Raw genomic sequence first — 57766 nt, forward strand, 5'->3', positions numbered from 1 at the left:
AGAGAATGACTTAACGGATACAAACATGCAGCAAGCGGGGTGCTGCAAAACAAAAACGTGTGTTGCTTTCACAGTTTCATTCGTGTGTCCCTTGTTTCAAGAAAAACTATATAAATGGTGATGAATTTGAATGATGTAGGGTTTTGTAGATGTTTCAGAACATCTATTATGTTAACCCTACATCATTTATTGTTCCAGAACATTGGTGAAGCTTTTTGGAGCTTCCAGTTGAGCAATTTTCTCTAAGAACATACTTGATTCAGAGGAGAACTACCATACGAACCATTTTAAAAAGCGAAGCAGTTCGGAAGTTTTATCCACCACCTTCGAGGGCAATCAAATATAAACGAGCCTTTTTTTAAAGAAAATTTATTCTATATAAAAGAAGGCACCTGCATATCTACAAATTATTTTTCTTAATAATCTCCTCCTTTTTATAATACATTTTTCCCAACGTTTTGGTAGTTTCTTCAATCCGTTCACGAAGAACGAAGCTGGAGGTTGGGCTGCGAGATGGATGCTCAAGCGCTTTCCTGTGCATTTCTACTAGTTTCTTCTGCATTACTCCTGCTGTATGGGTTTTATGGAATTTCCTTCGCTTTTTCTCTTATTTTTCCTAATAATCTCATGCACTCCATGCCTGCAAGCTCTGACTCCAGATTTATCACCATGGGATTTTCACATGTTTAGATCCTTCAAAGAAACACACGATCACACAATGAAGAAATCGCCGAAATATTGGAAAAAATGTATCATAAAAGGTGTTTTCTTCTAAAAATAATTTGTAGAAATGCAGATGTTTACTATTAGATAAGGGCGGGTGTGGTGTAGCGGTTAGAGGTTCCGCTTCCTGCACGATCGATCGGAGGTTCGAATCCGCCCTAGTGCTCACCAAGCCTTTCATCCTCCGGGGTCGATAAATTGGTACCAGACTTGTCTGGGAGGATAAAAGCACTGACTTGACACATCGGCTAGCCACCGCAAGTCATTGTATAGGCCAGATACACGTTCGTAAACCTCAAACGATTCTGAATTGAAGTGAACGTGGGGGCGCATCCCAAGCGGATTGATTAACGCCAGAAACTTTATCCTAACTTTAACTTTATACTATTAGATATTTGTTTGAACCAAAGGACTGTTTACATTGTCCTTCGTATTAAAAGTTAACAGCAAAAATCACTTTTCCTAGGATTCACACCACCTAAACAGTAGAACACAGTCGGCGCACAGTGCATCTGCACCTCCGCTTTGGTAGTGCCTATTCGAGAACCAAAAAACTTTTCAATCGAAAGCTGTCATGAAGATATTCGGCGAAAAGGGGCAGGAACGTTTGCAGACCTTCAAAACATTCACATCTCAGTTGAAATTCAGCAGCACATGCATTTTGGAGACAAAAACGCATTTTTGAGAAAGATTAACGCATCCATGACAACCTTAAATGGACGAGCCTGTTGTGACCATGTGTCATTCCCTTGTGGATACTATGAGCGCTCCGCCTCGCAGGTGGGTTCGCCTTGTTGGTGCGGTCCACAGACTTTTTCTCTCCCGCGAGAGAATTATTGAATTCCCTCAAATAGCACTTACTGATAAATAATTGCTGCGATTGATAGCAGTCACAATTAATATCTGTTGAGAGAATAATTATTCTTGTAAGCAGTTCATGACCTGTTAGAAACAACAAAGGAATTTCCTTCTGATCCTTTTAGAAACTCGCAGAGCATGGGTGTGTGGGAAAATGCGCATGGCGTGGAGTAGCATTTGTGAGCATCTCTGAAAATGTATGGTAGTGTCTCTCGTTCTACGTATGACACTTTCTTCTGTTACCAAATAGGAATGGAGGAAAATGTTGGAATCGCAGAAAACAAGTAGACGGGGAATGTAACTGTGCCTAAACTGTTCCAAGAAGTTTGCTCAGTTTTGAATCGTCTAGTTGAGATGCAACTGTTTAGTGTTCATTCTGCAGTATTTCCTCGTCACAAAACGAAAAAAGCGGATATTCGCTCCTGTGTTCTGGAGAAGAATTGTTGTCGTTGTTGCACGTTCTTAAAATTTTTTAAAGATTATATTGGCAGCAATTGAGCAGTGTTTTAACTGTATTCCAATGCTTCCGGAATACATCATATTCAAACATCAGACTACATCTCAGGAGGTCCAAGCTCTTTTATTTTCCATTCACTTTTCTTATGCTCTCTTGGAGAGAATTTAAGTCTTGAGATCATGTCCACAACTGCCAAATTCCGTAAACACCTCCTTCGTCTACTTCCACAGATGCTGTCTCACCTCCGAGTAACTCATCGTTGAAATTTATTTCTACCTAATTCAATTAATTAGTAAATTTTAGTTTAATTTTTATTTTTAAGATAAATTTTGTTCTAAAATGCATGTGTCAGCACAAGCGAAAAGGGTTTAAAAAGGCAGAGCAACTCAGCTCATTATCGTTTCCCATTGTTTTTAATGAGTGAAGAGCTTGTTTTCCGCTTAGTTGGTCTTCAGCAAGATCAAAGCTTTTAGAAAACGTTTGCTTCCTAAAATAGAAAACAAAAATAATTGCCAGATGCATGGAAATGCAAAGTGCAGCAGCCTCAGCAGGAAGAGATAACTGCAAAGAAAGAGAACGTTAGGAAACACCCTGGAAACTAGTAGCGCTGTAATTATATGACAAATTAGTAGCCCTAGTGACAATAGGAGATTTTAAATTGAATTCCTCTTGTGCTAGGCAACTTTTGAAAAAGAAATCTTGCGAAATCCATAGAAAAACTACGGTGATCTTGTGTTTACCTTTCACATTCAAAAAATTGTAGCTTGAAAACTTACTAGAACAACTAGTATCAGCAAGCACAAGCTTTTATGTTGCCGCAAAACATGAAGAAATGGGATCAGCTGCAATTGGGAAATGGTGATCCGGAGATTGAGGTAACTGTAACTAACTGTAACTTCGAGACTTGTTGTCGTTGTTGGTCACTTCGCGAGTTGTTTCATTTATACCTTCATTGTTAAGTCTTGTTTTTAAGATTAGGATTGTGGAAGGCACCACAACCGGAGTTATGGGCATTGCGGCACATGATGCATTCCTATTCCCCTCTCGTATTATTCAAAATGTCTTGTTTCTGCCCTGTTTACCAGAAGGGGTTTTAGTGACTCGTTATGTCCGCATTCGTATCTCTCTCGTAAAATGAAGGTTGCTGCTTTTCCGTCTCGCACTCATGTGTTTGCGAAGAATGAGAGCACTTTCAGACCTTTCTGATCTAACACTTTTCAGAATCACATATTGAAGTTTAAAAAAGTACCCGGAGTTAATAAATCCGCTTGGGATGCGCCACCGCATTCACTTCAATTCAGAATCGTTTGAGGTTTGCGAACGCACAACTGGCCTAAACAATGACTTCCGAGGACTAGCCAATGTATTAATTCAGTGCTTTGGACTCCAAGAGAAGTCTGCTATCAACTTATCGACTTCGGGAATATAAAAGTCTTGGGTGCTAGTAGGGGCGGAATCGAACCTCCCGTCGATTATGCTGCAGCCACAGCGGAACCTCTCACCGCCTGCACAACACCGCCGGGACAACACACTACGCTATTGTAATTGTGCGTAATGTTGTGACAAACTTATCTACTGTGATTCTTCTATGCTGCTCTAAAAATTCAGAGAATTCAAATCCAAAATATGAATATCTAGAGAATAAATGATCGTTTTCTTCTCTTCAGAACAATTAACTGAAAATTGATGACAACCTCAAATCAACCCTACTGCTGATGCCGATACATTCGACAATTCTACACGTTCAAACTTCTATTTTTTGTAACATCCTTGATTCTTCTGCTACTTGTCAGATCTGCGGGTCTGAGTTCGCCTTCGGGGGTGAACGCTTTGATCTGCGTGATTGCGTCATAATAGTTCGGTAACTTTAACTCTTTTGAAAGCTTTTCCTGCGCTTACAATGTCCAAAACGACATTTGATTGAATTTTTTTTTTTGAGAGGGGTTGTAATTCTAATGTAGACGCAATCATTCACTTTTAGGAAGCTTTAGTATTATCCTGTGCACCGATTTTTACACTGTCTCCATCCCGGCTGAAGTATTAGGACTTACACGGAAATGATTCAGATGAGGATGCCGATGTCATTTTTAGTTACTCCTTCTCTCCTAAAAAGGAAACACCGTGACCACAGTTTTCCTACTCCTTTGTGTTATTCTCTTCGTCATCCTCTCATTTCCATTTCAATAAAGAGAAATTTGAGAGAAAGGAAATTGAAGGAAAGTGTATTTTGCCATAATAAATCGCTGAAACATGATACTGGACCCTCGTAGATTACATTCTAGTTTTGCTTGCTTCAATATTTAGTTGAAGTTTTACTCCTTGCTGGGCTTATTCAGACTCAGGAGTGCTACTCCGAATCCAATGACCCTTTTTTCTTTTCTACTACCTAGAGGTATATCAAACGTTACGATTCGAACCATCGGCTGGTAGTTCGGATCGTAAATCTTCGACTTTTTCGTGAATGCGAAAAAACACATAATGGACACATTTAGATAGTCTTATTGTGCCCAACGATGTTACACGAAGAGAGTGTTTGATCTGATAGGCAGACAAAGGAAGCTTCACGTTCGGCTGTAATCATAATGTAATGTAAATTCACCTGATAAGTTGTAGAATTCTTCAAGTCAGGAAAGCGCTACCTGGATCATCAATTAGCTTCCACGTTATACTATTCCTTCGTTTGAAGACTATCCAAGAAAACGTTCAAAGGTTCTTTTACTAATCGTCAGCGAGGGAAGGAAATCACAATCCCTACTACCGTATTTCTCTCGACTGGCCGTTACTATCTAAAATCAACTATAGTATACAAACGCATTTTTAGCAGAGTTCATGCACTGCTATTGGGAACATGTCTTCTAGGTGTTGCAGCTATCACTGAACCGTTAAAAGTTTCAGTCTCACCTTCAAAAGTAGCTATTAACACTGCGAGTTTTGCTTTTCAGGAGATAATATTAAAGACGAAAATCATTTACAAAAATAAAAATATGAGAAGAAATTAAGCTAGAGCGGTGGGGTTCTCAAATCTCTCCAATAGCCAACAGATTGGAGTGAGGTGAGTTCAGCCGTAGTGCAATGATATCGTTAAGCGAGTAGAATACTGGTCAGAAACTTAGCACAATGGCTTCCGGCCAACTCTGTACTGGTAACATATAGTTAAAGATGTGTGCACAGGTACTAAGTCCCTAAGCAAAGATCACTGAACGAGTTTAATTCTGAAAACAATGAGACGCGAATGAGAGATTTAGGCGTGATCTATTTATCTTTGCCGAGTAAAATTACAGAGTCTTCGTTTACTTTTCAAACCAACAATTATACTATTATATTATTGTATTATATTACTTTTTATTATGTTATTATATTAACGTTTTACATCAGAAAAGTACTATTCTATCGCATTATGTAAAATAGTACTCCCCTTACCCCCAACCTGCAATAATTTATCAACCTAGTTTTGCTTTATGAGACGTGAATCTTATCACCTTTTGAAGAACAACGATCTTTTTTATGTTATTGCTTTCAAAATCTTCTAAAAGTGGAAATTAGTTTATATTTACTTCAGTTTTTCAATTTCCAATTTTGCATATTTTATGCATATAATTATGCATATTTTTCATTTTCCTTTCATTCTGCTACTGATAGAGAGAAAACACGATAAAATTTTGATGAATGGCCTGCTGAAAGGGCAAGTTAACAGCTGATCCTTTTGAGGACATACATAGATTTGCTGCTACAAGAATCTTTAAGAGATTTTCCATCTTTTTTCTTATCTGTGGATCTTCGAAAGATTCAATATCCCGAGCTTTTTTCTAACTTACATTTTTGAATAAGGCACTTGAAGTTGCTTTTAGGAGTGTGCAATTCTCACAAATTTGCTGTTATTTTTGCTTTATATTGAGGAATTCGCATCCAAAAGATTCTAGCTTCTCCTCCTTTCATGGCTACGTAGCGAGCGTCAGATCTTGTTAGCTTCAGCCACTCAGTTCTTCAGCTTCCAATCCCCATCCTGATCCCATTAAACCAATCCTCAGTCATTATTCTGTTTTCCTTCGGAGTAATCCACAGTTGCTCGCTCATGTTTCACCACCGTAGCTCCAATGAGCGTTTCATGGAGAGGCTGGAAGTTGAGTGCGAAAACAGAAAAGCAACGCTGCCGTTACTTGTTGAAGATCCCTCGGCTCCAATTCTTCACTTTTTCGGGTGACATCCAGAGCTTCGACTTTTTCAGGGGCGTTGTATGATATGGATTTGCAAGCCTCTGGCTCAGCTTTTTCCCCGAATTCCATAAAAGAGCACATTTGTGTGGATAACGAGCAAAGCCTCTTTGCTATACCTGTCTCCATGAAAATGAAGGCCAGAAATGCGCCAATGCTTACTATGGTTCGAAAAAAGAAGAAAATGCTTGCAGAGCAACAAAAAGACTTCGTGCACTTTGTTAGTAACGAAATGTAAGCCTCAGTGCCGATTTCCAAGCGATGCGTTTCACTCCATTGAAATATTTGGGAATTTATCATAGAGATAACAGCTCAATGCTCATTGATGGAGGGCGTATGCAGATGACAGCCGCGGAGGAAAAACCAACGGTGTCCGCGACATCCCATCCACATATAGAAAACCGAGAAATTTTTTGATGTTAGTTTTTTTTTCCAAAATTTCTTTGCCGAAAAAAATCGCAAAGCTCCGTTTTTCCTCTAAGTTAGTGTATTTGAAGCCGGTCCAACTACTCTTTCGTTCCGCTCAATTTCTACCAATTTATTTGCTCGTATTTTTTCTTTGATGATTGTGAGGACATTTGCTTGCAATGGGCGGCATTTGGTGTCTCGTAGTGGCCCCCATCTAAAGAAGGCGGATGTGGTCCGTGTAACTGCGATCTAGCAACATTCGCCGAACCATTTTTTCCACAAAGCTTGCTTCTAGCAGGGAATCACGCCTTCTTGCGGTAGGAATTCTCTACTCAATAAAAAACAGACCTCATTGAAATGTTATTGGTCGTCCTGCTTCTTCGCCAAGCTGCCATTAGCTGCATTCCGCATTTCTCGTCTCGAGGAAATGTAGCTGATGTCCTAGTGGCTCTTCATTCTCATCTCTCATGTTGTTCATCAATCTCTGATGTTGCTTTCCAGAAACTTATTCTTATGATAGAAAGAAAAGAGTTCAAACGGAAACTGAACGACTTTGCAATCAATAAAGTCGCAGCCTTTTTCTTACAATGTCGCTTGAGTCCTTTAACACAAACCTAATTCCCCAGTGAATCCTGTAATCTTACTATTCTTTAAAAGAAAAAAGTACTGTAAGTTATGTAAATTTTCATGGCTACCAAAGACCACAGAAACACGGAATAAAAAGAAAAAGAAAGAAAAGTCGACTGGAGGATCCAACCAAGTTTCTCGCGATTTTTTCTACCAGAAATCATTTTAACTAGGTTCTGCTGTGTGAGGACAGATCAGTCTTCAAAAATAAGATAAAATAAAATAAAAATATGACTTTGTTACATATAGTAATACATAGATATACTTATTCTTTATTTCTTTTAACACTTCAGTATGATTTTCATATATAATTATATTTATTCTCTATTTCTTCCAACACTTTAATCAGACTTTTATATGTAAATATTATATAAATATATAGTATAATATAATAAAATGATAATAAAGATTCTTTTATACGTAAGGAAACAAGGTGTTTTGTGAACACGAATAGCTGAATAAGCACTTTTGCAAGAGTGGTAGGCTCACAGTTCATGTCAAGTTTATTCTTCTTACTCAACTCTTCACCAATTTACCAGAAATTAGAGATCTAGCAAGCAATCACGTGCTTATTATTCCTGGAAGATTTTCAAAAAGAAGTCATGGTGGGCTTGGAAATGTTCTGACCACAAACCACAAGCACTGTTTTAATATGAGAAAATCAAATCCAATGTTTTCTTCACGTTACACCTTCAACGTTCGACTATAGACGTCTTCTTCTCTCTTTCCAGAAGTCGTGGACCTCACTCCTACATTTGTTCAATCTGTTTGGTCTGCTCCTCACTAGGATGGAGACGAATAAATTGGGATTGCGTTCCTGATTACCTAGCTGCTGGAAACACCTTTAACGCCTTTTCCGTTGCTTCCGTGCAAATCTCCATACACGGAATCGCCTTTTTAATGTGACTAATTTGAATTTTTTTTCAAGATAGAAACCTTCAGTTGTATCTTAAAGCTATGTACCACGGAGTTGACGTTTACGGACCCTACGATGTCTTGCTCTGACAGCATATGAGGTAACAAAATCATTCAAAATCAACATGTTTGCCTCGAAAAGGTTTTCGAAATTCCCATTTAGCACAAAAATTGAGGTTTCGGTTGATGGCATTTATTTTTCAGTTTGTCTAACCTCAAGAAAAGTTAAATTACAAAACATCATACCGCTCATCTTGATAGTGCGAGGATTCCGCAGTTGAGTCCGTCGGACGGGTGGAGTCTTTCTCCTGCTCGGTTCGATATGGTCTAACCTCAATAAGGAGGATTTATTTTTTTTTTCTGCGGATTTGGTCGTCTCCCGTCTCCCGACCTTTCAACACATAGTTGACACCATGAATAAAGAGCAAAAGTGAAACATTTGAAGAGATTTTCAATTTTCCAATGAGACAATGACTCTAACACGAGAACAAAACAGCAGTGCAGTTCAGAGAATCAGAATCAGCTTCTCTTCAGCGACATGACGAAAGTTCATTATATATTTATTAAGAACCTTCAGTAGTGCTCCTTCAAGTTTACTTCAAAGGTATAAGGGTTTAATCGGTAGATTACGTAGGGAATGAAACGTCATATGAAACCTCTATGTAACAAGTGAAATGCGACAATGGTTTAATCTGGTAGACAAGCTCATCGGAATCAGCAGACATGAGTTCCATACCGGTAGTGTGCTCGCGATTCCGTAATTAATCAATTTCTCTTCTTTTCTCTCCTCGAATTCGAAATTCTTCCTCTGAAACATCAAGAATGTTGAAGAACATGTCGAAGTAGGCTATTCGCCGTCAACTTGAATTATTTGCTAAATGTCAGTCAAAGGCAGCGTATCACGAAATTGGAAAATAATTCCCACACGCTTCCCAACGACGTTTCCCAATGATAAGAGAATTCTGGATGTGGATATCGTCCTGAAAACCGGTGTTTGTTCGCATGAGCTACGCTCCTGTGCACGCGCTGCCTCAACCAGCGCACGGTCAAAAATCAATGAGTTCTGCTCAGCAGCCTATTGAAGCAAAACCAATAAATAAGCTGCTGAGGAACTCGGAGCTACTACGAGGAGGTGCGTTCTAACGCATCTCGCGGGGATAAACACCGCTTCCACGCCATATTTCAGGACACGGGGAATTGAGTTGAATCACCCTCATACTTGTAATCACAAGCCCGACTGTGTGATTTCTCACGAGCTTCGCAAGAAAGTTAGTGTCGTTATATGCACCCTTCAGCTACTCAATCAGGGATGTTAGGAACACATTGTTAGGAGTAACTAGTATGAAACAACTAGGTTAGACGTAGTCGAGGCCTCGGGTCTCGGAGCAGCTAATCATGCCTCGCGGCAAACCCTCCAGGAGTGGAATGATAGCAAAACACGCGTTTAAGAAAATAACACTGCAAAACTGAGTGGTGTGTACAAGGCATGTTGCGACAACGGCCCCTGGACTCTGGCTTTTGCCCTTGTCGAGTGCACACAACCATAAATAGTGTAATCATTTTCACTAGTAGTATAAGATTCGAGAACAGTCCGAGCCTTCTCCTTATTGAATATTTTCAAACTAAGCACACATTAGACCAAGATGTTAATGTTTTCTTGATCTTTCATCACCTTTCTGAAATATCGTCATATTAAATATTGTTTTTAAATTGAAATGTTGTTTTTATTGCTTTCCCTGCTTTACGAGCCAGTCCTCTTTCGGATTATGAATTCATATGAAGTGCATGTGTTAGGAGATCTTAGAAAATGTTATTTGTTGAGCTGTGTGGGTGTAAGTCAATGCCTGTAACGACGAATTTGGTGGGGTTTCAAACTACGGCAAAGTATTTTGAATTAAAGAGTAATTCATAGAGTAACGATCGAGGAGTAAAAGTAGACCCATCCTACTATAGGTGTTTTGGCTTTCCATTTTACTTACTTGGATCACTTTCCATTCAAAAACTTTGTCAACAACGTGACATTAAGCTTTTTATAATTAAATTTTAATTATGTGTAGGAATTCTCGGGCAGATATTGGCAGGTACAGGAAATGCTGCAGTAATGGCACAGACGTTATGCTCAGCATTGTTGATTAATTGGTCGACGGTTCCCTCTCTTGACGCTCATAATTTTCGTTTCATCGTATTCGAGATTCGTATCGTATTGATCTACCTTGAAAAGACAAACGATTTAAGGCAGCATACCTCGAATCTGGAGTGGCACGGATTGCAGGTGGAGAGTTCCTATACGGGGCGAAAGATTGTGGAGGAGAGAGTGATTCCGTTTATTTCTTTCTAATCGCCTTAAAAAAAAGGGCTGAAGATGCGGCGCGTGCACGAAGATGGCGCGCTTCAGTACAACTCTTCGTGGACAACAGCAATCTACGGTCCCGTATAAGAAATACGTACCTGAAAAAATGAAATACCACACCAAATTTGTGGTATGCTGCCTTTAGGGCCCTTCGCAGCAATCATGAGTGATGGTTGGGAGCAATCAGCACTGTGAAATTATTTTGCCACAGTATTTTACGGCTAGTACAATGAGAGTCTCGTGAATTAGTAGACTGGACTTTTCCACTCCTTGATATCATTTTCCCAAAAAAAAGTCTCGGGAGAACCGCGTTGTCAGCAACTCAACACTTTGTCTTCACTTACAGAATGAGATTTAAGCCACTTCATTTTGGACTACTTTTTGTGTTAGATGCTCTTGATGATGGCGAAAGGACATGTTTGCAGTGTTTTTTTCCATATAAAATGTGCTCATAATGACAATGAAGATCTTTGACCTTGTAAAGATACAATAGTATCGCTTTTTTAAAAACGACTTGAAGAAGTAGGCAAATAAATGCAGAACGTCATTATTTTGAAGAGCGTTGCAATATGATCTTCTACTTATTGAGTCACTATTAGAAAATTAAGATAGATAACTTGCTGGAAGTATAAAAACACTGACCTGGTACATCGGCTAGCCCCCACAAATCATTGTACATGCCACTAAGTTGTCAAGATATAAAGTGACCCATTCTTATACAAATCACTATTCAGGAATGAAATAACTTTATTTCATTATGTATTCCTTACAAAAAAAATTATCAGTGACAATTCTCCACCGACTGCACAAGGATAACCACATAGTAGAAATAGGATAGTTTGGAGTTGAAAAGATCGGACAGCCACATTCGAACCACTTCGACGTTTTCGCTTTCATCTCCGTCACGAAAGCGCTTTGACCACTTGAAACATTGACTTCTCGGAATACAGTCCTATCCAAATTTCGAGTACAGAAAGCAGAGTTTGAAGGGATTCGGCTGCACTCTTGCCTTGTTTGAAATCATAGAGCATGCTCGGACGAACCATGAATTCCAGGTCTAATATTTTCTAAAACAACCAGAGAGTGTTAAATGCAAGCAATCGAAATTTGAAACACGGGAAAATATCGCCTTATGTTTCGCGATACTTTCGAAAATAGGGTTGCCACGAAAGTCTCATTTATCTCTTGACAAACTAATACTTAAGCGTTTGCAAACCTCAAGCGCTTCTGAATTAAAGGGAACGCGGTGGAGCATGCCAGGGGATTGGTCAACGCCTGTCACTTCATCCAGTTTTATCCTCTTCATCCACTTATCTATTACAGCAGTTTATCTGCGGCTACGAGTAAGCAATGAGTAGACAGGATTAGACAGTATAGAGATCCACGCGTGGATAGCTCTGCGCGTCATGCAGAATTCTTCCACACAATTCTTTTGTCACTTTACAGATTCATTCGTGGCGAAATTTCGTTTCCTCTTCGTTATGCTCATTTCTCCGATGGGACTACTCATAAACGTGTGACCGTTCCAAATTTGGAGGATCAAAGTATGCTTTTTCCTTTATTATTAGAAATCGCAGGATGAGTTGCACAAGTTTTATTTTTGTGCAAATTTATGTAGTAGCAACTCCAACATAAGCCTCCCAATACCTGCATCTTCTGCAGGAAAAGCACGAAATACTTTACCAAAACGACAACGGATTATCCTACATGTACCTAGTACACGTATGTGTTCGTATAAGTATTGTACGTGTGTAGGTCTTCCATAGCTTGCGTGGTTGCGGCAATCGCATGCGTTGATTTATACCTTCGTACGTCTGTTCTCTTCTACCCTGCTTTAATTCTGTTTGCCATTACGTGTTTTCTCAAAGCGTACACTTTACTCTGCAGCTTAAGCAGAGCCAACTAACCAGGCTGATGTACGACCCTCATTCTTATCAGTACGAAGATGATATCCACATTATGATAGCACATTTGGAAGAAGAAGAAAACTGGTAATGGCATCAAAGCGATTATGAGGGGCTTAGGATGTGGAGGTTTAGGATTTTGACAAACTTCGTTTTCTCTAACACTGACATTTTAACTGGACTGCAAAACCCTTCAAAAGACAAGAACTTAGCGTGAGCACTTCCAGAAAGGAAGGTGATGCGCTTTCTATGAGAATGACAGTGTTAATTTTGTAGCAGAATCTTTGAAAGGTGCTCCACAATCAGATTTTCGCTCACTGCCTACCGCAAGAGAAGCTAGCACCACAAAAATTTTCACGCTCCTGCGCTTGCAGAAGATTTAGACTGGTGCACATATACACATATTAAGTTTGCTCTTATTGGAAGTATTCATTGTACTTCAGTACCAAGAGTATATTATAACTGATTGATTCTACAGCGGCATGGTATACTTATTTCTACATATTTTTAAAATACGTTGACGAGCCCTGGCAACATTCTATAAAATTTTGAGAAGCTTTACTGACAAGTGGATGTTATTCGTTGCTTGTCTGAAGATATTAGTTTACTAAGGTAATTGAAAGATACTTGATCCACAATTTTTATTCCTAGTAGTTCAGCAGAGGTCGTTTGTTTTGCTCTGTTCAAATCAGATGGGCTCGCTTCCAACTAGCATTTCAGCCTTTCCTTAATAGAAAACAAAGAATTCAATCCCATCTCGTTAGAGTATCTTCCTCTCCTTTTTCCTTGTTGCACAGCAATCTTTCCTAATGCACTGCTTTTATTTCTAGAAGAACAAAGACCACCGATGCGAGAAGGTTTCACTGAATATTACTTGTCCTGTTGTATTTTTATGGGCCTCAAGATTTATTGGCGGTCTATCGGACTTTTGATAGTTTTTCCCGTCTTCTTTTCTTTTATTCAACGTTCTTCCTTTTCTAGCGGTTACATACATACGAGATCAGATGGAAGAATATTGTTCCACTGATTTTCTTTTCAATCATGATTCTTACTCAGATATCCAATTCTATAGGTTCAAAAGGTCAATGAACTACCGGAACACTGTTCAGATGAGAAGAGGATAAAAATTGCTCGGAAGTGTTAAGCACCCACGCGGTACTCAGTCCCCATAGATCAGTCAACGATTGCTGGACAAACTCTATATATGTCACGGTTCCATGGTAACGCTGAATTTTCGATGTATTATATTATATAGACAGATTTTCAGATGTTTTAAATTACATGAATAGATTTTGAAAGAAGCCTACCTTCTTCTCCTCCTCCGTGAACCTTGGTCATTAGGGCAGTGCTGTTGGGCTCTTCAGAAGATTTTGCTAAGCGCGTACAGGTCGAGACTGGTCCATATGGAAAACACTCTGGTGAAGAGAAGACCATACCTTCAGGATTTTCTTGCGGTGGACGTCGTTATGGAGTTCCTCCTGAAAGAAGAATCTTCGAGACTTAATCATTCTGCGTTGTCGGAGCATTTCGTGTTCAAGCTGGAAAAGGCCACGTAGCCGAAACGAAGGTCGTGCACTGAGGTGGTAAAGGAGCACCTGACTCGGCACACTCGGGATCGATAGGCAGTTCAAAAAAGAGGTCAGGTTTCCCAGAACATGGATTAGCAACGAATGGATCGATTCTAAAAATTCGCTTCGAGAAGGTTTGGCAGAGCTATGCTCAAGAACGACACAGGGAGATATCGGCGAAGATGCGAGCAATTGCGTCAGAAGATAATATCAGCCGGCCGATGAAGTCAAGTAAACCTTCGCTGTGTTACGTTGAAAAATGGAATTTAAAATGAACAAATGGAAGATTAGCACGGGTAGTAAGTGAAATAAACGTCTCCTATTTTGAATTCTATGTAGTGCAGTTAGTAGATGTGATCCATATTGTATATGGATAATATGTCTGTTCCATTTTGTATTCGATCGCTACTCTTTGAATTCAGCAGTGCCCACCGACCACACTATATGGGTGATTGCATTGTTACGTTTCTTACTTCTAAGCTCCACGTAGATGAATTTGTTTTACAGTGGTCCTAAGACCTCACTGCAACCCGATTAGGGCGCTCGAGTAGCGTCATTATGAATCGCCTCAGGCCACTGGGCGACTCATCAGACGAAACCAGATTGAATCGGAGGATAGAGACTCCCACGTTCCATTGATATCACTGGACCACCGCTCTGCCATTCCACTGCTGTTACTAAATTCAACCCTACTCGTTTTCACCTATTCAGGCGCAATTATTTATGTATTTCGACTCAAGGAACCTCCTCCCCTTGAACTGCTAGGCCAAATTACATCCATTCCATTCCAACCTATTGTTTCACATCCAGAAGTTCTTCTATTAGTTCTTAGTATGCTAAGGGACGATCTTTAGTTTCTCTATTTATCACTTATTGAAAGGCTGCTGTTTGTAGCAAACTAGTTTATGAAAGCTTTTTTGCTTCTGAAAATGCTCATTTCAACTCACATGTTCCTATGGGATGATGAGATTTCCCACCATAACCGCTACCCTGCTTATCTATAGCATAATATGCAATAGTACTATACTTATGGTAGCACTATACTTATGGTATAATCTACTTATAATACTCATCCATTTTCATCAAAGTAACTCTTGCAGCTTCATCATGCTCGATCAAGTGTGTCAGTAACAATCATCGAAGCCGTGAACTTAAATATTTACTCGCTTTCTTGTCAATGTCTTCCCACTTTACGGGTAAAATATGAGTTTGGAAAAATTCCAATCACGTTTGTTGTTGTTCGCACGCAGAGAGACGGACTCCCGCCAACTTTTTGTCCTAAAGCTAATCTGTGAGAAAGGCTGACAATATGTGAGGATGTTCGAAACTCAATTTTCAAGTCTGCAAGTGATTATTCTTAGATAGACAAGAGAGCAGGAATGAACCTGTGTATATCTATGTTTAACGTCACATTCGCTTTATGCAGCGAATCTGGGTCGAAAACATCGGATTCATTTGCCTCTATCTAATAAAGTATCAGGACGAGAGCCTGAAAATTGATGCATCGTTGAACAATTAGCAGCATGTTAGACGGACTGAGATACAGCTTTGAAGAACGAGCTCGCTGCCTGCTTTCCTTTATTCTTTCATAGAATTTGTTCAACACTTTGCATTTCCTGCCTTTCTAACCATTGCTATCACGAAGTGGACATCTCCTCTTCGTGATAGCAGTAGTAAGAAAGGCAGTCCTGTCCTTACCATCGACCTTGACCGTTCCATCGAACCACACATCAAGGTTGTGCTCGCAGCGCAAGAGGAACCACCCTTTCAGTGAAACATTTTTTTTACCAAGGAAACAAGGAAAATGTTAGTTATGATTCAGATATTCTGGAAAGGTCACATTACCTCTATTCATTACTTATTCATTACATTGATGTGGCAGTGAAAGGACTGCAGATTCACCTAGAAGTATTATTTTTGTTTATTTTTTTACTTTTATTTGTTTCCCAGTACAAAACTTGTGCTAAGGTTCAATTCAAGGATGAAGGCCTTAATTCACCACACACGTTTGACTCACCGTCCATTGTCTTTGTTGTTTAAAGCAACGTGTGTTGTTGAATTGAGAACCAACAAAAAAGATCAGCAGAACTTTCCCTCTCGCGCACAGCCCTGATTGATCGCTCTGCTCGTCTGCAGAGAAAACGCAATCGCCGTTTGCAATGCTACCGAAGTTTCCAAATAACTGTTTGCTGTATTCACGGTGATTTCTTCGCATCGTTCCTGTAGTGCTGAGGAGTCGTTAAGGCAATACCGCAGACAAAATAGAGAATGAACGAACTTCGCAGTTTCAGCATGGTTGAAGGCTCACAAAGCAATGCTTAAGCTCACTCTGACCGATTACTTTACGCTAAAATACTTCTCGATCACAAGCACATGCTTCATCTGGATCGTTGTACAGTCGTTTGACTTCACCTCCCTACAGAACTCTCCAAAGAACGAACATTCTACCCGGTCTGGGTGCGATTTAGATATATCCTCATGACAGCAGAGATACTTACTTCAGTGTTACAGCGTACTAATTAGTCTGTGCAAGGACTGTTTGATTGCATAGCTGTTATATGTTCTGGGAGCAAAAACAATAAATAAATTCTGTGAGCCACTTACTGGACATGTATGTATAATTATCGCTCTCTAAAACAAAAAAAAACTTGTTCTGGAATTTTGTCTCTTACATTACTAGAGGCACTTTGACAAATTTCCCTGTTCCACTCAGAAAAAGGCGAATAAGTGTTTCCAGCTTCAATGGGCATACAGGATTTACAAGGCTCGAGAGCCTAAAGTACGGACAGAGCGAGCAAGTTGCTATGGCGAGTGGATACGGCCACAAGGGACTAGCTCTGATAGTTTGAAGCCAATGAAATGCTGGCCACAAGTCTGTGATGGCTTGTGCAACTTTGGACCTAAGAAGCAGGTCTTCCAAATCTATTTTGCCAACATCGGTAACTAAGCCAGAATGCACAATTGAATCTTCTTAGAGGCTTTCTTCCGCAAAAATAATCCGCAAGTAATAGAAGCGGCTGTGCGAGAGAAAATCTTCTATCAGCTGTTAATCGGTTCCTGAAATATTCTGTTGTTGTCAACACTAAACATATAACACTACATTTTTGAAAGTAGGGGGTACCACCCGCAACTTATGGTTTCTTTGAAATCTGCTAGAATACTCTCGTTCTACTACATATGTTCTTGAAATTGTTAACTAATTCCTACTCCGTCACCTGAATCACACCCTAGATCTCAGGCTCAGGAAATAAAATCTGTCCTATTAGATAATGCTTACAATAGTAGATAGGAATAATGCTGGGCCGAAAAGTGAGCAGTGAGCATTTTTTTCAAACCTAAAGAAAGTTCGTTGAAGCGTAGAGTCGGCGAAACGACATAATGCATCATATTGAACTGCAAGTGCTGAACTCTGTTGGTCTTTGAGCTTCAAAAGGGAAAATTGTGACCTCAAGGACGGATCACTCGAGGGTGGACTAACTATCGTAGGTCAGAAAAGTTGGCCTTTTCCTATTTTCACAACAAAAAAGCTACAACAGAAATAATAATTAGCGTAATTTATATGGTTGTTCCTTCCATTTTCGGTATGTTTTTCGATGCTTCGTCGTTTTTTTTTCTTTGTCAGACTTTTGTCTTTTTATTTTTATTCTCATGCTCTTCCAGTACTTTTTTGTGTTTGATGCCTCAGTTGGTGACCTCTGCAAACAGCACACACCTCACGAGCTACTTTAGCGTCGTTAGTGGCTGCAAAAGTGGGCTCTTACAAAAAAACATGCGAGAAAAGTTCTTTTGTGATAAGGATTTCATATCAGATTAAAGGCATCACTCCACGAATCTGAGGTGGTACGGATTTCAGGTGGATTATTCGTATATGGGATCGTAGATTAAGAAGAGGGGAGGGGGGCGGTGATTAAAAAACGCCCCGGAAGATACGGCTTCAGGGGTTCTGGCGCACCATTTTGTACAAGAGGTTCGATTGGAGCGCGCCAGCCTTGTGCGGCGCTGCATCTTCTAGGTCGCTTTTTACGGCAATTAGGAGGAAATGGACGGAATCACCCTCCTCTCCATAGTTTCCCAACCCGTATACGAATACTCCACCTGAAATCTGCACCACCTCAGATTCGTGGGTTGATGCCTTAAAAGGTGGTGTAATATTTAGCAAATGTCGTTACTAAAAATCCACTGGCGAAACCTAAACAGCCCTATTTGCATACTTTCTTATTGTTCCATGTATGATTACTGTCCTGCAGTATTCTGAAACGTCCGGAAATTTGTTTTCGTCCGCAACTCCTCTGGTTTTGATTGCGCCACATTTTATCTTATAAAGAAAAGGAAAGAAAAGTTTGATTTACTTTGCAAAGAATTATCTCGCCTGATTTGTGCATGCATTTTCCATTCATCACGACATGATCCACTACCATTCAAGATGCAGAACTAGCATTCTACGAAAGCCTCATCTTTCCAGAGATTAAGGTGATCAAGTGTGATCACTCGAGGGAAGAGCTGTAACTACAGTTATTAATTTTAGTTTTTAGTTTTGACCTCAGGTCAAAACTTTTAATCTCAAAGTTTAAGATTCCAGGGTAGGCAGATGCTCGTGATTGAAACCGTACCTGCCAGATTTCCGCGTAAGTTGCATCATTATTCATGGATTATTCAAGAACTACAAGGAACTAGCCAGCTCTAATGGAATATCTGAGGGAAGAATTTGTTGATCATCCGGCATTTCCTTCAAGGTGTCAAGATATGAAAATTTTCATTTTTCCAACGGAATGTTCACGTTTAAAAAACATATTAGTCTGAACTTTCCACCTTGAAGCATTTGAAAATGACCCATTGCAGGCTACGAGCGATGTAGGAGCTGATTCTACCATGAATAGTCGCGTAGAGTACCTTGAGTGCAGTGCAATGTTGTTCCAATGTTGGAACTATCTCTATTAGTGCGAATAGAACTCATTCGAGCATATGGTTTTCCATGATGTAACGTTTCGTTTCCACGAATTTCCCAACTAGAGGGAACAGTCGAATAGTCGAGAGGGTACGCGGTACATTTCTAGCCTGAGATACCGCGAAACGAAATGGTCCTCTTGTATGCTCTAACACGCAGATGGATTCAAGGAATGGATTCCCTTCTTCACTACCGAAATAAATTATTGCCTACAAAGGGATGCGGTTTGGAATCATCTCCAATAAATGAGCTTGTGAATAAGAGGTGATCAGATTGACCGATACAATACGGTGCTACTCACTGAGCATCGTATGGTGAAACTAGAGAGCTGTTCTTGGAAAAATGCGACTCAGAGAAGTTGGTAGAAGCTGGTATTCTCCTCAACCCGCGTATGGAAGAGAAAACCGACTCCTTCGAACAACCCAACATCAATCAACCGTTTACAGATGAGAAAATGTGGATCAGAACCAGTTTTGAATATCTTCGCCGCTTATGCTCCAACATCAGGCTAAGAAGAGGGAATGAAATGGACATAGAAAAGCTCTACACAGAGGGTCGCACCTTTTAAAAGGTAATTGTTGGCGATTTGGACTCCAAGATCGGTTCCAGACAAACACCTGAGGAACTTTACATCGAAAACCCAAGGCCTACCTACTCGTTGGGGAGATGCTTTCCAAGTTTATCATGGTGTAAAAGCTTTCTGTGAAAACTCGCGATTTCAAAAACCCTTTTTTCTACGCTGGACGTGTGAATTCCCGCTGGAGGGCACTAGAACGGCCATATTATCGTCAATAGAAGGTTCTGCCTGCACCAAGATTCCTCATGGAATCGGATCACCATCTCCTCTCCTTTTTTCTTCACACGGAAAACAGAAAAGACTGCATTCATAGAGCGAAGTCCCAGAACTATCATCACCCCAAAACCGGCGCTAGCCTGTTTTTGGAAGATGCCATAATAGAAAACATCGACGAAAATGTGATCGACTTATGGACACCTTTTTGACGGCGGGATAAAAGCAGATAGTACCAAAGCTGCCAAGAGAACCCTTGATTCGAAAGCTCTTCAAGGCCAACATGGAGCTGTACGAGCCGCAAGCAACCGCGAACTCACGCCCGAGTTTGCATTGTTTTACAGAGAGGCGATAAATGAAGAACTTGAAGAGAGAAGAACAGCCAATCGAGATGTCGATGATCGGAAGTAGTGACATTTGTGGGCGGTAATTCCTTTCGATAATGAGTGGTGGTAATACGCAGTCACTTTTTCATTGAGTTGCTACCAGATGTAAATACTTTTCAGGAAACAAACGAACTACAACCTGAATTGGTTTTATTTCTCTTTTTTGCTATTTTATTTTCTCTTTTCGTGTTAGCACATAGTAGCGACCAATCTGAGGATTTAAAACTGCTCTGATGAATAAAATTTTTATGAAACTCCATGATCAAATGCTCGTGGAAAAGTGCGTCTTGGAATTGAAGGACTAAAAAAGAAATGAAGCAAATGATCTTTTTTCGAAGAAAAAGTACCTCATATTAAATGAGCCGCGCTGACTGGAATTTCATACGTAACGAAGCGTAAAGTCTTGTTTTATACAAGTCTAAGGATAATTTCGGTGGATATGTGAAATGTTGACTACCGCATATTTATGTTCTTCTTCGTAGACTTTCCTTAGGTCGGGTAGCACTTTAAGTGACATCGTTTTCACAAACCTGAGGACATGCAAAGAGCTATCACCTAAATGCTTCATCACCTCATCCATGAGGAACGTAATGGTTACCAAAAGTGCTGTGCAATAAAACTGCTGCGTAGCGGTCATTTTGACGTGAAGTGAACGTTTGCGGCAGGAATTTGTTTCTGCAATATCCGTAATTTATTCTGTTTCGCTCCAGCATTCCGTTCTCAGTGATTTGTGAGCTGAAGCGTAAGATACGGTACACTAATAATGAATTCTCGCAACGCATTATCAACACATGAAAAACTACACGTTTTTCTTCTTGCCAAACTGATCACGACATTTCTAATATTATTTTGTTATTTTAACGGCATTTTTCATTCAGATCTCATTTTGCTAGAAGATCATCAAAATATCGGTTCATTACCACCTCATGCACATTTCGGCATCTCTCGTAATATGCAAAAATTTGCAAATTTTCGCGCTCTCGGCATGTGTTGTGAGAGTTAGCACTACACCCGCGTCGGTGGACCATTTACTTGTACAGCGGCAATAAGCTAGTTTCGAGAATTCTGTATTGGTTCCTGTCTTCCGCTTCGCCAGATCTCCGGATCCGATAGCTCTTTTTCAATCTTATTTCGTTTGCCCATTTTCAGTCGCCAGCTCTTAAAGTAAAAGCCTCTCACATTACATTTGCCCTTCCGACGATTCAACACCAGGCTTTTTGTTCCTCTGTTGTTGACTAGTACTGGACGTGTCTGGAAGGATAAGGGCACTTTTTCACTGCGATCGATCGTGGGAGCATCCAAAAGGGGTTGGTCAACGAGGAGGAACTTTCTTCTTGTTCATAGGCCTTCACAAATTGCGACGTTGTCCCTGCAAATCAGATCCACTCAGACTGCCTTTTTCGCATTCACTTTCGCCATCTCCCTAGCAGTAAGGTAACAATCTAATGGCCGTTACGGATGGTCAGAAGAAGAGCAGCCCTTACATGAGTCTGCACGACATCTCACCCATGCACGTGAAGCGCTACCCGCTCATTTCAAGCCTTTCATTTTCATCATCGAGAACTACTAACTACGACGGAATTCAGATCCTTCACAAGCACTTACAATAAAACTCGGTGCCTTCGTCTTTAGCTTTCCACAGGAAAAACGACGGATCTCTAAGTTCGTAACTTTTTATCAAAGTGAGACATCCATTCAAGTTTTCTGGATGTCCCATTAAATTAGAATGGAACGAGTGAGTTTATTGAGAATAGCGTCACTTAACTTTCTATAAAACACAGTTCTCACGTAGCCTATTTCTTAGAGCACCATTACGACGTTTTATTGCCATCGCAGCTACGCTATTTGACTTCCTCTGGCTGATTTCCAGATGAATGCGCGTGAATTTTTGTTTCTCTCGCAAAAATTGTTCAGTATGATGGCATATAATATAGGAAGTTAAGGAATAACGTTAATGGTTCTCATGACTATAACGATCCTCTTTTAGACATTTTCTGTAGGGAAAATAGGCTGGCGAGCCTCCTCTATCAACTACGAAATTGTAATCTGTCAATGTCAATAAATGCAAAACAACGCCACGTTCATCGTATGAGTATGTTGACCGACTGTGGTAAAAGTCTGTGCTGAGGTCAACTCTTAGCGTTTTTTCATGCAGGAAAGATCTACCTAAACTTTCTGTTCAAGCTATTTTTGAAATTTGAACACATAAGTAAGACAGTAAAAGTACACGGCATCATTCTTCCTGAACAGATAATTGAAGTCGCATCGAACGCTGAGCGCTCATCAAGGCTTCAGCTGAGCGAAGGTGAAGTGTTTCACAAAGTTTTTCCGCTTGTCACCTGTTACCAGATCAAATAATTCGCAAACCTCAAGATACCCAGAAGAAGATTTGTTTTCCTATCAAAAACAAAACTATGCCTGTTCTGAAAATACAAATTGCTTGGATACAAATGAGACGTTAGTAATGAGGAATGGAATATGTAATGGGTGAGCGGAAATTAGAGTGAACTCACACCTTCACGAAAATCTACCCCATATTGAAAGTGTGAGCAAAATAAATTATTTTCCTTCTTATAAACGTTATATCCGAGAGTTGTAACCCAAGTTATAACATAAGTGTAATCACTGCTGTCCTTCCAAGGATTTAGAATACAACGGTTTTTTTTTATTGAGTTTTTTAGCAGAAGGTTAGCACATTTAACTATTCCCAAGAACTTCCCCCCAATTACACTGCTTCTTTCGTTGCTCATGTATGAAGTGTGAATGAATTAGATTTTCTACAGTGCAGCCTTGACAACTACTTTGCCAAAATTCGCAACTTCGGGCCCCTCCAAAGAGATTACAGCATTTTGTAGAACAAAAGTTCGTTAAGGTTGATGTTCTACCAATGATTTAATTGAATTCACAACAGTAATACTATGTATTTCCGGTGAATTTGTCCTCCTTGTTAAAACTATGTAAAACAACACGTTTATGTTCAAACAATGCAATGGGACCTTCATTCATTGATTTATGTCAAGAAATCAAAAAAAAACGTACTCATTGGGTAAGAAAACGGTAGACATATTTTCACGTGACCCTTTTTTTGGTTTTCTTCGGCTGTTGTTTCCATTCGATCGTTTTCCACCGTTGAGCGACTGACAAAACATATCGCATTGCCTTATCACAAATAACCAATTTCGATATCGTTGGATATTCTTCTCTACGATATAGGCGAACTGTTTGACGAGCTTGATGTCAAAAATTTGTTGTAATCATTATCCATGCGGTATCGTCAATGTGGCATGGATATCTACATTTAATTTTTTATTTCTATTTGATAGGTTCATGTCACAGTGTGTAGATTAAACACGTCCAAGACCTTCCCTGTCGATGAATCCAGGGTTTCAAAGTTGAAAATCAAGAGATGAATTCTCTATCGGTGAGAATCCGATGGATGACAAAGTGAGAAACTTGCAGTTCAAAATTTGTGGATCTTAATTAACGTCAACCTTGATGATTCTGCCTTTTACTCCTAAAATACAAATATTTGACAAAATAGTTACATCGCTTTGAATGCAGATTCTTTTTTTTGAAAATAACACTTTAAAACCACTTGATATATAAATAAATGAAGGAAAAAAGGATAAAGTGGACAGCGTTGATCGACCCCTATGGGGATGCGTTTTTTCAGTGTTTTTGTCCTCCCAAACAACTTTGGTACCAATTTATCGAACCTGCGGGGATGAAATGCTTGGTGAGCACTACGGCTGATTCGAACCTTCGATCGATCGTGCAGAAAACGGAACCTCTTCCCGGCTGCGCTACACCGCCTCACATACGCGTATATAAATAAAACCGTGATCATACTTTTCTTCATATCATGCTGTAAGCAAAAATTTCGGTACTTTTATACCATAGTCAAATGGTTGAGAGGCTTCGTAGAATAGTGTATTTCTAGCGACTATCACTTCCGAACTTGAGAAATCTTCATTTCTTACTTACTTAGATACTTCGATGGCCCGTCTTCGCTAGACATGCGGGTCCCACCATCTCTTCCACCCGTTTCGTTCCCTTGCCATTGTGTAGAAGATGTCCTCAAATTTCGTGAGCGACCTTTACGAGTTTTTTCAGCTGTATCCAGCTGGGCTCTCAGCTGATCTATTCGTGCAGCGAAGACATCCCATCTCGTATGCTGCCTCAAAGACCGGCTAGGTGTTCTGTGCGCCACCTAAACTTCAGAAGACATCTCTCAAGGGTTCTGTGGGTAGTGAGTAGCTTCCCAGACGTGGCAGTGGTGTCTGTCCACGTCCTAGCTGTGTAACAGAGCGCTGGAAGAACTGTGGAGTGGAACAGATCACGGAGATCTTGGTCGGTTGGTCGGTAGCTTCTCTGACTGGTGTGAAGGCTATCAGCACTGCTCTCATCCTTCTATTCAGTTCTTCCTCCAATTCGTTTTCCATATTCATAGAACGTTCACCGTAGACGTATGACGAAGTTTCCACCATTTGGAAGCCTTCAATTTGTGTTCCACGAAAGCGACTTTTTTCATGAACTGTGTATTTTTTCGGTTAATTCGCAATCCTATTCTCCTCCCTGCTTCTTTCAATTCCTTAATTCTTTCAATTCTTTACTGCTTCATTGGTACTTCCTGAAAAAAACGATATTGTCCGCAAAGCGGAAATTGAAGAAGAATCTTCAATCGACATGTATGTCTCTTTCTTCTCAAGCAAATAATTTCGTTATCCATTGTAATACAGCCGTGAACAGCTTCGGCGATATATTATCGCCTTGTCGTACCCTCTTTCCAATGGGTATGGTAAGGGAGCGGTGGAAAAGCTATATCGTAGTGATGCATCGGTCTTAGCAATTCGCTAATGTCCTCATATACGACACATCCACACACTGATCGACCAAGGCTGACAGTATTATATTCATTTCTACGCTGCCGAAGGTTTTCTCACGGTCGACGAAGGTTAGAGCAAGGAGCAGACGGTATTTTGCAAACCTATGATCCTCGGCACGGTCTGGATGTGATCCATGCAGATGATCCTCTGACAGAATCCAGCTTGTTCCTAAGCGTCCTAGATATGCACGTGAGAATGATCTTGGTGAGTATTTAGCCCGAGACGGTCAGCAAGCACGTCGGAAGGTAGTTCCGGATGTCTTCTCGGTCGTCTTTCTTAATAATAAGAACGCTTCGCGAGGTTTTCCACTGGTCTAGAATTTTTTCCTTCTAGAGCTAGGACACTAGAATTACATGAAGCGGATGGGCTCCAGTACGAAGAAGGTCTGCTAATATAAAATCACGTCCGAGGGCTGTGCCAGCTTTCATGCTCTCTATAGCGACTCGTGCTTCCGAAGAAAGAATCCATAGTGGAACTTCACCAGTGGATATGATCGGGCTCGCAGTCCCCTAAGAAGCAGCTCGTAGTCCACGTTTGGGTCCTCCTCGATGTGCCAGTCACCTTGGGACAAGAAGTTCTCGAGTTTACAATCGTCGAATACCACTTCGTCCCTCCTTCGTTGTCGACAGCAGATGTCCTTTTGAATCGTGTGACTCAGTCGTGTTTTGTGACTTCACGAAGAAGACTGTGAAGAGAACCACTAGAAAAAGATGGTACTTCCTAGACGTCAAGCAGACATCACCTCCGGTTGGTGAGTATCTGGTATCTCCGCACGGGTCGCGTCATTGCGCGATTCTCATGTCCACCGACGACGATTTTTTTTCATGAAAAGAGAATTTCCATAGAAAGGGCGAGCGGCAGAAAACAACCCAGCAAGACGATTGCCGCTTTCATTCTGGTCACCTAGTCTAAATCTTCCAATCTTGCATTCCTCTTCTCTTGCATTTCTTAGTCCTGCATTTCTGTTCTGCGTCGTCTCGGACAACGAATTTGTAGAAGGACTTCTTTGCGGATCACTTTCTTCTGCTCATAAAATGCGTCCAATGCAGATTCATCAGCTACTGATGCTGATGGGTACCAGTTGATGATGCTGATTTGGTGCAGAGGGCGCAGGCGGAGAGTGACCAGAGGAGGTGAAAGGATCTCGTGAGAATCAAAAAGATGGACGAAAGGTGGGTGCAAAATGAATATCGCCTACATTTGCAAAGAAACTCTCTCCGCGAATGACGAGCGTCTGTCATTCATCTGTCATGCGTCGCTCATTCTGCGAATGGTCTCTTGCAGAACAGTCGCGTGGACACTGTTGTCGCGCTGTAAGTACAGAGTCTGAGACACTCTTTACAGCTCCATAGCGTACAAGTGTCGCCTTCGTCCAAAGTCACAGACATTCTGACCAATCTGATATTTGAGAGAGACCTTGGAAAACCCTGTCAGAGGACGTACGTCGAACTGCGATGCAGAGACTGTCAGAGGACCTCTGCATCGCAGTTCGACACCCAGAGTCACCTCCACGCCTCTATGAGGCAGTAAACCCGTTGTGGAGAATATCCATTTCTACCACCTCCAAACCCGGGTGTGCCGCATTCCGTATGTTCTGGTGTGTGCACGACCGATTGGAGGTTTGAATCCGCCCTATTCCAAACTAAGCTTTTCTTCCCTCCGGGGACGATGAATTGGTACCGGACTTCTCTGAGAGGATTGAAACAGTAACGTGACACAGCAGTTAGCCCCTGTGAGTCACCGCATAAGCCAGTTACATGTTCGTAAACTTCGAACAATTCTGAATTGAAGTGAACGCGATGGCGCATCTGAAGCGGATTGATCAACGCCAGACACTTTATCATTTATCGTTCAGCTAGGATTTTCCGCTACTTGTTGTCTTCCGTCGCCTATGATTCTCACAAAAACAAGAAGAACTTCCGTTTGGTCATTTCTCAAGTACAACATAATAAGCAGGAGATTATTAGCAACTACAGCTTGAGATAAATGAAGGGTTATCTTTGAAAATGAGTAGTCAGCAGATAAAACATATCCAGCCCTCAAAAGAGCTAAACAGCTACAAAGATCGCAGTGATTAAAACCAACGAGACAATTCGTCATCCGAGTGAGGTAAGGTACAATTTTTCGATGCTCTAAGAAGGAGGTCGGAAAAATGGGAATTGTCAGATATTCTCACTCATCTGCGAAGCGCATAGCAGTACGCCACTGTGTAGAAGGGTGCTTCCAAACTGGCGACTAATACGGTGGTTGACACGTTTCCCTGATTCACCAATTAATTTACATTATTATTCACTAATAAAATTATAGGGCGGGTGTAGCGCAGTCAGTTAGATGTTTCGCTACCCGCATGATTGTTTGAAGGTTCGAATCAGCTGTAGTGCTCACTAAGCCTTTCATCCCCCCGGAGTCGATAAATTGGTACCAGACTTGTCTGGGAGGATAAAAACACAGACTTGACGCATCGGCTAGCCACCGCAAGTCATTGCATAGGCCAGTTACACGTTCATAAACTTCAGACGATTCTGAATTGAAGTGAACGTATGTAATGGCGCGTCCCAAGCGGTTACATTGATGCCAGACCCTAACCTTTATCCTTAGTCAAATTATAACATTATTCAAATGCAGTATCTGCTCGTTCTTGTTGTCCTGCTCGTTAGTTTTGCCCTGGATAAAAGCTACACTCTACCTCATAACCGTATCTAAGATATAACTTGGATGAGCGCATGCTCTTGCCTTATTTCAAATAAGCGAAGATTGGTGCCTTGATCAAATATTCAGCTGTTATAATCCTAAAGTCGATATTTGCGTCTGTGGATAAGCTTCTTTCATCCCGATCTCTCCATCAGTTCCGCAAAAATAGTCTATGGTTTTTTGAACATGTGGAGATCTTTGATGACTTAGATACTGTTACTGTTTTAAACAACAAGGAGGGGAATGGATGGATCTAGATAACTTAAAGTATAAACATGCTGAAATCCATGATTTTCCGTCACCCAAGTGTTCTATTTTTTTACTATAAATAAAAAGATTTATCTCACTCGTGATGAAGAACGACGAGAACAATGTGAAAATTAGTATTTTATGATTGCTCTATCGGTGCACAGAAAAATAGTGCACTGCAGTTTTTCAGGACCCAGCTGCATCTTTGACCTATCTTTTATTGAAGTGTTCCGCATCCGTTCCTTCCTTTACGTCTAATTGGTTCCACACAGGTGGCCATCAGTGCTCGCATCAGTCTTTTTTTGAAGGCTAGATTTGCAAGTGCAGTATCTTTGAAGACGACCATTTCTTGGTATTTTTATCCTCTTGCTTATATCGGAGACTGAGATTACAAGAGGAATGATGATAATGTTGTTCTGGTGAGCTCACTCTCTGATACATTTTTCACTATCAGAAAAAAAAACTTAGAAACGCTACTCAAATCACTTCTGGGGGATGAGGGTAATGAGAATCATTCAGATTCCCTAGATTGTCTTCGTTCCTCGACAACTCGCTGTTTTACATGGTAATCATCTTTTACATTAACTAGGTTGTTGCCTTTGAGCGAAAGCATTTTGCGTTTTCAAGAAAGATATATATGAGGCTCGTTTATCTGTTGAGTAGTAACTCAATGGATGTCGCATGGCTTCGCGAGCCACTCCGCGCTTTCATCCGGAAAGAGCAAAACTTTGAAAAGGGCTTTTATCAGAAAATTTTTGCCTTACAACAGGGACATGTAGGATAGTGTCCACATCAGATGACTACCTATAGTTTTGTTAATTTTTGAGAGTTTTAGTGATGTATTTCATGGAAAACAGAATTAAAATGCATTAAAGGAGATGAGGATATTACAGGATATTACGATTTCTCGCAGTGAAACAAAATTTTGCTTTTTCCTAACAACAGCAATGCCTGAAATTTCCAAACTAAAAATTTGAAAACTAATGGAAGCTTCTTGTAAGAACAGAAGTACAGAACATTCTTCGTTCCTCAAACGTTTCAGAATTGCTGTAAATCCATCTAATAATATAATATAAAATAAAAAGGAACATTCCAGAGTTTTTTTTTTTCAAAATTCCTGCTTGAACTCTTGAGGATCCAAACTAAGCTCAAACTTGTACTAAGAACGGTAAAACAAAGTAATTATTCAGAGGAACGGGAGAGAAACAGCGTTTCCTGATGTGCCAACTTTAGCACTACTACAACATAACTATTACAACATTTACGTGCATGTTTCGCGCATACGGCACAAATACATAAATGTTTCCTGCAAAGTAAATAAAGTTACTTAACTTTTTTCATCGCGCAAAAATGGTTCTCACCGAACGACAGCTTTAGATTATGGCTCCTGATCAAGAAATCATGCTCATATGTCAATAGTTTTCCCTTGTGGGAGCTTTTCACCGACTGAGCTTTCCTGAATAAATGTTTAGATTTGTGGAGCAGAAAGAGCAGTGGGAATCGTAATAAACCAGTGGTGCGAATGCAATGTAGCAATAAGAATTTACCAGTACGCCTGCGGTGTGGTGCTTCAAAACCGTCGCAGACAAACCAAGCTTTTCTTTCTGAAGACAGTGAATTAGTAACGAATTCTCTGCAAGGATAAGGAGGTTGGTACACATCGGTTCTCCCCTTTAGAAAGAAATGTTTCTCCTGAAAAGATCAACGGCACTTACTTTTAATGCCAACCGCTAGTTCAACTCTCCTCGGATCTGATTCCGGTCGATATAGGCTCTTGTCGATATCTTATACTTCGACAGGATGACATTAACCTGACCGAATTTTTATACTTGATATTGATGTTGGTCAATTTGAACATATACACTTTTTCTTACCCATCCTTTTCCTTATGTTTTTATATCCCGGATATCACTGCACCACGAGGAATGCTTATAATTGACTCATTTGAAATATTGTAGCACTACTCGACCCAATGAATTTTCTAGCAAATGATTTCTGGGGGATCGTTGAAGCGGAAGATTCAACCAAAAAATGGTGCTACCTGAACTGCAGCACCCTCATGAAGTTACTGGCCTATTAGTTATCTACTTGGCTATCTATATGTCAATTCGTTACAATCGAGTCTAAAAGTTACACATCGTTTACTTGAACAATGTGCATAGCGCTTTTCTTACAGTTCCGCTCGTTTTTAGTTCCGGAAGCAAATAGCAATACTAACGTAACAGATTGAGTTTTCATTGTTGGCTGATAATGCAATGATGAATGTCGTTCAATAATAAACATGCGGCAACGACATGATTAGTATGCCGATGTTTTCTTATCAGAGCAACTTCTACGACTTCGGACGTGGGCAGTGACAGGAGCTCCTGAGTTTATACTCGGGAGCTTGCACGTCTGACTCTCAGTAAGGCATTTTAAAGACTACGTGCAGATCACTTCTAATTCCGTGATCCATGCGCAAAAGGTATCCGCACATGTACGCTTGACGTACAAGAATGATGCCTGAGATGAATTCTCAGCGTATCTTCGTCTTCTATCACTTTTCTTTCATTATGTGTAGATCTTCATTACTGATATCAAAACGAACTTGTATTTCCATTTATATTATTGTGTTGTAATAATAACAGTGACAATAATTAGACTAACACATCTGTAACCCAAAAAGTACCATTTAAGCTTATTTTTTCATTCATCTTCTCTCAAATCCAGTTTACGTAAAATTCTGCAGAAAAATGGCTTCAGGATCTCTCAGTCTATGTTGCTTCCTCGCCATGGTTTCTTCCGCGTTAGCGAGCTATGAATTTACCAGCACGATTAAATGCCTGCCGCCCCTAGCACTAAGCCCCACCTACTGCCGGGCCTGACGCAGCGTCATTCTGTTCGACTGCGAAGCTCTGGGATTCGAGAGCTTTTGCGTACCGTCCTGAGTATTTGCTCTACCGGAGAGTTCTGTCTGCTTCTGTTACAACACGTTTCGACACGTAAGCGCATGTTTATTAGGCGCATGTTCGGCCAGCGCTTAATGTGTCTGACGTGGCAAATTAAAAGCATCACCCCGCGACTTCACCTCCCCCTGTATCAGTGTAAACGGAACGCTGTTTCTTACGACGTCTTCTGTTGCAGCGCGCCACCCTTCGCGCCTGCGATTTGTCGAAAACCCATTCGGACGAATCGTAAGGGGCGCATCGCAACAGAAGCAGTCGTAAGAAAAATTTCTGGGGTCGCCCGTTTACAGTGATACAGAGAGAGGCGAACGGAATCACCCTCATCCCCACAATCTACGACCCCGCATGGGCATTACAGGCCTGGAACCCCTACCACCCGAGATTCGTTGGGGTGATGCCGTTAAACAAAACACAGTTGATTTACGTTAGCTTTTAGTGTAAAGCGATAATGTACTCATGGCTAATGATAAAGTTCATTTACGCCACTGTATTCTATACGAATTTCAGCAAGGAAGAAACGCCACGGAAGCATTTCGAATTTCATTGAAAAGTTTGGTGAAGGTAAAGTTTCTGATAGTATAGCTTTCTTCCACCTCATCCACCTTAGACCAAATTTGACTCTGAATAAGACAATGTTATGTACATGGTAGACATTTGAGGACCAATACATTATGAGCCTTTAAAACCGAACGGAAAGCTCAATTCGGAGGAATATTGTCAACAACTGGATAATTTAAAAACAGCAGTCCAAGAAAAGAGGCCAGCGATACTCAATAGAAAGGACTTCATTCTGCATCATGATAATGCCAGGCCACATGCTGCTTTGGGGACTCGTAAAAAAAATTGTAGAACTAGGCTGGAAAATTCTGTCGCATCTACTGTATTCGCCGGATTTAGCACCCTCCGATTATCAATTGTTTTTGTTCTTAGAAAATTTTTTGAATGGCAAAAAATTTTTAATGTTAAAAGAAGATGTCAAACAGGCACTGGTTCAATTTTTCGCATCAAAAAATGAAACATTTTTCAAAAATGGCACATGCAAGCATACCCGTTGTTATTTCATGACTTCATTTCTTCTCCGTCGGTGTTTTTATTATTCATAAACTTTCTTAATTCTAATACGTTTGAACGTTCCCCCTAGTGCAGAGGACGTTCATTTCCAACACTTCTCACCCGTCCAACTTCTTCGTTGTCACTTTTAGTCTTCGCCACGCCTTTCGATTACCTATTCCAATTACTTTTTCAAGTTCCTGTAAACAAGTGACTACAACGGAAGGCGTTGTGATTGGGATATTGTTGGTCATGGCAGTGGAGGACGCTGAGAGCACTCAGGCAGGAAATCCGCACGTGTCCAAGCCTGGTTCTTCACTTTTTCGCATATGTCTTAGTTTTCTATATGAAAAATCGTATTCCAAATATTCCTTGGAGCAATTCCCGAATATTTTTTAAAGGGACAACACAGAATTTATAACCCGTGTTAGGATGAATAAAGCTTGTGAATAACCGAAAAAAACTGATGGAGAAGAAATGAAGTCATGAAATAGCAACGGATATGCTTTCATGTCCCATTTTCAAAAAATCTTTCATCTTTTATTAGGAAAAATTGAACCAGTGCCTGTTTGACATCTCCTGCTTGAACATTCTCGTTTGTAAGGTAGGAACTGCTTCTGAAAAAGGTCAACAGATTCGACTGATTGACCGTTCAAGTGGTCTCAACACTTAATCCCCTCGATTATTTTTCTAGGCACTACTGATTCGCTCTACAATCATTAACCTATACATTAATTCTCACAACGAATTCTCTTGCAACCCTATTCCGGTTGGATAAAAGAATTGTTTTAAATGTACAGTTCAAGATGAGGAACATTGTTATCGTCTTTTTAAATCTCCGAACATTTTTCAAATTTGGTGCCTCATTCTGTGCACAATATTGAGAAGTCCTGAGTTCTCTGTTGCTAGCATATACCTTGGTTTGAGCAGCTATCTGGTGGTTCAATTGGATAAAAAATCAGAAGTTTTTTCGAAAGTGGTTTGCAGAATTAATGAGTAACAAGCACATATTAATTGTCTAGATGTTGCTTTTAAGTTAAGATATTTGAAAAAATAGCAGAAGCAATGCGCCTCAAAAAAAGAACATCGAATTTCTGTTTCGTTCCTCTTAAAGGCAGATGACTATTGTTTTTTGTACAAGAGCCTCCGAAAAGTCTTCATATGCAATGTTCTTGCGATATCCGTAGTTGATCCCTTGAGTATGCCCTTCTTGACGACAGAGTTGTTCTTTCGTACATTCTTCCGCTTTCACACGTGTTGTCTACTGCTGCCCAGAAGCTTTACATAATAAGACAGCACTTCCTCTCTATAAGCTCTGCTCTTCTTTCCAGGAAGGTTTGTTTTGAAGATGTGAAGTTTTCTCTGAGCTGTTCTCGGTCTACGCCCTCTCCAGTGGCAGATAGAGTTTAAGACGCAGATGGTTACATAGGTTACGGAGGTGTCGAAAATCCAAAGCACCCTTTTTTAAATTTGGAAACAGATGGACTTAGAACAGAATAATTAGCATGATCTGTTTGCCCTGCGAAGCAACCACAATACAATGCATGAACATTGAAAAACCGACGGTGAGTGACGGGCGGCACCGTCGGCCACCGTCGCTTGCTCATAACTGCTCATAAAATAAAAACTTCAGGGCAACTCATATATCATTAGATTGCTCTCTTTGAGATCCATACGATAACCGACATATTGTTGAGAAAGGAGCAAAATGACCTCAAATATGCGCCAAAAAGCACTAATTGGAACATAACATAGATTAGTTAGTTGAGAAAGTGTTCATAGACTGAATTTTCCACATCTGGTCAGAACAGCAAGAAATTGTTGTAGGCAAGTCCATGAAATTGCTTATTTGTTTTTTTTAGTTATTTGTGCAATTTTAACTGTTGTGAAAAATAGCGTTTCGTCCTTACTTTGAACGTTTCTTGCAAGGCAAGAAGTTATCATTACATCCTATCAAATCGAAATTGAGCACAACTGTGTCTGAATTTTGTGAAATTTGTGTTGCATATGAACAGACGAACCCCGTTCGTACACTAGAGTAGCGCAAAGTTTGAAAATCCCACTTTTCGTCTTTAGCCCCTTCATTTCATGTCTACTTTGCACCTCCGTTAATCTCTAGAACAGAGTTGAAATTAAAATAACCTATGGAGAACTCTTAAAACACATAATGTACTTTAGTTTACAATGCTTGTTTTCCTCCGAATTGATTTTCTCACTCTCTTATAACACCTTCTTTTCATAAAATTTAATATTTCATATTCTAAATTTTAGAATTTATGCGACTATTTCAATACTATGCTTCTTGATTTGCAAAAAATCTAACTCGTCACAGCATTTGTATTCGAATGATATGGTTTTCAAAGCTAATCGAGATTATTTTTTTACAGCTGTTCGCGTAGTGAAACATAATGCATAATTCGAATATAATCACTCGTTAATCATTTACTGTCCTCATTGTAAGGATTGCTTTGGTAGATAATTTCCTTAAGAATCCAAGGTTATACCCTATCTACTGCTGGAGAAAACCCAAATCTGCAAAATTTTTCCAAATGCTTCCTCCAAGGCACATTTCATGACAGACACAGACACAACTCGAAATGAAGAATTTCAATATCTTTGTCTCCTTCACTTCAACTCACTTTTTTCGGGAACTTCAGTTCTAGATTAATCTCCGGGTGGAACACTGCGCCATGTCAAAATTTGTTGTTTGGTATAGAACAGTTGTCTAGACCTAGCCAGTTTCTGGTTTTTTTTTCTTTCCTTCTTTATCTTTTGTCACGACGAGTATCACGCAGTAGGATCGCTAATTCTTCGACAGAAGACAAAAGAACACCTAAATTTGATCTAAATTCAATTTCAAAAAATTGCATGGGGCTACAAATTAAGAATGCTGATTCCGAGATAAATGCGCCCCAAGGATATACGAGTTCTGACGTGAATATATTTCTCGAAAAGCAAAATTATAGTTACATGCTTGTAATCTACATACCAGTGCGAACAGTTTGATTATTCTCACAGATTTAATATCATTACTTCGAAGATGTTGAAAAGTCGACTAAAACCACATATTTCAACTTCGGGAACGATTGAAATTAGTAGCTTAAAAATTATTTTCCTAAAAAATCTGCTCGGGAACTATTTGTTGTTTGATGCTCTTGTCTCTTGATTTTCTAGCTCAGCAGAATTTTCAGTTTTTTGCAGCTAAACTTATAACTTCGGTGTTTTACATAACTTATTGGTTACTTAGATCAGTTTTCAAGTCGCTAACAAATTAGGTTAGCCTTCTTTCGGCACAACGCAATGTAGAGCTGTCTTTGTCCTCTGAATTGCTCCGATTTGTTTTTATGATGTGTCAGTTGCGGGTAGTTTTGAATAAGTAAGGATGAAAACTTTTCATATGATTTTACAAGTAACTTATTTTCCGGCGGAAATTCATTCAAATATCTAGTGGATATGTTTAATCAAGAGGAAGAGATCTATTGAATGATGTTGATTTCAAAAACGTCTGTATTATCCAAGTTTTTATCTCAAGTCCTTCAGCCTCCATGGGAGATTATTGTTATTTAGGCACGTTGACCCACCAGATACAGTAGGTCATGCATCAAGCTACCGCTGTGTTACCGTATTGATTACTACACTTAAAAGGAATAGAATATCTACAGAGCAATATTCTTTAGAATTGTCTGTTTTATTTTCTTTAGTTGCCTTTATTTTTTGGTTCTATCTCCATTCTCTGCTTTTCTAAACTAAAATAAAGTCATCGAGTCAAAAAATAATATAACACCATTCAATAGATCTCTTCCTCTTGATTACACATATCCACTAGATATTTGAAGGAATTTCCGCCGGAAAATGAGTTACTTGTAAAATCGTTTGAAAAGTTTTCATCCTTACTTATTCAAAACTACCCGCAAATAACACATATCATAAAAACAAATCGGAGCAATTCAGAGGACAAAGACAGCTCTACATTGTGTTGTCCCGAAAGAAGGCTAACCTAACTTGTTAGCGACTTACAAACTGATGTAAGTAACTAATAAGTTATGTAAAACACCGAAGTTATAACTTTAGCTGCAAAAAAACTGAAAATTCTGCTGAGCTAGAAAATCAAGAGACAAGAGCATCAAACAACAAATAGTAGATATGTAGATTACAAGTATGTAACTATAATTTTATTTTTCGAGAAACATATTTACGTCAGAACTCGTATATCCTTGAGGCGCATTTATCTCGGACTCTTGCTAATGTGTAGCCGTAGGTAATTTTTTTAAAGAGTATGTCAGTGGTAGGATTTAAGAGGTCAACTTATACCCAATCGATACAACTCGCACACACGAATCTTTTCATGTGTAGATTTTATAATAGAGATCAAGCTGAGGTTTGTTACGAAAAAAGACGAAAAAGACGCGGATCTGCATCTTCTTCGTCTTCTTTTGAAGAATTAGCGATTCTACTGCACCTATAATTTTGATTATCAAAGACGAAAAATGTGATGGATTTGTTTTTCGTCGACAGTAGACACTCATCCGTTAAAGGCATCACCCCACGAATCTGAGGTGGTACGGATTTAAGGTGGAGTATTCGTATACAGGATGGGAGACTACGGAGAGGGGGCCGTCCATTTCTTCCTAATTGCCGTAAAAAAACGGCCCGGAAGATACGGCTTCATTCGTTTTGGCTCACCATTTTGTACAAGAGGTTCGATTGGAGCGCGCCAGTCTTGTGCGGTGCCGCATCTTCTGGGCCGTTTTTTACGGCAATTAGAAAGAAATGGGCGGAATCACCTCCCTCTCCGTAGTCTCCCATCCCGTATACGAATACTCCACCTGAAATCTGCGCCACCTCAGATTCGTGGGGTGATGCCTTTAATGAGAGGTGGGTGACTCCGTCCATTTCTTGCTAACTGGCGTAAAAAAACGGCCCGGAAGATGCGGCGTGTACACATGGCTGGAGCGCTTCAATAGAACTCGTTGTAGAAAATAGCGCGCCGGAACGCTCGAAGCCGTATCTTTCGGGCTGTTTTTTATTAGGAAGAAATGGACGGAATCACCCCCTCCCCCTCTCCTTAATCTACGATCCTGTATACGAATACTCCAGCTGAAATCTGTACCACCTCAGATTCGTGGGGTGATGCCTTTAAATACTCCTGCGTCAACAATAAGATTATTGAATATGAAATTATGTCAGAAAATGTCAAATGTCAATTGCGAGTGGTAATGCGACAAAATAAAATGGCAATCAAATGACTGATTCACTTCAAGAAAGGTAAGTTGGGCACTTGACGACCTGTATTCATTACAAAACTGTTCAGAATTGTAATATTTATACGATCCGAAGTGTATTAGGTTATGTTTAAACGCACGCGGATCACATCAATTATGATTTATTGCCATGAAAACTCTTTTCCACCTTCCAATTTCATTTTTTGCTGGAGAGCTCTTCAAGGAGACCATTTATTACTGAGACTCTCATGTGCACGAATCTCTATGACCTCGATGTTCAGACGCTGAAAGTAGCCTTTTCTCATCGCATTTCCGCGAAACAAGTTTTCTGAGATGAGAGGTCCTTCTGCGGATCTTCGCGCTAACGTTTTCCTACTTTTGCAACGCAAAAGATGGCAGGTTTTAGAACACGTTCGGGTCAGATTCACGCAAATAAATGGCAGCGACAAATTCTGTACTTAGGTTTCGACCAAAAGTGCCAATTTTGTATGGCTGTTTTATGAAAGGCGCTCCAATCGAACTCGTTGTAGAAAGTAGCGCGCCGAAACGCTCGAACCCGCATCTTCCGGGACGTTTATTTACGGCAATTAGGAAGAAATGGACGGAATCACCCCCGTTTCCTTAATCTACGATCCCGCGTACGAATACTCCACCTGAAATCTGATGCCTTTAAGGCTGCGCACGCGTTCATAAAGCTCAAACAACTCCGAATTGAAGTCAAACGCGTAAGGGCATCTCTATAAAGATTGATCAACACACCTTATCCTTTACGATAAAGTCCTTATAACACGTGGGTTATAAGCGGTGGAGAGTACTCTTAGAAGTTCGCATCACCGGAACACTTCTACTAGTTCTGTTAGTCTTTTGCTTTACCCTCTCCAACTAACGGAAAACTAGAACTAGATAGGAATGAAAAGCTTTCCCATGAGTAGCTGGAACTCTGATGTATGCGTAGAGTTGCTGTTAGCCAATAATCAGCATCGCAACATGAATGATGATGACTAATGGGCAGCGACATACGCCGTTGGGACCAAGTGAACTTTTCGGGAGTTGTTAGTCTCGGCTCGGAAACCAGCTTGGCTCATTCATCTCATTTCTGTCGGCTCAGCACTGACTCACTTGCAGATGTGGATTCCAGCGAAGTGGCGCGTACGTCTTCTGTGAGATAATTTCCCTCTCGGCTTCAACCTCTGCTCAGCCTTTCACGGAGAGATCAAGATAGAACTCTTTGTTGCCTCCTTACTCTTTTAGTACTAACACATTTCAGTTATGAAGCGATTTCGAACAATATGAGCGAAAACTACAGAAACTACCACACAAAACTACAGCTCTTCTTTCTTAAAGGTAGAGCGGTGAATCACAAATTTTAAAACATTTCTTCTGCTGAGCTGTTTCAATTGATTCAACTAATTGTCTCGATGGAGCTTCTTTGCATTCTTCAATTCCTCGATTCAGTACGTTTCCTGGGGGTTAATGAAAGGGGAAGGGCGACATTGACTGTTCAATCCTTTCAGAATGCACGCAGTAGTCTGACTTCAATTCAATCTTGCAGAAGTTTATGAACGCGTCAGTCGAATAAACAATGACCTGAGCGGGGTAGCCGGAGTATCATCTTAGTGTCTCGTCCTTAGACTAATCTGTTTCAATTTATCGACGTTGGATGGACGAGGGTCCTGGTTGGTCTTCGCCGATACCGAACCGTTAGCATTGAAGGCGTAGCAATTACCTCTTACCGCTACGCTGCGGGAAAAAAGAAAAAGGACTTATTTCAATTCTGACTTTGACAAAAATTTTTAACCACTTTGGGTTAATCTATCTGTTTCCGATTTTTTGCGGGGTTTCGGCGAATGGGGATCCTGCACAGCATTACTGGGAGTCCATTTTCATCTAGATCATTCATCCAAAATCACAGCACTCTCCCACTCATTTACTTCAAAGGCTATCATTTGACTCGTCGTTCCATGCCTTTTTTAGTACCATATTTTCTCTCAAATGAGAAAAATTGCGTGATGATGTTCACGAACAGCGAAGGCAATAATGCTTGTAAAGTAGCAATTTAAAGACATCACCCCACGAATCTGAGGTGGTACGGATTTCAGGTGGAGTATTCTTATAGGGGATAGTAGATTATGGGGAGGAAGGTGATTCCGTCCATTTCTTCCTAATTGCCGTTGAAAAAAATGGCCCTGAAGATACGGCTTCAGGCGTTGTGGCGCACTATTTTCTACAGGGAGTTCGACTGGAGCGCGCCAGCCTTGTGCGGCGCCGCATCTTCCGGGCCGTTTTTTACGGCAGTTAGGAAGGAATGGACGGAACCGCCCCCCCCCCTCTCCATAGTCTCCCATCTTGTATACGAATCCTCCACCTGAAATTTGCACCACCTCAGATTCGTGGGTTGATGCCTTTAAAGCTCCCTTAGGTGACAGGGGGCGTTGGCCACAATTAGCAGGAACATCCACAAGCTAATAACTAGCAGCTATGATCAAAGTTAACCAAACACCATATTAACTAGTTTTCCCACGCAGATGTAGTCGGCTGTTTGCTTGTTTAAGGACCTCGATGAGGTCTTTCAACAAGCAAACAGCCTATTCCTTACGGAAATATGAATCACACCATGATCGAGCAAACTCTTACAGTGATTTGCTCCTCTTCAGGAACACATTTAGTACTATCTTTTATTAACTTAGAGGAAAAAACACCGTAGAAAGTAAACCATTATAATCACACAGAAAGGAGAAAAAGCAGAACATCTTGTCTCACCCTTTCAGCACAAGAAAAACTGCCAAAATTTCTTTTTTAGACAATACAGAATTAATACCAAAGTGATTGAGTCGTGGATTTCTTGACGACTCCTAAACTTTGTTGACTCCAGAAGCTCGTTTCTTATCGCTCTTTGTTATTATGAAAGGACAAGAAACGAATGTATGTCCAGAAGTAGTTAGTGTAGTGTCCGCCTGGTAGTTGTTGGTTCAGTCGCCTCTCTTCTATTTGCCGAATTGTCTCAGGTGCTAGAGCTAACGCGATTACCAGAATCGCTGCGATGCTGAGGATCTAGTCAAAGCTCCTAGGAGGCCGCTGACAACATGGATTCGTTGTCGATTTCTGAATCTTTATTCGAAGGCACAGGAAACTTTCGTTGCGCTTTCTGTAGTAGACACTGGAACATTAGTTTACAAAGCAACTTTTTAGAAGAGTCACTTAATAATATGATCCTCATTATTCTCTAGAATTCTGTCATATACGTTGAGAGCATTGCGCTGTACCATTCGTTCATTAATAGCTAATAAGAGAATCAACTTTACTAAACTTTATACTTTTATTTTCTTATGAGTATTTTTTTGGATTTTATGGCTAAAAAATGATGTGTGCTCAGCGAAATTGTCTAAGACTTTTCTTATGTTGTCGATGATCCACTTACATCTGACAGGGACAAGGCAGCCACATATTTTCCTCTTTATCTTTTATTTCTGTAAATCATCTCGCTTTCTAACCGTGAAGCCAAGTTTTTCCATCAAATTGAAGTGTACTACTTCCACGAAGTTTCGAAAATATTAGGACTCTCAAGTACACCAAAGTACGGAGTGCCAAAATGTTCAGGACAGCGCCTATAACTTCACCTTTCTCGCATTTTGTTTGCACCAAATGTCATTTCTGGTCTCCTAATTTGCAGCCGCTTGTGTGTTGAGAATTAAGTGCTTTCAGAAAGGATTTTCAAACTTCTGAGTAGGCTAGTTAGGTAGATCTCGTCATTACGAGTTGACTGATGTCAACATACAATGATATAGATCCAAACCAATAACACTATAGAAAAAAACGGAAAACAACGTGGACCAGAGTTTTTCGTTTTCTGGCGAAGAATCACCGTGATAACTGTGTCTATCTATGTATGAGCATACATTTGATTCTTTGTTAATGATACGTTCTGTCTTTTTTATTGCTGTCTTCCATGGATGGTGCCGTCACAAACAAATATTTATATTCTATTCGTTGGTTCCCGATTAATGTGCTTGTTGTTGAATTCAAAAATTTTGAGTCCTACGCCACACTTGCTGGCATTTAACATCCTTGTTGAGGGCTAAAAGATGGCCTACTAAGATAGTTCAAAGTTCAATGTTTTTAAAATCAATACTTCATAAGTATGTATGTCGTTCTTGATGACAGCAGTTATGCATGGCTGAAATTTCGGACTTTGGGAATTTATGACCGTTTAGTATTAGACTGTTCCTTCTTAACTTTCTGAAACATCATTCTTCGTAAATATCGTTACTTATTCTTGTCACTTTCAACTCAGTTTCCTTGTCTGGAAAATTACGGCCAATCCAAACGGCGCAGAATTCCCATCTTTTGTTCGGATTTAAATTCCCGTCATTCTATAGCAGGCGAAAGTATGCAAAAGAACAATTGGTGGAACCGCTTAGGTTCTTCCCATGGCTTTATATTAGATAATGACAAACGCAGAAAATCGTCTAAAAATTTAATTCATTCTTTCCAATATTTATTTTAGTTCTCATTCACTCCAGAGGTCATGACTAGTAGTCATTTTCAGAGCGAAAATGGTGTGTCAAAAAGCCAATATCTCCTCAAATAGAATCTCCATTAACTCTTAATTTGAAAAGTCAATTATACAATCCGATCCAATGTGTACTGTAGACTGTCCAGATCGCCCGCGACGCTCTTCGTTGTAACAAATGATGAACAGATAGATATGAAAAATCCACTAATGAAACGGTTCTACTCCATAACTACACAGCTCATTTATCTGCGATTGCTTCGTTTTGTGTGGTTTAATTGAAATTTGCAAGCGACACTATTCACATCGAAGAATGACCGGCAGCATTTGTGTTCGTAGTTTTGTGTCCGAGAGCTGTCCTGAACACTCAAGTGCACTTCAACATGTTCTTGGATATTGACGGTACTTTCACTGCTCATTCGCACTCATCTAATTGAGATGAAATGCGTCCTTTTCAAAAACCAGTTATATACCCATTTAGCGAAAGCCGTGGTTTCCCATAAGTACATTATTTGTGCACAAATGCATTTTCTCATGTAAAACAATCTACCAGTGCCTCGTAAGAGGTGCTATAGTCCTGTAACGTCTTGCCGCATAAGGCAAATTGGTGAGATAGTGAGTGATAGAGATGTACATATTTTGTTTCTTCTGAAATACGAACGAAACCAATAAGAACCATTAACAAATTGACAGCGACTATCCTTTTACCTTTTTTGCTCTTTCTTTCAATTTGCGATCGGCGCAGGCAATGGAAAGATGAGCGGAGAGGTTGAACCAAACTATACAAAAGCAAGCTGTTGGCGCCTTTTCTAGATATGTGGGACCGAACCAAATTGATTTCGAAATGAGTGGGGATTTGGAATGAGATCCAGATGTTTAACAGTGCGCGGCCGTCGTCTAAGCCACAACTTCCGGGTAACATGTAATTTCTAAGGATACTCGCCTGAAATGCAGGGCTAGAATCGCTAGAATAGCTCGAAGAGCAAATAATCAACAACAATTTAATAGACTCCCATAGTATTGTCTAACCTTTTATATCTACCTATTAGGTTAAGCTAAATCACGCAATGACTACATGAGCTTGAAGGATTGTCACAAAGTCCGGCAGAGAAATATCGCTCACATTCGAGAACGACTTATGTCACTTCGGCAGCTTTTGTTACCATTACCTCTTTTCTCTAGTCCTTAACAACATTCACTCCAGTTGTCAAACGCTTCGCTCCGCCTCTCTTCGCTAAAAAACAAAATGCATCTAACAATCGGCGTTCGGACTCATGTTATTTGCGCTCGAAGAATACTTCTCCGAAAGGTCTTGCAAAGACAACCGACTAACCGTGTACGCTCTCCTCCTAAATAATTCCACTGCTTGCTGGCTTTCGCGTGTCGTGTTGAATTTGTCCATTTTTACGCTCAATTAAATTTTTGGATAATAAAAAGACAAGGAAGCAGATTTTTGGTCGCGAGCGCTCTCCAATACTAGTTATCCCAACATTTACTTCCCGAAATGGTACTCCTGTGTACTTGAAAGATTTTGGCAGGAAAGAAAACCAGAAAGAAGTAGTTCTTACTTTAGAATAGGTTTGGTCACTTTTGTTTTACGATAACTTCAGGTACTGTATCATACAGTAAATAATGCAATGTAATCATCCCATTCATTTTTCAAAATCAAACTTTTCTTATCTCAAATGTACTCGCGAAAGATACTCCTGCTGTGCACCTGAAAACTAGACATTATTTATGGAATGATCCAACATTCAAGTGCTTAGTAGCAGTACTGGTGAACTAAAAAGAGTACTATTTACAACGATTTGTGAAGCAATTACTTAGGGATTCGTCTTCTCACTCCTCTCCTCCATTTTTTATTCGTAATAAAAACCGCACACCTACTTTATATTTTCACATAATCAATTATATTTTACTTTGTATACTACGTTACACCTCTATGAACGCCTTCAGAAAATACATTTTCAAATGCTCCGTCTTTGGTGCTCATTTTTTATATTTTCCAAATGAATGACTACGAGCAATATGCTCATTCCTACAGAACTAGCTAATCCTGAGCCGGCATATGCGAATTTCCTGTGAACAGCCTAATGGACCATTGTAGCATGCTTTAATTACTTTTGGATTAATCGGACAAGGGCTATTGGTTTTGTCGGTGCAACTCTTGTTTCAACCACTTTGTAATCATTTCCAGTACTCTTGCAGCTGTCTTGCAAAATTTTCGAGTCAGGCAAGCTTTTCACACTACTTAACTTGATTCTTTCTCTTCCCTCTTTTCAAAACTCCTCCATGTTCCTTCCAATCCTGACATTCATTCTGTGAAAAATGCAATGCCTCTGCGATTATCTTTGCTCTTTTAGCAGTGCTCTTCATCCTTTTTCATTTGTTTCCCGTTTGTAGGTTTTTTTCTTTTATTTCCATACCTCTTTCAGTAATTCTGTGCAATTCTGTGCTCGAGCTCAAATATGATTTTGCAGATGGTAGCATAGTTCACTAATTACAGTAGTGTCTCAACGTTTTCTCCTCTAGTCCAAAAGAGCATTGGCACCTTCACGCCACTCCTCGAAAGAACTTGCCCTGATTCCTAGCCAAAATAAAGCGCGTGCAATGTTTTTATCCTCTACTTTTTAATGAAAGTAACCATCACTGCTTTTCATATACTAGTTAAGCTGCAGTTTTTTTGTAGCGCCATTTCACACACCCTGCAAGCATGTTTCCTGTAAATTTCCTGGTTCTCTCAATGAACGCAAACTATAATTGAACGTCTTGATTAACATAGAGAAAATTCTGCTCTCTACAATTTTCTGGCCATGTACAAAAATTACTCCAGTTGCGTAACGAATCGAGTAATTGCGAATCGAACTCGAATACGTACGAAATGTTGAAGAAATGTCCCTCAATTCTTGTGCCGCTGCTAACTTTCAAAAAACGTTTTCCTTCAAATATCGTAATTCAAAAAACGTTTTCCTTCATATATCGTAATTGTACATATTTTCTGCTTGTTCTTTTTCTCTCTTCACATTTCCAATGCAAATGTTCCTTGACATTTTAAGGAAATTTCAGGTAGCCTCTGGTGATTAAATTTATGGAAGAGGCTTTGAAGAGAGCCGACTATGAAGATTACGAATCGAACATCACCGACTGCACATATATCGTAGGTAGTTCAACGGGAGAAAATACACAAAACTACACTAATCACTCCAGGGTACCGAACATGTGGAGGTGAAGATCTACTTGATCGGCGTCTTTGCAACATTCATTGCCATTCTCTCTATTATATTTAATACATTCTTTACTCTAGTATTTCTACTGAATCAATCGATAAGGTACCACAATTGCACTTTTCGTTGTTCTACTATTCTGAGTTAACCACAGTTTTTCAACAGAAAATCGTCAGTTTTTTATTTTGGAATATTGGCTGTGATTGATACGGTCATGGCAGTGAACTACATTGCAGTAATGTCAATTCCGGTGAGTGCAGTTAGCAATCTTCTGAAATTTTATTTTCTTTACGTATAAACAGTTGAATTTACTGAGAGTGACCAAGTAAGGTTATACTGTATTCGTATTCAAGTGATAAAACTATGATATTTCGAATGTTCATAGTTGAACCTGCCGATGGAAGTCCCTTCAGGAGTTGACTGGATGACGTGAAATAAAAGAAAGGATTTTTTTCTTGCTTATCCTAGTTAGTTTTAATATTTTCACGCCTCATTCCGATATTTAGTTTTCCACTGTAGTTTGATAAATTCTTCGGCTTGTAGCCTCGAACTAAGTTCTTTGAGTAGCAAAAACTTGTGTCTTTTAAAACAATTGATAACAGTTCCTCATCGTAGCCTCCAACTGCCTCCATAGGTAACAACGACGCAATGGTACCGAATATTCACTGCAAAAAACTTATCTTAACCCACTTTGAACTTGTTGTAAGAATGTGAACGGAGTTTCGGAAGATGTTGTTGAACATGACTCATAGTAGGCTGCATCCACGTCAGCAGATTTGGCAACCACTATGCGTCTGCTCTTTTCTTAGCATTATTTTCTTGCTAATATGCTCAATACAGCCTACGGGTACACAAAGTGCTGACTGAACATGTAGTAAAGAACAGCGACAACTTGTGATACACTGTGTAAATGGTTGCGCTCACGGTGGGACCCTCTCTAGCTCCAACAGGACTACAACAATGAGCGGCGGTTCGATAGCGCAAGACAAACCGCTTGCGCATAGCAGGTCAAGTTCTTCTGAGACGATTGTAACTGCAGTGCAACTCAAAAATGCAGAATACTACAGCAGAATCACTGCAGAATTGTATGGGTCATATTTTATCTCTCAAGCGCTGTTGTGCGCCTGAACAAGCCTGCAAAGTGAAACAAACGCTCATGGTTCGGCGGCCAGTTGTGAAGCTCATTCGTAAACCATTCACACGGCGTCAGACACAAACGACATCGTATCAGGAAAACATCGACACCCAAATTGAAAATTCCGAACCCAGTGATGAATAACATTCACCACCCGCCATTGTTTGTAAGGTGACCGGCAAGAATTGATGATTAAGGATTTATTGTGATCCTCTCAAGACCGAGAAAATGTCTGGGTACAAAATTTGTCAAATTCAGCCACACGTTATGAATGCAGTTCTTTTCGATCTTAACAGCTTGTTTGCCATTTGCCATGATTAGTCGCCGATGAATATTTTTTAAAGAAAAGATTGTTCAAAAAAGAACAAAAAGATAAATTGTGGAAATATGGAAACAATAACCTCGTCAGTTCGTCCAGTGGACCTGGGAAATCAGCTAGAATATAAAGATTCTCTTTTCCGTTTGGAAAATTGTTACAACCACATTCATTTATTAAAAATTTTTTTAGAGTTGCTTCCTTTTGTTATGTAAGTTATGTTATGTTTGTTGTTAAATCCTTTATCTTTTTACAAGCATATTCCATAAAACCCCTACACGAAACACATTGATCTGCTTCCCTACTACATCGCTATACTATATACTATACTTATGTATTTACTGTAATAAATACTATCGGGAACTACATCGTCAACCTTCAATATTCGTAGAGAAATCCCAACATCCTCAATTTTGTGCTGTACTAGTTGGTTTAAGTGGAAACACAAAAGAAGTGCTGTAGCTGTCGCGGTAATTCCTACGATGTGACTATGCGTTGCTTGTACTTTTTTTTGTCAAAAAGAGTAAGAAAAAACTTAGTATTTTTAATAAGTAATTACGTTATTGATAACATAAATTTAAAGATAAAGCCACGAAAATTTTTCAGGGTGTTAAGAAGTGATTGTTTTGAAATTTTATTCTTTATGTCACTCTGTTGTGTCATGTCACTCTGTTGATTTCGATAAGCAGCTGAATTAGGCTAAAATGTAGAAATGAACGAAAAGGTACGCAGAACCAGAATTCATCTAAATTCATACAGTTTCTGTTTAAAATTACTTGCTCTCAAAGAATTCTTGAAATTCCATAATAAACACATCTTGTTTATGTTTCTTCCTCTCCATTTTTAAACATTGCCATACGAAAGGAGCTACGAATTGCAGAAGAATCAACAGTGAGAAACAAAGTGCTACACACAAAATGGACATGCAGATCTTATAAGCCTAGAAATAATCCCATTACGAAAAAAAATCGCTTGGCATTCAAAAGACATGCAAAGGAAACTTCTTAACTGCTAAGAGGAAGTGAAATTAAATTATCGTAGGAAAAAAGATAACAGGATGGTTGTCGAATGGTATCAAACACACTTAGAAAAATAATCTTAATCGATTCAAAATTGAAAAATTGACTGGAAAAACGAAACAAGCACAGAAGTACATTTGCTTCTATAAAAATGTTCCACATTTTCGCTGAGAAACAGTTGGGAAGAAGAAGAGCTCCGACAATTCTCATCGATTTGCATCTAGTTTCAGGTGTACATGGACTACTACCACTTCTTGCCGATCTATCACCTTTTTCTCTCCTACTTTCGTCTTATCCTCACAGAAAGCAACTGCGCAATGTTTTCTTCAATGCTCCTTATTGTGTTGGCCACCACAGAACGTTTGCTGAGGACATTTCACGGTGGAACAATTCTGAAGGCACGAAAGTGAGTGCGCTCGGAATCTTTTAGCTCAGAGCTTTAGCTTTTTTCTTTTTCCTCCTTTCTCCATGACTAGCTGGGATCCTCCCTCTTTGAGCTCTTTTTTGACTTCGTTATTATATATGATGGATGCCTATTCTTTCCTAGTAGTGGTTACCGTTCAAGGATAGCAAAATTAGTGACCCTTTCCGCTTGAGGTCCCCCCACCCTTCACCCAGCGCCCCTGGCGGACTCGTCCGTTCCAGGTCGAGCTGGTCACCTAAACCTGGTAACCAATGCTTTTACTGGTGCGTTCTACGTATGGGAAAACGATTTCATGTGAATATTTCTACCTTCTGTGGCAGAAGAACGACCAACCCACAAGAATTCAAGCTGAATTCTAGTGAGTTGTGCTCTTTCTTGTTTTTGTTTTGCACATCCGTGGGTGTTTTCAAATAAATAAATTCCATAGGTTTTTATCGAATGTGGGATCGATTTGTGCGTGCACTCTATAACTGCATCCTATTACTGACGTTTCCACGAAATAACTAATCAATGGGCTCCAACGGTGACACATAACTGGTTTGCAGGTCAAAATGAGCTCACCGGCAACGCAAATGCGGGGACTGCTGCGCACAAAGTGCCGCGGTGGGGACCTCCGTCAGATCCGCAGAGTGGATCTAGCAGGCTCCCACCGCAGTCACACCTACACTTACGCCTGCCGTTTCCATCCGACTGTTCCTAGTCCCGTAACCGCTACTCTGCAAGATCAAATCACTCCGCATTACATTATATTACATTTGTGTTCAGCAATTTCTAATGTTTATAATTGTTACGTAAACATTTTTGCTTATATACTTACCAGTTTGACGGCACCCAACATTAAAATAGTGCGATACTCATCGGTTTTCTATGCTCCCGCATTTTTCCCAAGAAGGAAAACACTTTTCACTAATTCCTTTCACTGACAGCGTTGGTCGACACAGGTGTAACGGAACCTTGCGGTTCTTTGCAACAAAAGCAGCTCTACTAAATTGACAACAGCATAAAATTCATTTGACATTTCCAATGAAAGGAAAACTAGCAAAAAAAGTTGAAAAGCGCAGAATTGTCAAAGAAAAACATTTATTTGAAACTGTAAAGAGTAGAAATCTTATTTTAGTGCGCGATATCACAAGTGGCGTCATATCTCATCAGCAGAACTTCATGATTTACTTTAAGTCTGACCTATATTGACAAGGCTTTGAAATTTTGCCTTCTTTTGTTTGACATCAGCTGCTTAGTGGTATTGCCTTGCTCGCCACTCAATTCTCTTGAAATTTTTTTGGGAAGTGCGCAAACTTCAACCAGTGAGCAACCTGAGTGCCATTTTTCTTAAAGATTTTAGTTATTCTCTTCGTTTCCACACGCTCCAGTACATCGCTGTTTTTATATCCTGCAGTGATTCTTGTATTTCTTCGCATGAGTTTTACATTCCTCCCAGAACCATCCATACATGTACATAGACTATGGAAAAAATTAGTAGCGAATCTGAGGTAGAGCACAGTAGTGAGTGATCACCGCAACGTGTGTGCGGAAAGACAGTTCGATATTGCTCAAAAGCAACAAGCTTTCAATCTCGTGGGTCGGTAAGTAGGTACAGGTTGATCTGATACAGCTGCTGTCATCCCTAACACGCTGTACAGGCCACAGTACGGGTTCACTACACATTGACGACCAAGCTTTTCCGATGCTGTCCTCCAGCATCACCGCACATTGTCCCTCGTACGGCAAAGAAATTGTCAGATGGGATAGGAATAGATACGGTTATGAGGTGTGGTGCGCAAGTAGGAGTTGGCTCAGGTCAGCTTTTTTAATTTCCTGAAAAACGGCCTAGGAAAAGATTTGCTGGAGCGGATCCCCCTACGACACACCTAACAACGTAACGCGTCTGCCGGTGACTGGCAGAGACACCGACACTCCCACTAAAAGCCCACTCGACAGAAGAAACGGAGCACTTGCTTTTGCAAAAGTGGAACGCTATTAAGTCCTTCGCAGGAGGTATTTAATAGCAGTTCGAATGTTCTCTTGTCTTGAAACCTCGGCATATTCTGTCTATATTTTTTGATACTGTGCCTGCGAGGATTTTAAATGGAACCTTTTATTTGCCTGACGTTTCGGCTTTTTCGCCGTCTTCAGAGGCCTAAACAGAGGATGATTGGAGCAATGCTACGTTTATCCGCACATGTACCAGCCGCGCCACATCCGGTGACTATTTTCAATGTAGATGGGTTTCTGTTTTCACTACCCTGAACGATTATCGAAACACTGACCCAGGGTAGTGTGGCACTTGACGGGATAGACGTAGCTTTGCTCCAAGGGTTCCATCTAAAAACTTCGCAGGCACACAATCACAAAACGCACCTAATAGCGTTCCACAGGGCAGCGAGGTCATTCACAAGGCCGTTTCCCAGGCACTCTTTGGGGAGTTCTTTTAGGCAAGAAACAGGGATAATTGACCACGATTGCGCTCATGCTCCTGAACTACACCCCTACCCTATGCATTCGGTAAGAGGTCCCAACTCCCTTTTTGGTATGCTGCCTTTACCTTCTACGATTTTGAATTGAAGTGGAGCGCATCGATATGTTCAAAATTGATCAGGGACGCGAATTCTCTCTTTTTATTTCACGAAGCAGATGGCGCGCCATGCCTTTCACATTTGCTACGATCATCTAGAGGGATGAAAATGTTTTAGGCGTATCGATCCGTTTGGGGTTTGGGCACCGCGTTTTTCTGCAATTTGTAATCCTTGAGGTCTTGGAACGCTTGCGGGCTATAAAATGATTTGCGGCAGCCAGCCAATGACTAATCAAGTTCATCCTCCTGACAAGACTTGTACCGATTTACCTTCCCCGAGGGATGAAAGTGTTTGTTGGCGGTTTCGAACCATTGACCACAGCAGCCCTGGGGTCACAGCAGACCTCTTAACGTGCCACACCCGCCCCTTGCTTACTATTTCTGTGGCTCGTAAACTGTTAGTGACAAGGAGCGTCCGGTACTAGTAGTCCTCCGATATCAGACAGATATCGTGCTATCTTTTCCGTTTTATGTCGTTTCACACTCACTACGAGACCGGTGTTTTGATTTAGGGTACTCGAAAATAAGCCTGTGAAGGAAGAAACAAACACATACTAACGGTACGATGTCCTTCGACTTTTGTCCCTACAATAATCGCCACGGCGGCACAGACGAAGGAAGCACACGAAAACAAATTGCTTGTTGGCTCTTAGTTGGCGCAGATGATCACAAACAAACGTGGGCGCGCCGGTGACCGCAGTCTGCGGAGTGATGACCGCCATCGAGTCAACAGGGATGTACCTTACGCTTCTGAAACAGTAGCAAGAATAGTCACGCAAAGCAGTAAATAAAGGCAGAGCGTCCATAATACGCACTACTCATCTGATATTCGAAAACAGCGAGGAAGCCGATAATGACAACCATGAAACCATGCACGTTGCCTTGATTGGATTCTCTTTCTTTGCTCACGTTATCCTGGGGATCGCTTGGCTACGGTTGCCACATACCATTGGTCGAGCTCGTCAGACCCTCATAGCGTATGATTTTTCACTTCGCAATGAAAGAAAACCGTGGAAGAGTTTAATTCAAATGATTACGCAAATGGAGGAGAGAGCACCCGCAGAGGATCGACCGGATAAAACTTCCCCAATTTTTCGCAGTGAACAGTCTCTCCTCCCTTCTTTCGTGTTCTTTCGTGTTTCGCCGTAGTGTAAGGACTCTATTTCCGCCGTTAGATTCAAGCAATAAAATCAGTCGATAGTACCGATTATTTCCCCTCAATGCCCCATATTATTAATACCGCTTGAGTGCTCATCAAAACAAAGACATTGTCTCAAAGGACAGCAAGAGTTGAACTTTCCCAAAGCGACGACCCTGGAAATTTGCCAAGTCTATTCTTACAGGTTCCTCGAAAAGAATCGACCTACTGTTTGCGCAGTCTGCATTCTCGTAGCAGTCGCGTATAAAATTTGCAACTATTGGGAAATCGACGTGCAATGGAAGCCAACTTGCGAAGAAGGATGGGGGTGAGATTCCTTGGTATTTTGCTTATCATTCCATGCAGCTTATGGAATGCCTGGATACTATCCTTTTCAGCCAGTACGAAATCATTCCGGGCCCACTCACTGCGTATCATAACTACCGCTTCTGGTGGATGTTTATCACACGCAATGCACTTGATCGCATATTGCCCTTTTTCGTGCTGGTCGCTATGAACTACTTAATTATAAAGGTTTGAGAATTGTTAAGGATTTTACAGTAAACTACATGCGTGCTACGCAAAATTTCGAAAGCCTTTGACTATCTGCCACAAAAGTCAAAAAGTGGGCCGCAAAATTGATATTGATTGATATGGCCAATTCTTAAAATCGATCGTAAAGTAAGGAAATGATTGTTGTTTTATGTTTTTATAAGGGTAAAAAGTAGACTTGTTCCTAGTTAATCTCTTACATACCTCTTGGAGTTCTGTTGTTTGTTAGCATCACGATGATTTCAAAATTAGTTACAGCAAGCCTCGTGCTGTGCTTTACTGAAACCTACAAGAAAACCGAAATTTGCTTTGAAGGCAGCATACCACGAATCTAACGTGAAGAGGGATCCGCAGGAAAAGCGGACCTTTTCTGAGACGATTAAGGAGAGATGAGCGTAACCATCCCGGATACAACCACATCGCAAGCTTTCTTTGCGGATTCCCTCACCACGTCAAATTCATTATATGTTGCATCTGAGCACTCTTTGTGTTGGACACTCCGTTTGCAAACAAAAGACCACAAAAGTGAATATTTTGCCTTTTCAAAACCCAGTAACTCAGAGATGTGCAACAAAGCGCGTTTTCATCTTCCAACAAACAGCTATCGCTAATTTCTCGCGAGCAGCACAACAGCTCGGTAGAGGGATTTATGGTAAAGTGCACGGCGTTGACCAATCTCCTTGGAAATAAGCGATCGACTTTAGTTCAGAACGGCTTGAGATTTTTCCACGTGTATGCAATCTTGCAATGACTTTCGGGAGCGAGCCGAAGTCAGTGTTGAACATGAGGTGATGACGCCAATCGAAAAAGGGGTAAAAGGGGCGAGTTAGCAGTTGTCATTAAATGAGTGGATCACGAATGACGATTGGGGCAAGAAGTGACGAGGAATGGAACAAAGACCAGGAGTATGGCACTCGGAGAAAAAGGCCCAGTCCATGCTGGAGGTAATGCAGAGAAGATAGAAATAAAATGATGTTAAGCTCATGGAATAAGGTGTTAGTATTGTGAGTTTGAAGTGGCTAGCACTGGCAAAACTGTTTCCTCCACTTTGCATCCTAACCTCGTTTCGCAGTCGTGCTCCTCCCCTCCTGCGCATACCTTCGTTCATTCGTTCCGTGACAACCGTAGTGGTGTACTGGATTCCATGTCCAACACCAGTCAAATGGTTTGAGGATCAATCCCATTTGCCAGCGGATGTCTGCACTAATACTTCGAAACGCGGGCCGCGCAGGCGCTCGCATGATTGCTCCGTCCCCCGTTAAAAGAAGCGTGGATTGTCGACTCAGATCCGTGTTCATCAGCTGTCGGCCAAATATTACAGAAGAAATGGTGGCATCATCAATTCGACTCAACACATCGAAATCGACTTGCGCTGTCACATCTTCCTTTCTCCATCTAATGTCATTCCCTTTTCCGTACACAACTGCATGCGAAATTTTCCAATCAAACCGGTGTGACGTAACTCAGTGTTAGACGTCGTTGTTATAGGCCTTGAAGAAGGAATATGTCCGGCAGAGTATCGAAGCAAAGCCTTCAGTGGTGGACAAAAAACCGGGATCGCGCGCTCAACGCGGCAATTTGAGGGTGAATCGATGAATATTTGTTAACTTGAGGTGTTCTTGAGCTTCATATGCTTTTCTTTTGCAGGATGCGACGAGAGCTCTAATAAGCGTAGTTTCAATGTACCTTATGTCGCAGTCATTACAGGTGAGGACTTTGAATACTTCGGAATTCCCACTGAAATGAAGAACGAAGTGATGGTAATTGTTCTGAATTATAGTACAAATTTAATGCACTTCTTATTATTATCATTCGATTTTTCGCAGCTCCTTTGCTTTCTGTATTTCTCTACAAGTTAACAATATGGAAAGAGTGAGATTTGTAAGAGCTCGTCCTTCGTCAAGTGTGACCAACTGACTAAGGTTCCTCCCCTGCAGGGTTCTCCCTCCGTATCTTGTACGACTCATGATAATGTTAGGATTCCATTAAAAAGAAGATCTGATACCAACAAATGCAAACAGTAATTAATTCTGATGTCGGTGGAACAAAGATGCATTCCATGAACATCGCTCCACTTCCATTATAAACTTGAAACTCTCCTATTCCGCAGCGACGATGCGAAACCATAGAAGTACTTCTGTTGTGAGGACGTATGTTACAGATGGGTGCATGTTGTATGTTTAAGTTTTGTTAATTTCGAAAATGGGTGCTTTTGAAAGTTTTCCCGAGTTTGAAATAAGCTAGAGGCTTAGATTTCGGAAATCGAATTATATTTGCTTATAATGATATAGAGTAGAACGAATGACGCTACGAAGAAAATCTGCTTTTTTCGTTTTCTGGTTTAGGCTTAGGCTTACCGTGGCTACTGTACTGTACTGTAGAAGTTAAGTTAGAACTGTTCGTCACTATTCTTGCTGATGTCGTATAGTAGCTATTCTTTCTCAAGGCAAAGGTTATGGTTGTCAGTGCTGTTAAACTAAAAAAAAGTCAAAAAAGACGACGTTTGAAAATCTTGAAATACTACAAAAAGGAAACCAAGCTTTTTGCGTAACCATTTTTATTGACATCACATCTCCAAGTAGTTAATCATTGTCGAATTTAACTGGTGATACTTACGATCAAGTAAACATTTCCAATTATTGAAAGAGTTGTTGTTTCTAATCTGCACGAAAGTTTATTGCACACTTCTTCAGTTCGTCATGAATTATTTTAAGAAAGATCTAACATTTATGAGTTCTCTTCTTTGTATTTAGATTCGTAGGATTCAGGTTGTGCTCACTTTCTGGGAGACATTTGATCGAGAAAGTCTCGAAGCAGAAGGGCTAAACGTGGTCTATTCCTACCTGAACGACATCGTCAGTATACTCACACTGCTATCAAGGTAACTGTCAGATGATCATCCGGCCTGACAAACGTTCTTCTGCTGAAAATCTCTCGAGAGACTCTGAAGAAGTTTTCCTACTTCCATTATATAAAAGTTCTTTATGAAGACTACTTGTGTTGCAGTTGCCTTCGATTCCCCGTCTACTGCTCCTGTAATCGGCTCATCTCATCCGCATCTTCTAGCACTCTAGCACAACTCAAACACATTTGCATCAAGGAAAAGAAGACAACTCAACGTACGTTTTTCAGAACGCATAACTGTTGCTTTATATGAGTAGAGCAATTAATTTCGCACGGGCCTTCCAAATCCCTGAACTCCTCTGCTTCCCCAACCTCTCCTCTTCCTGAGGCAAAAAAAAAACAATGGATGTCTTCTGAACTGATAAACACTTGAGATAGCTCTTGGAAAAATTTGAAGAAAGCATTTGTAGCACTTAAAAATAAACTTCTTGACAAACATCAAGACACTTTGAATTGTACCATTGTCAACATTTTCACCGTTACCTCCACGCAAACACAAGAATTTACTCCCCTTGCCCTTTTCGCGGCCCAGTTATAGTTGGTAAGGAAGAGGTGCAAGCTATCAGTAAGTTCTAATCAACGGTCATCAGCTGATAACCGCAACCATCCCAGCCACCTCACCCACAGTTCGCGACAGACAGAAATTCATCAAATTTTCGAGGAAAGAAAACTATGAAACGAATAATGCCACAAGGCAGTCAGTTTGCTTGATAAATCAGGAGAACAAACGAAACGAAAGCATTACGGTAACGGTAACATTAAACAGTGGTCGCTCACAGACGATCCCCACACTGTGTTAGGGACTCGCAGTTGATGAGCGCGAGTTCGTTATTTCCGCAGTTGCAATATTCTCCTCGACATCCACACCTCTGGATCTTGGGTTCGTTACTCCTAGCGACGAGCGTTGGCCAGTGGAATGCTTAACCTTCTTCTCCAAGCTATGAGGGAATCCAGTAGGCAAGGTTACTAATTAAGCGATGCTGAAAGTCCATGTTTACTTCCTTTTTCCTAGCGAGACTTATTTCTCGAACTCTTCGATTTAGTTCCACAATTACAACTATCGCTTGATTACAATCATTTATTCTCTACTTCATAAAACTACCAAAGAAAGAAACAGATAAACAAAATGTAGAGAAAGAAACGAAAGGAAAAGAATTAGCATGAAGACGGTGAAATGAAGGGGTAAGGAAGAGAGAGAGAGAGAGAGAGAGAGAGAGAGAGAGAGAGAGAGAGAGAGAGAGAGAGAGAGAGAGAGAGAGAGCCATAGTTCCATGATGAGAAGAGACACACCGTTACAATGAGAGAGGGGAGTTGGCTCCTCAAGAACTAACTTTCTTCAGCGCTTTTTTGGTCGTACCGAATCTTCTTCTATTCTTTTGCGCTTTATGTTGTAAGAAAAAAAAGACCGCCCAGTCTGGGCTCACTCCTCTTCTCCTTTTCTCGTGTCTCCGTCTGTTATAAACTAAACTATCGTGTGTTCAAATTATACCCGTGTTGGTTTCTCTTTTATATTATAACAAGAGCAGTGATACAAGCGTATTTTGTAGTGAAAGAATTCTTTCATTCACAACCCCTGATCCCCGTGCAGAAATAACTTCAGATTGAACCTTTATCCTATTCATCGCATTACAGTACGTTTTTATACAAATCGTATCCTTTTTCCATTTGTTTAAAATTGCTAGGAACAGGCAGAAATATGCACAGAGCCTCTAAGGACTATGAAAAAGATCAAATTCCCAGTTATAAATCAAAGAATGCCGAGTTCATGAAAATGTATGTTCGATCTTTGGTAGAGATCGAAACTCCACTAACAATAACATTTTATTTTTTCATCACAATATTTGCCTGACAGTTATGTCCGACATTTCATGAGCAGTTTAATTTTACATACCTTTTTTTCAGAGTACACTCCCATTACGAGTTGTCACTGTCCAGTCCAAAAGGAAGGTGTCCGGGTAAGGGAGTTCTTGGTTTTCTCAGGCAATTTGCTTCCTTTATTTCTTAAAGATCTTCTTAAAACTCTGTCTTATTTTTTCAACAAATTGTCTACAACTCTTCATCTTTTGACTTTTCAATTATGAATGAACAACTATAGAGGAAATTTCAAATCTCTTTTCGGCTTATGCTAGCTACTTTTGTCCAATCTTCCACCTTCAGACTTTTATGTACAATCCAATGGAAACGGTGGGCCAATCGGCACCTGAAATCGCTAAAACCACAGGCGCAGTGTACGATGATGTTCTCAAAGAGTGGCAATTATGAGAAAGCTCCTTCATTACAGTTTCTTTTAGCTCGTGTTGACACTTTCGTACGAACGAAAACATTTTTTGTTGTGAGAGGCACACAACATATTCGCCTTTTGTGTGAATCTCAGCGACAGTTTATTGTATTGTAACGGGTGAAATAACAATTATACTTAGTTGAGAATAAACCTAGTTTCCCAATGTCGTCCAGCACGTTTCCATTTGTAACAGTGTTCTATGCTTCCAAAAAAACCCGGACTGCACGAACGAAAATGTGTGGTTTCTGCACTTTTGTTGCCCTACGCGTGTTCTGATTTGGATATTCACAACCCATCAATGATTACGTTTCAGTGAACAAAACACAGAATCAAAACTAAAAAGAGGAAAAGGAAGATTGAGAAGGAAAGAAATCGCCATAATTACGAGAACAACACGAACCGAATTTTCGATGGATTAGGCAGTCATGAGCATAACAAGAATTATTCTCGAGAACTGGAAGCGAAATGCTTTTGGATTTGTACCTCTTTAGAGGTGCGTAACTAAA

The 57766-nt window shown here is 40.3% G+C and overlaps 2 protein-coding genes across 3 annotated transcripts; one reads left to right on the top strand and one right to left on the bottom strand.

Annotated features, from left to right (window-relative positions):
* Positions 1–24359: 24359 nt before the first annotated feature.
* RB195_014375 (uncharacterized protein) lies at positions 24360–24629 on the bottom strand (the record flags this gene model as incomplete). Its single annotated transcript, XM_064204621.1, has 1 exon — positions 24360–24629. One exon carries the CDS (start codon positions 24627–24629, stop codon positions 24360–24362), a length of 270 nt encoding a protein of 89 aa, XP_064060502.1.
* A 20154-nt stretch (positions 24630–44783) lies between these two features.
* On the top strand, positions 44784–57241 carry RB195_014376 (uncharacterized protein; the record flags this gene model as incomplete). Of its 2 annotated transcripts, XM_013450305.2 has the most annotated exons (12): positions 44784–44852; positions 44903–45024; positions 45085–45169; positions 47620–47795; positions 51729–51851; positions 51922–52057; positions 53564–53659; positions 53723–53782; positions 54844–54956; positions 55082–55194; positions 56882–56934; positions 57137–57241. In XM_013450305.2, the coding sequence occupies 12 exons, from the start codon at positions 44784–44786 to the stop codon at positions 57239–57241; spliced, it is 1251 nt and encodes a 416-aa protein (XP_013305759.2). The 2 variants fall into 2 exon arrangements, with proteins under 2 accessions (XP_013305759.2, XP_064060503.1); XM_064204622.1 differs by lacking the exons at positions 44784–44852; positions 44903–45024 and having other exon boundaries at positions 45134–45169.
* Between the last annotated feature and the right edge of the window lie 525 nt (positions 57242–57766).

The sequence above is a fragment of the Necator americanus genome, chromosome V (genome assembly GCF_031761385.1).
Source record: "Necator americanus strain Aroian chromosome V, whole genome shotgun sequence".
NCBI lineage: Eukaryota > Metazoa > Nematoda > Chromadorea > Rhabditida > Ancylostomatidae > Necator > Necator americanus.